At 42.7% G+C, this 72089-nt stretch overlaps 1 protein-coding gene across 1 annotated transcript; it reads right to left on the reverse strand.

The window, feature by feature from the left end:
• Positions 1-13486: 13486 nt before the first annotated feature.
• On the reverse strand, positions 13487-31080 carry LOC126262793 (ejaculatory bulb-specific protein 3-like). The gene is made up of 2 exons (XM_049959615.1): positions 30863-31080; positions 13487-13768 (listed from the first exon to the last, which is right to left on the reverse strand). The coding sequence occupies exons 1-2, from the start codon at positions 31047-31049 to the stop codon at positions 13572-13574; spliced, it is 384 nt and encodes a 127-aa protein (XP_049815572.1). The 5' UTR covers positions 31050-31080; the 3' UTR covers positions 13487-13571.
• Positions 31081-72089: the final 41009 nt, after the last annotated feature.

Below are 72089 nucleotides of genomic sequence, written 5' to 3' on the forward strand. Positions count from 1 at the left end.
TCGACCTGCAGGGTGGATGGACGGAGGGTTCAAAAAATAGTTCTGAGCACTATGGGACTTAACATCTATGGTCATCAGTCCCCTAGAACTTAGAACTACTTAAACCTAACTAACCTAAAGATATCACACAACACCCAGTCATCACGAGGCATGGACGGAGGGAGGGAGCTACCCCGCCAGTAGCCTCAAGGCAAATGCTGGCCGCTGTCCGCCTTGAGACGATGGTCCTTCACCTACACAAAAGCAGGTATAGTTAACTAAACAACAGGAGATAAAAGAACGGCTGTCCCAAATGCATCTTGTTCGTCTAAAGTATAGTGACACACCTGCTCCTAATGGTTAGGGGGCGCACCTGCTGCAACGAGCTGACACAGACAAGACAGGCCCCGTACACCTCCAAGAGGCCTCTCGTTCTGCGATGGAAAACACTTTTGTGTAACGTCAACAACTCTTTCTTGCAATCTGTTAAAAGTATTTCTCTGAATGACTGGAGCCCTTTGAAACAACAATTAAATTATGGAGAACGGTCCAGCTGTGACCGAGGGAGAGCCACGGTCTCAGAGGGAAGTCGACTGCTGTTCTGCACTGAACTATTTAACATCAAATCGACTCCTATAATAAAGTAACTATTTAAAAAATGAAAAAAAAATCGCGACGATAATAAATGTACTCTTTCCTTGAAAATAGACGAACTCCATTTTCATTTAGTTTTATGAACCAAATCGGTATAGTTTTTTACGTTCAACTGCACTCGCATCGCCGGCCGCGGTGGTCTCGCGGTTCTAGGCGCGCAGTCTGGAACCGCGCGACTGCTACGGTCGCAGGTTCGAATCCTGCCTCGGGCATGGATGTGTGTGATGTCCTTAGGTTAGTTAGGTTTAACTAGTTCTAAGTTCTAGGGGACTGATGACCTAAGATGTTAAGTCCCATAGTGCTCAGAGCCATTTGAACCATTTTTTTGCACTCGCATCTCATTATTTTTGTGATGACCAGCGAAGTGTACCAACACCGATCATAATGATCAGCAGAGACATACACACCCTGCATAAAATCAGAAAAAAACAGCTTCCACTATTTTGATACGGAAACTACCTAGAACCACAGAATGTCCTCGTTACTTCGAAATTAAATTGGTCATGAGAGTCACTATGCATGTCGAATAATTTTTGTATCTGTTTTCTTTTCTGTAGCCGGATTACACTCACCAAGTGTGTCAAATGGGAATCCGTGGAGGGAATACGATGTTATTTTCGAGGAACATTATTGAGAAATGACATTTCAAACTGATCACAGAGTGATTCTACAGCCCACAACATACATTTCGCGTAAGGACCGTGCTATTAAAAACACGATCATCGTATGTTACCGTCAGCCTGTATAAAATGCGGTCTTGGGTCTATAGGTACACACACGAGCCACTGATAGTGTTACTGTTTCTGGTAGAAATACTGTCCACGATTTTGAATCATATTCGTGGCACTGTCATATCTCGAAATGAGTCACCTTTTTCGAACCTATCTGCTAAGGATCCCATTGGCAGAAACTCCAGCGCTGTTTCTTAGACAGTCCCTCTGCATCTTGTAACTGCACCTATGTCTCCTCCACCCATGACGCTTATTCTATGTGATCACTCCAATTTAAGTATAGCCTGTACGGAAATCAGAAAGTGTTTCTTGTTGGGAAAATTAGGCAGACTACACTTCATACATTGTGTTTTCTACCATGACTTAGAGACCCGCGTCAGCTGCTGCTAAACCGACATTAACAAGCTTCGATCCTCTGGCTCTCACATAAAACTGAACATCTCATGGCCACCAGAGATAAAACAGATTCGTGATGTTTCTCACTGACAAAAATGTGGAAGACATAGCAGCGGTTCCAACAACTATTCGAAATTTATGACATATACAGTTAATCTCATCTTCCGCAGCGATGGGGTAGTAGTTGTCTCGTGTTACACGAAGACCGCCTCAGACTACTTTTGTAAAACACAAGTGTCTGACACTACATTTTATGGACACCGAACACACCGTGCACTGTATTTCTAGTCAAGTGCAACAAAAAGTTACATCAATGCAAGTTATTTATTTGGTTCAAATTGCTCTTAGCACTATTGGACTTAACATCTGGGGTCACCAGTCCCCTAGAACCTAGAACTACTTGAAGCTAACTAACCTAAGGACATCACACACATCCATGCCCGAGGCAGGATTCGAACCTGCGACCGTAGCAGTCGCGCGGTTTCTGACTGAAACGCCTAGAACCGCTCGGCCACACCGGCCGGCAAGTTATTTATTTATAATTACAAATGCAGCAACTAGATTACTTATCCTCCGCCCCCACGAACTCCACAGTGTCTGCTGTCGAGATGGTATGGTATTCCCTCCTTCTTCTTCTAGCCACTCGTCTAAAATCATCCACACACTTAGGTGAATGGGATCAACTATCTCCTCTGGAACAAAATGAAAGATTCACAATCACGGTCTTTCAAGTTACATATGTATGTGCAGAAATAAACACGTTGAACTGATCATAACTAGAGCGAAAGAGGTCTCTACAGCTAATTCTGAGACTCTTAATGGCGTTCCCAGATCACAGACTAAATCTTGATGGCTGTTGACGTGAGGCAGGGTGATGGATGGTGAGGATGGTGCATTGGGATGTCGAGTGCATCCGTATTGGACGAGATATCCTGGGGTAAACCCCACTGTTGCCGCCGAGGACTGAGATCCTGAGATAGAATGGGAATTACTTAACCGCTGATGCTATAGGGGAACATGGGCGAAATACAACATGTACAAGAATTAAGAGGGACTAAAGAGAGTGGAAGACCAATAAGGAAACACTTGGATTAAAATGGGTACAAGACAATAAGGTAATCTACGGCCTGTGCTGTTCAATCTGTATGTCGAGGAAGCAATGACGCAACAGAAGAAACTTTAAAAAAAAAATGCTTCAAATGGCTCTGAGCACTATGGGACTTAACATCTGTGGTCATCAGTCCCCTAGAACTTAGAACTACTTAAACCTAACTAACCTTAGGACATCACACACATCCATGCCCGAGGCAGGATTCGAACCTGCGACCGTAGCAGTCCCGCGGTTCCGGACTGAGCGCCTAGAACCGCTAGACCACCGCGGCCGCCAGAGAAACTTTCAAGACTGGGATTAATATTCAAGGTAAAAGGATATAATTGTTAAGACTCGCTGATGATATTGCTCGCTAACGGGATCTATGGAATGAAATGAGTAGTATAATGAGTGCATAATATGGATTTGGAGTCAACTATTTAAAGAAAGATATTCAGACTTGATACACGTTTCAATATCTGAAAATACTTCGAATATTCTCGGTGAGGGCACAGAGATGGCCATGAATGGCTATGATTCAGCACGTATTTTACTTTGCAGTAGCAATGTTTATAGAAGCTTTGTACACTATTATACCTACAATACATGCTTTAGCAAAGTCGCAACTGGGAAAGCTGTTATTGATCAAACAAAAACTTCGAGGTATTTGTAAGTAGTAGCTTGGTTCTTGCCGAACTTCAGGCTGTTCCGTTTGCGACCTATCAGCAGAATACCTTTAGCACCGCTTGAGAGATCAACGCATTCTTGACAGACTTCCAATATCAGGTACCTGCTCGTATCAGTAACTGTATTAACAAATTTTCGTGTTGCGGATGGATTAGCAAAGCTAGTTAGAGGAACACAGCTGAGCTATATCACACCAAGAACTATTTTATCATGTCGTGAAAGACTTATTAATGAACACTGAATTCGTGTTCCCTTCGTGAACTAGTACCTTAATTACAATCGGTTAGCTCTCATTTATTAGAAATTATAGTGTGGTGCTGTCTGTGCCAACTGAATTACTTAGCACTTGGAAATTTCAACTTTATTTTATCCTGTTCACGGTGAGCAAGCGTTTGCTAAATTTACTGGCCACTAATTTTCGGTCAGATCAAATGTGCTAGAGAGATTCCTTAGTTCTTCAGTACCAAATGTGCAAGTTAATGTTATGAGATAAGAATTTTGAACCGAAGCTTACTTGAGTGTTGAAGCTTTTTGCTACACAACGGAGCAAATTATATGTCAAGCAAATATTAGTAACTCCAATCTGACATTTTCGTCATCTTAAGGTCTGTTCCATCTCTATTTGTCATCGATCTGGAGAGAAACTAATCATCATCCAGCAGCTCACTTGAAATTTCAGTAGGTGAACACATAATGAGGTAGTAAATTCTTGACTATTATCTAGCTATGAACAAAAGCGTTCCACTAGCTCTTTACTAACGTTAGCAAGAACCGGTGTGACGATGCGAACGAAACCAGCCATCGCTACTCCACAAACAGGAATCCTTCTGCTACAAACTGTATTAAGTGATTAAACTGTATATACCTACAAGACCATTGTAACGGAAAAGAGGACTTGTAATACACCATAATTAAAAGGAACGTTTAAGTGTCATCAAGCTTTCCCTCTGCGTAGTTCAAAAATTGTTCTGTTCTGTTTATGATAAGCAATTCTCTGACAGGATCGTTATCGTGCAACAATGAAAATTAACAGATTATTTTTCCTACGAACTTTGTTTACGTTCCAAACATTTGATATGAGAAATTTGTATCTTTCTGTCTTAATTTTTAATGCTCTGTTTTGTTATGGGACGATTGCAAACACACTTTGTGAAACGCTTCCATCAGCGTTTCGAGGTATGTGAACATGCGGTATCTATCCGTGATCCGATTTCGATTCTGCCCTTTATTTCATTCATTTTAATACATGATCTGACGCGATTGTGAGCGACAGCGACGATATCTCTGTGCCATTTGGCTTTATCGATCAATTCAGTTTATCTACCGCAAAGTACAGCGTTGGATAGAGAAATATAAGCTGTTTTTGAGCCAGTAAAAATGATTTAACGCTTAGAGTCTGTGTTTTTGAAGAGCCTTTGATAAGCCTCAGAAGTGAGTATTTACACGCAGTTCATGGAGTGTTTTGAAAATTTAGGTATCTCCACAAAGTTTCACGCAATTTAGCACAGGACAACAATATTGACACATATATTTGCAATGACACATCTGTAATGTGGATCGTAGTCAATAATGGAATATAGTTTTCCACGTTCGTTAGCCGTTCGCGTATTAGTGGGTGTGTAACCAAGCACAGTCTCAGTGAGAATTCACTTTATTTCAGGAACCTGAGAGACAGTCGGTTAATTATCAAATGCTACTGCACAAAAATTAAAAAAAGGCAATTGAGAGAAATTCATTTTTGATATTTAATCCAACGTGTTGATCGGGTTACGTGTGTGTGTGTGTGTGTGTGTGTGTGTATGTGTGTGTGTGAGTGTGTGTGAGTGTGTATGTGTATGTGTCAGGAAATGAAAAGACGACGACAGACCTATTTTGTAATTAATTTTCATTAAAGGTCCTTCTGTGATCCTATCAGGTACATCATTTTACAAGGTGAACCGGTACTTCAGCGACAAAATTTCTTAAGTCTTCTGCTCCCGAAACTTCTTCATCCTTTCCGACTTGGCTGCCCTTTTTACATCAGTTATGGTGTATTTCTTACGTGTAAATGTCTTTAGTTTAAATCTCGTGTCACTGCTTTTCAGGATTTTCTTCTCTTCTCTGTCTTCAATTTGTTGCATTGTCAAGCCTAACTTGTATAAATCATCTTGAACTTCTTTGTTTGAACCAGTTGTTTCTCCTCTTACTTTTCCAAAATTAAATGAATAGTTGTTTCAGTAGTCTGGTAATGTGGCAGACAAAAGCATACCTTCTTCTCCCCATTGGCAATTATTGACTCAGTTTCTTGGTATACAACTTAGTTAGGTAACAGTCGCCATTGTCCCTCTACTTGGTATTTTTTGTTTATAATTGTTCTAAGGATTCTTCTGTCTGCCTTCTGTAGTTTGTCTGTGGTTGATTTGGTGTTCATCTTAAACAGTGTTTCACTAGCATAGGTTGTTTCAGATTTAATAGCAGAGTGGTAGTGTCTGAGTTTTGCATTTATCGAGAGACATTTCTTCTTGTATGTGGGCCAGGTGATGCGTTGCGCTTGTTTCAGTTTAGTTGTGCTGCTTTCTACTGACATTTTCTCGTTTGAATTCCAACTTATAACCTCCCCAAGAGATTTGAATTTATTTACAATTTTAATTTGTTTGTTATCATTCACGGTAATGGCTGGTGTTTCAACCTTGAAGGATGGCATCATATTTTCAAACGAAATCCGTAGTCCGACTTTTGCTGCTATTTTATCGAGTTCTTCAATTTGGTGTTTAGCCTCTTCCACGCTATTTCCTAGTGGCCCTAGACCATAAGTTAAGGCCAGTCAATTGAGTTTGATATTTCTGCCAATCTTCATGTTTGGTTGGCATTTCTTATTCGACTCTCGCATGACTTTCTCCAGTGCGCAATTAAATAGTGCTGATGAGAGACCAGCCCCCTGTCGAAGTCCCGTCCAGATTTCAAATGATTCAGATAGTTCCCCTCTGAATTTAACTTTTTATTTAGTATTCTTAAGGGCGAGTCCAATAAGATTAACGAGTTTCAGGTGTAATCCAAATTCCGCGGGGATTTTAAGTAATGACTCACGATTGATACTGTCATATTCTTTCTTGAAGTCAGCAAAAGTGGTGCCCAACTATTTGTTTCTCAGTCTTTGATGTTTCGTGATCCACTTAAGGCTGATAATTTGATCTGGACAGCTTCTTCCAGGACGGAACCCTCCTTGATATTGTCCAAGTTCTTGGTCGAGTTGTTCCTGAATTCTTGGAAAGATAATTCTGGACAAGATCTTATATGTGACATCAAGCAGCGAAATCCCCCGATAGTTGTTTGGATCCGATCTATCACCCTTTTTGTGTATTGGATGGATTATAGCTATATTCCACTCTTCTGGAAATTTTTCAGAATTCCAGATCTCTACTATGTACTTATGGAGGTTCTGAAGTGTTTATTTATTTGCGTTCTTCCACAGCTCGGCGACCAGCTGATTCTCCCCTACTGCTTTGTAGTTCTTGAGCCACCAAGTTGCTTCCACCACTTCACTGAGATCTGTGAAGTGCTCAGCTAGAATGTTGGCATTGACTTGATTATTGTGTGCTAGTTTCATATTTTAATGTGTGGATGGCGTATACTTTGATATTTTCTGAATGTACTATAATAGTCCCTTTTTTATATTGTTTGAATGATTCATCTGTGAAATTTAGGGTTACTTTTTGATTATCTCTTTGGATTCTTCTGATTTCATTGGCCGTTTGTCTTCTGGTAATGGTTAGCTCTTCTCGAGATTTTTTCTGTATTACTTTATCACATTCTTCATTCCACCAGGCCTGTTTCCTTCTTCTTCTGACAGGAGCGATTTCTTCGGCAATGTTTTTCAGTTTATCAATAATCGTTCCCAGTTCGTCGCTTGGAAGTGTTTTGGATCTCTCTGAATACATTTTTTATTAAATATCTGTTGTCGTATTTTCTCCTCCTACAGGATTTTAATGGTTTGTTTTTCTTTCTTGGGGATAACTTAATTTTTATATTTGAAATGTAAAGATCTGAATCTAAGTCCACCCCACGCAGGACTTTGACGTTATAGATTTCCTTGTGGTACTTTTTATCCATTGCGACATGGTCTATTTGACACTCCCCCATTTTAACATTAGGGCATTTCCAAGTCATTAACTTGTGCGGTCTTAAATCTTGTTATTTCGAGAATAAGTCGAAGATCTATGCAAAGTTCCATTAGTCTTTGACCATTCTTGATTTTCAATTTATGAAGTGGCCGTTTACCAACAATAGTGTGATATTATCTTTCATTCCCAATTTTTCCACTGAAATCTCCAAGCAAGATTTTAATATGGGTGTCATGGATATATCAGTTGGTCCAGTTCTTCCCACAATACTTCCGTCCCTTCCGTGTCTTTCAAGTTTTTGTCGTTTGTTGGGGCATGGACATCAATCATTATATATTTTTTGTTCTGTACTTTGATTGTTAAGGTTGCCGTTCTTGGGGAGTTCGACGAGAAGCCCTCCACTGAGTCTAATGTGCTGTTTTGAACCAGAAATCCCATTCCAAGTTGCGTGACACTTTTTATTTCTCTTTTTTCCGGAGGTCCTTTGTAGATACGTTATCCCTCAGGTTCAAATGGGTCCTAATCTACGTTTTGAAGTTCCTGAAGGGCTGTTAGTAGAATTTTGTGTTCATTCATTACGTCTGTTAAATGTTTCAGTTTACCAGTTTTCGTCATTGAATTTATATTTAATATTGCAAAGAAAGAAAATTTTCCGGGTTTGCTGAATTTAAGTCTCTGTCTGCCTTTTGTCTATTGGGCTGCCAGGTACTCCGACTCACCACAACCTTCTAAGTGACACCCCACCGTATCCGAGTGGTGTCTTTTCTTGGACCCACGAAGCTGTGTATCCAATACGGTGGATTCTTTCGTTAGAAGACTCTCCAAGTTGGGTTAATTATCTTATCAATGGTCCGTGTTCTGACCGTGGTCAGGATTTACAATTCCAGATGTGATGTGGAAAAGTAATAAATGAAATATGGTGGGATGATGAGTGAGATTGTGGAGTGTCTTTGGTCCGCGAGAGCTATTTTATTTCGCTCAAGTCCGCCAGCATGGCTGGTTAGAACACCCCTATCCGCCTCTTGGGCCGCGCCACGTCGGAGTATTACCTCTCCTCCTGCTACGACAACGTAGTAGGTAATAGTATAATGTTATTATAAATTACTGAAGGGATTTCACAAATTTAATTGACACTTCCTCACAAAACTCGACACTCATATAGAAAATATTGAAAAGTTCTGTAAGGCTGTTCTTGCAGCCGCACTTTAGATTTCTGCCACAGACAGCGCAGCTGTGAGCGGTTAAGTAAGAGAGCAACAGTCGCGGAGAAAGCATAAGTTTTGCATGAAATGCGTTCACTACAGCTGCCGTAAAAGTGCAACGACACTTCAGAGGGAAATTCAGCAAAGATCGACCAACTGCCAACTCCATTCGGCATTGGTATGCACAGTTTATAGTTTCAGAATAACTCTGCAAGGGGAAATCGACAGGTCAGTCTGTAGTTAGTAAAGAAATGTTTTAGCGCGTGAGGGCGAGTTTAACACGTAGCCTACAGAAGTCTAGGAACAGAGAGCAGAAGGTATTAGAACCGACTATTTGGAAGATCTTAAGGAAACGACTTAAATTGAAGCATTACGGCTGGCAGTTACTACAAGTTCTTACTCCCGATAGACGCTTTGAAGTTTCGGCACATTTGCAACAGCTTATTGATGAGGACAGATGTAACCTGAAACTCATGTTCAATGATGAAACAACATTTTATGTAAACGGCACAGGGAACAGGCACAATATGCGAATATGGGTGACACAGAATCCCCAAGCTATCTGGCACCACATTGGAGATTCACCAAAAGTTAATGTGTTTTGTGCCTTTACGGCCCCTTTTCTTATCCGAAAGTACCGTTACAGGACACGTGTATCTGGACATGCTGGAAAATTGGCTCACACCACAGCTGGACACTGAGACATCATTTACCAATAGGATTGTGCTCCATCCACTTCATCACGATGTTCGTGAATTCTTAAACAAGGAATCGAGGAATCAATCGATGGATGGTGGTGGCGATGATAATGAGAAATTCATGTCATGGCCTCTACGCTCTCCCGACTTAACCACATGCATTTTTTATAGTTATGTGAAAGAGTCAGTGTCTATGCTTCCTGCACCAACAAAGCTACCAGAACTGTGAACTTGCATCAATAGTGCTTTTGAACGGATCGATTGCGACATGCTGTGCCAAACGTGGGAGGAACTTTACTATCGACTTGATATCTGCAGAATCAGTAGGGTTCCTCACAACATGAAAGTATGTCTTGTCTGGTAACAACCTGGTTACATTCAACACATTACTTGTTCTTGACGACAGTAGTACCGACTTTACTCGTTGCCCTAAAGTGTGCCGTGAGTATTGTTCGTTTCTGTCCATGAGAGTCTTACGTCAGCAGTGCTATACAGTAGTATGGATAGGTTTACTGATATACAGTTAGCCGATATGTACCTCGTATATAGGTTAACTAAATTCAATGGAAGAGCGCACAACCATGCAATCCTCAGCTGATCCTGTAGCGATGAAAAGCAACATCATAGTACTCTTGTAGACGAGATTTGTGGTTTTACTGTGGTTTTGCGTGTGATGACAGTATATGACTGCAATTTATAATAAAATTCAGTATTTATGAAGGCTAATAGGGCTTAGACTTTTCCAACGCATATTGTGTGTCGTCTGAGAATGTGGAAGATACCCGATAGCCTATAATACGTATTTCCTGACAGTACTAGAAAGTGACAGACTCGTCGAGTAGGAAAGTGCGTGCATGCTCTCAGTCCTGGCACACAGGTTTATCTCAAGTTTTAACAGCCATACAGACAGTATGACATATGGTTGATCTTCCACCCTGTTATTTTATGCATTTAGTTTATCTGTTTGGGGTTAATAAAAATAAATACATTGATTTACACCAGGAGGAAGAACCAGTCCAGTACTCAGTTCAGCGACGTAAATATTGAACAACCTGCTGTCTAACAGGAGTGCGGGACTTAATTTCTTCACAGACGTACTTCAGATACTGCGTCCGAAAGTCCAACTTCACAATAACGGCGTGTTAAACCTACCTGTCCTCACCTATGATGCAGTTGCGGTTATGCAGTGCTCCCTTCTGTGATCCTAATTGGCCCTTGCGAGATTACAAACAGATTCGGGAAGAGGTTGGTATCACGTTACAGAAAGAATAAAGTAATCTTATAAAATCAACAATAACATCAATAGCCTTTGTCCTGCAGTCAAGTTAGTGCACAGAATTCACAACATTTATGCAAAGTTCCCAATAACACTCATCAGAGTTCAGGGGGCTTATGTGACTGAAACTAATTCCGATTGACAAAACACTTCCGTCCTACACGTAACATTACTATCACTTCGCTGCTCTGCCACTTGGGACTTAGACACGAACAACCAGGATAGTTTTGTAATCTACTGGCAATAAGACACACGATTTCTTCAGGATCACATGGCCATTACCAACATCCTATAGCAACATGACCAAGTACACAATTGAATAATTTGCCCCGTTCCACTTACCGACAGTTGATTGAGTGATGACGTACGGCGCGTCATGAGCTTTGTTCGTTTAAATTGTCTCGTAAGTCTGTAGATACTATCATCGACAAAAATATAATTTGAGGCTCCGAGAGCACAGCCTATGTGCCTATGCGGACTCAGGCTTACTTAACACGAAATGAACCAAGATTACTACGTAACCGAAGCTACTGACTTAGGCCCGTTCTCAGTCAAGCCTCGATGCGTTCTCCTCCGGCCTGTCAGTCATACTTAGAACATTTGAGGAAACTATAAAGTGAGAAAATCGACTTTATCAATTTTTTTCTATCAAAATTATTGTTTTCTGCATCCGTTCTTCCAGTGGAAACTCTTTAAGAATACTCTCCGAAATAATTTTCGCTTCATTCTTATTCTATAAAATGCATTTTTTGATGAACTATTTTTCTTTCCACAATCGTCCATTTCGTGGACTCGTCCAACGGCTGGTTACCAAGGGGCGTCTGCTCTCGGAAACTGTATCTTACTTTTCGTCTGTGCCTTTTCTCCGGCCCTCCAAAACTGTCTGTAATCCCTTTCTGAAACCCACCACGAGGACTTGGCGTCCTTACGTGCTCTGCGTCCCCGTTGACCGAAAAATGGTAGCTTCCTGCTTCTACATCTACATGAATACTCTGGAAATCACATTTAAGTTCCTGGCAGAGGGTTCATCGAACCACCTTAACAATTCTCTATTATTCCAATCTCGTATAGAAGAATGAACACCTATATCTTTCCGTACGAGCTCTGATTTCCCTTCTTTTATCTTTGTGATCGTTCCTCCCTATGCAAGTCGGTGTCAACAAAATGTATCTCATTCGTAGGAGAGAGTTGGTGATTGGAATTTCGTGAGAAGATCCAGTCGCAACGAAAAACGCCTTACTTTTAGTGATGTCCATCCCAAACCCTACATCATTTCTGTGACACTCTCTTCCATATTTCGCTGTACTACAAAACGTTCTGCCTTTCTTTGAACTTTTTTGATGTACTCAGTCAGTCCTATCTGGTAAGGATCCCACACCGCGCAACAGCATTCTAAAAGAGGACGGACAAGCGTAGTGTAGGCTGTCTCCTTAGTAGGTCTGTTACATCTTCTAAGTGTCCCGCCACTGAAACGCAGTCTTTGGTTAGCCTTCCCCACTTCCCCACAACATTTTATATGTGATTTTTTTTTAGTCTTATGGGACTTAACTGCTAAGGTCATCAGTCTCTAACTTTATACACTACTTAACCTAAATTATCCTAAGGATAAACACACACTCGAACCTCCGCCGGGACCATTCTGTGTGTTCCTTCCAATTTAAATTGTTCGTAATTGTAATTCCTAGGTATTTAGTTGAATCAATGGTTTTAGATTAGTCTGATTTATCGTGTAACCGAAGTTTAACGCGTTCTTTTTAGCACTCATGTGGATGACCTCACACTTTTCGTTATTTAAGGTCAACTGCCACTTTTCGCACCATGCCGATATTTCTTCTAAATCGTTTTGCAGTTTGTTTAGATCTTCTGATGACTTTATTAGTCGATAAACGACAGCGTCATCTGCGAACAACCGAAGACGGCTGCTCAGATTGTCTCCCAAATCGTTTATATAGATAAGGAACAGCTTTTGTCCCCAAATCCAGAGCTTCATTAAACTTCAAATATACCGTGATCTACCACTCGGTCCACAATTAGGTTTTCATTAAACTTACCGTAACAAAAATCCACCTATATCTACATGTGATCCCCCCTGTGTATTTCTCTCCTTCATTTTTTAATTTATTAGCAAGGAGTGCAATGAGTGTGCACTGTTGAATGACCTACTACTGCCACGTCTGAAGTCGGCACGTTTAAGTAGGTCAGTCATACTCCCCAACCCTGCCCCTCCCATACATGAAGTTTATACAGACTAACCACCCCAATTACAGATCCCCTGTATGGGAGGCACACGAAAGGTCTTTAACTGCTAAACCCGTTTCTGAACCAAACCAGCAAAATTGACGGCTTCATCCTCATTACTTCGTGTTGTGTCTGAAACGGAGTGGGCGGATGCAGAACGATGTTGTCATTACGCAAATACCCCGTGATTCTCCAGCGAGATTTCCATCTGCATAAGTTCCACTTGATCGAATTAAATATGAACTGAATGAGAGTCTACCAATATGTAAAACCATCTATTCAATATCAGTGGAGATGCGTGGCAAATCATGCTTTCCCCCTTATTTTAAAAACATATTCATGCTGTCAGTACTAATCCTACTATAATTACTACTGCTACTACTATGGTAAATTACGAAACTGCTAAATAGTTCATCGTTATGTTTACTATAAAAGTGTTCTTTAAAAATTTTATTGTTTTATTTATTAGATACTGTACATCTACAGCTAACATATTAATCATCATTTGGTGAGTGAATGTTCACAAGTTAACTCCTTTGGCTCTCCAGCTGTCTCCGTACTTGGCCACAGCTTCTCCACTAGGGTCATACTTGGTGAGCAGCTTCTTCATATCGTCTGGCTTATTCTTAGACACGTACGACAGGAATTTCGCAACATCATCCTTCTGTGGTTCAGAGCATTCGGCGCAGTTGGTCTTCACCATCTCCGAGATCAGGCCTGTGGATGAAATTCAGAGATTAATTCACCGAAACTTTCATATTCGTTTACACCTAGAAGTGTGGCTAGAAGTTCATTTAAATAAGCTTTAAGAGAAAACCAATTTCCTATACTTTCTATCTGTGCAGTGCTTCGTCTACGTTTGGTGGTTGGGTCTTTTGAGAGATGTATGTAAGGAGAAGTAAGATGAGCTCACATTTCTTTCTAGAACCGGACGCTCTGTATCCATATGGCAGCTTTAGTCGTATTTTGCATGACCGACTCCATTACACCACCATTATAACTGATAAGTGGCAAATATTTACCGATCAAAAATGTGAAATTCGTGAACTTCTAACACTTTCAGGAAATTTAGACTTGTCCGTGCAGAATAAGTACAAAATATTATATTATAGAAAACATTCTATGTTATATAAAATATATTATATTATATAAAATTATATTATATAAAATATAATACTTTATATTAATAGTCTTCTTATTTGATAATAGTAAGTACCTTAACTGAAAGAATCAGATTATTTTTAAGTAACATGCTAAAATCAGTCTATACTTCAATTCTCACTTGTTCTTTCAAGTGCTACTGAATTAGAGACGTTTCGTACGTCGGTAATATCAATCGCTGCTGTTCGCACGATGAATGAATTGTATCACCTTGTCAAGGATGCTCCGTGCTACATCAGTTAGGGGGAAATTATTGCGGCCAGAGTCAAGTTGTTGGTATCAAACATCGTGCACCGCCTACCGCTAATTGTAACAAGGAATAGACGTGAAAACGTCAGTTCAAAGCTGGATAACAACACCCAAGATGTAACCACGCCATTCACTAAAGTATCATCTCTATGGGACGTGGAATTCCTCGTAGCTCGTGTACCTTTGCTATTCGCACGACACAGAGGGTACAGATCTGCATAGTCCAAGGAACACCGCCGTTGGATTCTCGAAGCATGGAATAAAGTCACCTGCACGCTTGCACTCGGAGATGTCTGACCACAAAAACGTCGAAACCGTCCTGAGTCGATGCTTCCTGTTTGGTCAACAGTTCACTGCTTACGGTCTTTACGGCTACGACCTGTGGGACCTGTCTGAACGCCGCTGAAAAATTTCTTCGGTAGGGATTCTTATTACCACAACACGACTTTTAGCCTCTTGAACAATACTGACATCTCTTGCCTCGCCCATGGTCGGTGACGACGGGTTTACGACGCATGCTGTCCTGTCCCAGCAGAACCGTCTATCTTTCCAAATCATCTGGTATCTACAAGCGAAACACCACCACCATAATCCGGGGCAGAAGTGCTCGCTACTACAGACGCTATCCGCCCAAGCCGCCGAATCATAAAAGCAAGAATTAAACAGCTGAGTAATACTTCAAAGTCAGTGGATATGACAATGAAGCAATAAGAAGAGATACAAAATTCAGGTATAGAAATGAAATAAAATATCGGCTCTCTGTGGTGCATTTATCTTACGCCAAGGTCGCCAGTGATACAGTATGCAGGCAACATCACCGAGGAGCCAGCAAACCAGTTTTCCGGGGACGCTACAGGTTCCAGGATTTGGTAAGGTCCATTAAACAAACAGTAAAAGCCCTCAACGCTTTAGCTGTATAAGATATATTAAGTTGGTACGTAAGTTCCTAGCTTTCTTGTTTTCAATGTTGGTATTCCGGTTACTATGGGTTTGTTTATCGGTTGTCACCTGCTATTTGTAGTTCACTGTTGCTATATGAGTTTAGATATTGTCGTTTTTGTCATTTGGAGAGAGTGAAACTGTGGATGCTAGAAGCTGAAGTACCACTTGGAGAAATCCGAACATTTCGGACGTATTCTTCTGTTTGACCAAGAAAATGGTTTTCTCGTTTTAAGGAGGATCGTTTTGATATTAGTGACTCTCAAATTTCAGGAAGACCTTCGGCGTTTGATGAAGATCGTTTAAACGCATTAATTCACATTGATCCACGTCAGAGTACCCGAGAACTGGCAAATGTGATGAACTTTGCTGAACCATTCTGCGACATTTCCATCCGATGAGAAAGGTTCAAAAATAAGGTGCATGGGTACCGCGTGCGCTACGCCAAAATGACAAAAGTCAGTGGGTGGCCATACGTGCATCTCTGCTTCCTCGTCATCAAGTGGCTTGTGAATAACACCGACCATTGCTATGTTGTATCGTTACTGGTGACTAGAAATCATTGAGCCGTGTTGCAGCCCGAATTGTTGTCTTTGGTAGGTTGGCATCGTGTAATAGGGATAGTGGCGTCTCGTTTTCTTCTTGTGTTTCTGACGCCACTACATTTGCTAGCATTGTCTGTCCACGACTGGCAGCAGCAGCGATTATCGATATCTACACTCCTGGAAATGGAAAAAAGAACACATTGACACCGGTGTGTCAGACCCACCATACTTGCTCCGGACACTGCGAGAGGGCTGTACAAGCAATGATCACACGCACGGCACAGCGGACACACCAGGAACCGCGGTGTTGGCCGTCGAATGGCGCTAGCTGCGCAGCATTTGTGCACCGCCGCCGTCAGTGTCAGCCAGTTTGCCGTGGCATACGGAGCTCCATCGCAGTCTTTAACACTGGTAGCATGCCGCGACAGCGTGGACGTGAACCGTATGTGCAGTTGACGGACTTTGAGCGAGGGCGTATAGTGGGCATGCGGGAGGCCGGGTGGACGTACCGCCGAATTGCTCAACACGTGGGGCATGAGGTCTCCACAGTACATCGATGTTGTCGCCAGTGGTCGGCGGAAGGTGCCCGTGGCCGTCGACCTGGGACCGGACCGCAGCGACGCACGGATGCACGCCAAGACCGTAGGATCCTACGCAGTGCCGTAGGGGACCGCACCGCCACTTCCCAGCAAATTAGGGACACTGTTGCTCCTGGGGTATCGGCGAGGACCATTCGCAACCGTCTCCATGAAGCTGGGCTACGGTCCCGCACACCGTTAGGCCGTCTTCCGCTCACGCCCCAACATCGTGCAGCCCGCCTCCAGTGGTGTCGCGACAGGCGTGAATGGAGGGACGAATGGAGACGTGTTGTCTTCAGCGATGAGAGTCGCTTCTGCCTTGGTGCCAGTGATGGTCGTATGCGTGTTTGGCGCCGTGCAGGTGAGCGCCACAATCAGGACTGCATACGACCGAGGCACACAGGGCCAACACCCGGCATCATGGTGTGGGGAGCGATCTCCTACACTGGCCGTACACCACTGGTGATCGTCGAGGGGACACTGAATAGTGCACGGTACATCCAAACCGTCATCGAACCCATCGTTCTACCATTCCTAGACCGGCAAGGGAACTTGCTGTTCCAACAGGACAATGCACGTCCGCATGTATCCCGTGCCACCCAACGTGCTCTAGAAGGTGTAAGTCAACTACCCTGGCCAGCAAGATCTCCGGATCTGTCCCCCATTGAGCATGTTTGGGACTGGATGAAGCGTCGTCTCACGCGGTCTGCACGTCCAGCACGAACGCTGGTCCAACTGAGGCGCCAGGTGGAAATGGCATGGCAAGCCGTTCCACAGGACTACATCCAGAATCTCTACGATCGTCTCCATGGGAGAATAGCAGCCTGCATTGCTGCGAAAGGTGGATATACACTGTACTAGTGCCGACACTGTGCATGCTCTGTTGCCTGTGTCTATGTGCCTGTGGTTCTGTCACTGTGATCATGTGATGTATCTAACCCCAGGAATGTGTCAATAAAGTTTCCCCTTCCTGGGACAATGAATTCACGGTGTTCTTATTTCAATTTCCAGGAGTGTAGTATGGTGGTACTATCTTTGGAGGGACATCAAGGGTTTTCCAGGTCAGAGTGTGTCAGAGAGTTCGGTTGGGATGGAGTATCAGGGAGGTCCAGTAGCGTGAGGACATGCCGGGACCGCTGGCAGCATGCAGGCACAGCCAGATCGAGGGGCTGTAGTTGCGAGAGCCACAACCTCACTGTCCACCGGACCCAGCAGGTTTGAGTTGAGTGAACATTAACCCAGTAGTGAAACCTACACTATTTTGAGATCACGCCATTGCTTGTGTGTTCCTGCTCGCAGAGTTGCTGCGACGAAGAGCAATGAGTGGAGTGTTTGGAGTTGTCGAAATTAATTAGCTCTCCTCCACCTTTTATTATTAATCATTGAATTCCTTGTGTTATTATTGGTGAAATTCAACCAACGGTATTTTTATGACGCCCTGCAGGTTAGCGTATTTCGCGGCAGTGTACCTTTCCCCGCCTTGCCGCTGCCGTCCAGTAAGGTGTGTAGTTCGACAGCCTCCTTGATTGTGGTTCGGATATTTTGTTTCTTTTAGACTACTCTGGTCGTAGTGGTTCCTTCTGCTTCTGGATGTTCTAAACACCGGATTCTGAAGACGTAGTGCAGTCCGACAGTTCCACATTGCCTGCTTTATTCCATCGTGGTATTGGTTATCAGACGTTAGGTAATTCTGCAAGTGTGTTGGTCTACGTTTAAACTGTAACTAGTTTTAGTTGCCATCGGGTTAACTGAATACAACTCTTGGCTACCTGTCTCATCGTTTACGAAGTTGAGCGACTTTCCCATGTCGATCCTTGGAGCACTGTCTGAGGTCCACTTCTCTCTTAATTTGATCAGATTGTGATGATTGTTTTCTTTTTAATTTAATTCTGAATTATTAATGTTAGAGCTTTCAGCCGACAAAGAGTTTGAATTTCTTGTCAATAAGGCATTCAGCCATTAGTGTAACTTGTCTTAAGAAATTTTAATTAGACAAATATCTTAACGCTAAAATGTTGATGATTGTTCTTTAAATATCTTTCGAAGAATTTTAATTGCTTCTTAAGAATTTACTATCCAGGCCTTCAGCCGCCAAATTGTTTTTTTGAGTTTTTACTACTGGGATCTTCGGCCGACAAATAATTTGAATTTCCTGTCAATAAGGCCTTCAGCCGTGAAAGCAATTGGTCTTAAGAATTCATAATTAGATATTGTCCCTTAATAGTGAAATTTTGATGATTGTCTTTTTATTAAACGTTTTAGTATCTCTTGGAGAAGTTTAACTGGTTCTTAAGAATTTGCTATCCAGGCCTTAAGCAGTCAAATTGTTTTTTATTACTATTGGGAACGTCATCCGACAAATAACTTGAATTTCTGGTCAATAAGGCCTTCAGCCTAGAGTTCTACTTGCTTAAGAATTTTTTTAATTAGACATTGTGTCTTAACAGTCAAATCTGATAATTGTTCCTTATTGTCAACTTTATTTGCAATTGTTTCCAAATAAAGTGTACGTGATTTTAAAAAAATTGAGCAGCCAACGGTATCTGATTACGGCCCCCTCCACACGGAATCCTGCCTTTCCTTAAGTCCAGGTTTCAATTATGTCCTTATGCTAACATAAGGAAATGAAAGGAATGGTTGAAGTCAAACAAAGCTGCAGCTCCCCGTAGAAAGACCTGCGCACATACACAATGTTATGTATCTGGTGAAACAGCGACGGTGTGGTGTAGTACGAACTGCTGGCATTTACTTTCAATAACTGAGACGCAGTTCAAGAACAACTACCGGGGAGACAGCGTGACATGATGCTACTCCACGAAAATGCCCCACAACATTCTGCTAGTTGTAGCTCCGCAACGACCTTATTGACCTTTCCGGATGCAAATGCGCTCCGTACATGGCTCGACGGATTCTTTGACTCAAAACCACACGATTTCTATAGTCGCGGAATCGAAAAGTTAGACTAGCTTTAGAAGACTGGAAAGAGCGAAGGCGAATTATAATTGATAACTAAAATCTCTGTTATATATACCTGTTGTGTTTATTAAAATTACTGAAAAACGCTACGAAATTGTCCACCAACCTAATACGTTTAGTGTGCGGTATAGGTTAGATTGGAAAAACGGGGAGGCTTCTTAGCACTCGCTTAGCACAGCATAAACGCAATGTTCGGTAGGGGCAGCATAATAGATCAGCACTAGCGGAAGACCATCTCTGTTGTGGGGAGACAATTACGTTTCAAGAAGCACCAGTACTTGCAAGACAGCCCGTGGGTGCTCACACGTAAAATAAGAGAGAAAACTGAAATAGTGTAGCTGAAGACAGCTACAGGCTGCCGACATTCCGGCTGCCAGCAGTCCCGGAAAGGCGGTCGTGTCTAATCGCAGGGCAGCGGCCAAGGCTGCGATTGGCTAAACGAACAGAGCATGCATAACCGCCGTCGTTACGATCAGGAAAATACGCTAACCAGAAACTTCTCTTAGATTCGTACCAGGATATCAGCTACCAGCAAGCAGTGTAAACCACAAATAGTCTGCCCCATATCGCTTCCCTAACATCGAACAGTACTATTTTTGAATCAATGAAATAATAAGAAAATTGACCTCGGTGCTATTCTGAGAGCACAAGAAATGCAATGTATTGAAACATTCACTCCCAACTAATTACTTTATGTCCTGAAGCATATCAATGAAACGCAGCAGAAACGTCTTTTCCTTCAGTATTTTAGGCTTATAAGTACGGGGTGTTCACAAATTATTTACGTAGAAAAATGGTTCAAATGACTCTAAGCACTATGGGACTTGACATCTGAAATCATCAGTGCCCTAGACTTAGAAACTACTTAAACCTAAGGACATTACACACATCAATGACCGTGGCAGGATTCGAACCTGCGACCGTAGCAGCAGCGCGGTTCCGGACTGAAGCGCCTAGAACAGCTCGGCCACAGCGGCCGGCATTTACACAAAAGTAAACTTTTATTGTAATTTGGGCAAATAACTTACAGAAATATTTCATAGAGCACTAAATGCAGTATACCTTCAAGTTTTATTTCCGCCTAACACTGTTAGTTCTCGATGTTCCCGATAGGTAGCGTATGTGAATAAGTTATTCCAACAGACATCATGGATTCGTATAAAAGTGCAGAATGTGGGCAATGCTGTTTATCGTTTCGTGAATACAAACTCGTTACTACAGTTCACATACAGTTCAGTACCAAATACCGTAAACCACCATCTCAAAGATAAACTTTTATTGATGTCTACAAACCTTTCGCCGAAACTGGCTATGAATCACAAGGTCGTCCAGCAGTCGCTGACGCAGTAATTGAACATGTTCACATTCTTGCACTCGCAGTTCGGGTAAATCAACGAGACATGAACTCAATACGCTTAGTGTTACGGTGTGGAAACACCTGTTATTCAAACCTTACAAACGGGAACTGCCGCAAGCTTTAAGATAAAGTGACAAAGAAAAACGAGCTGAGTTTTGTAAAGAAATGTTTAACAATATAGAGACTCAAGATAATTTTCTTAATAGAATTGTGTTCAGTGACGACGACTTTCCATACCTGCGGAAAAGTGAATCGGCTTAATGTTCGCATATAGGTGAGCAGAAAGCATGTAACCTAATCACTCATTTACGGGACTCGGCCAAGGCAAATGTTTTTTTACGGTCCTTTCTTTCTCGCCGAGTCAGCTGTAACTGGCATATCTTACCCTGACATGCCTTAACATTACAAAATGACTTAACTGCGACAGGATAAGGGTACAGAATTTATTTTCCAGCAAGATGGTGCGCCACCATATTATCATCGTGAAATTGTCGAGTATCTCCGCGGCAATGTTCCGACTTCGATTGGATGCGATGGAGCAATATTGTGGCCACCACGATCACATAATTTAACCTCAGTGGACTTCTGTGTGTAAGTAGGCTGTTTAGGTTTTTTTATTGGTAACGCCACTTCTGTATGAAAATCACTGGATGTGCTGTGTGCAGTCTGTGGCTGCTTTGCATTGTTGTAATACTCGCCATTGTAGTGTTAGGCAGCTGGCTGTGAACAGCGCGTAGCGTTGCGCAGTTGGAGGTGAGCCGCCAGCAGTGGTGGATGTGGGGAGAGAGATGGCGGAGTTTTGAAATTTGTCAGTTTAAGCACAGTCTCGTGTATAATTGTTAAAAAGGGGACGTTTCATATGTCGACCCTTAGCTTAGGATACCTCACTGGAATCTTCTGATTTTTTCTTGTAGTTTGTGTAATTAGTGTAGATTTTGTTTATTGCTAGCGCGTAATTGTAGAGAGAATCTCCTTTGTAGTTGCAGTCTTTCATTGTTGTACAGTAAAGCAGTTGTGGCATACATGTAGATTTGCAGCAAGTATTTCGCAGCTGCGCTTGCAATTAACTAGATATTATTTTCAGTGCTATGTTAATGTGTTCCCCTATTTTTGCTCTTCAAATTGTGTTTTTCTGTGTTGTCGTGTGAAATATTGTGAAAATAATGGCGTGTGAAAAACGTAATACTAGGCTCCAAAGTAAACTGAGAAATGACAGTGAAAACGAAAGCAGTGTGTTAGCGCCACCGAGTAATGAATTAACTAATGTTCAAAGTAGTAATTTGGTAATTGTGCATAGGGAAATGGAGCGGGCGGCAAACAATGGTGTAGACAGCGAAACAATTAGAGAACAGGGAAGCATTATCGATCGATCGGTCGGCAACAGCTCGCCTCAGGAATCGGGAATGACAGGACACAATTTTTCAAATATTGTAGACTCAGGTTTTGGGTCCTCACCGTTTTCTCAAATGAGTCAAGACACATTTTCTGCTTGTCAAAATGTGAATGTTGACGGTGAAAATGCACTGCAAAAAAGCATAGAGAAACAGATTCCAGACACTAATACATTATTATTGCAATTAATGCAACAAATGGGACAAAATCTTCGAAAGTTAGACACAGTGGAACAATATCAGAGACAAACACAGCAACAGCTTCAAAAGTTAGACTCATTGGAGCAAACTCTTGAACAAACACGTGAGGATTTAACTACTGAGTTACATCACATTGAATCGAAATATCAAAAAGTCTGTAACGACGTAAAAACCCAAATTTGTGAGCATTTCCAACCTATTTTTTCGCGTCATGAAAATGCACTACAGAATCACGAAGCAGCCATAAAAGAACTGCAAACTATTGTTCATGAAAATCATGAGACCTTGCAAGCTAAATTTGACTCAGTCGCATCTACCGATTCGGTTACGCAACTTGCAAAAACTCAGGAAAACTTAAAGGACACAGTAGATACTCTAAAACTTGGTTCAGAAAAACACACTGAGGAAATAAGTACACTATCGGATAAAGTAGCCGAACTTTCAGATCAGTTCACTACCTTATCTACAAAGGTAGATGATGATCTGAATGACACAACACCTGTAGCCTTCACTGACACTGAAGAGTATGAAGAAATTAGAAAATTCAAACAAAATCAAAATCAAATCCATACACAGTACAAAAGAGAAATCCGCGAAGTGTGATCATGTGATCATGTGATGTATCTGACCCCAGGAATGTGTCAATAAAGTTTCCCCTTCCTGGGACAATGAATTCACGGTGTTCTTATTTCAATTTCCAGGAGTGTATTTTTTCAGAACCATTGTGATACTATGAGAGCTTTGAATGATATATTTGGTATGAGAGCATGATTTTAAAGTACGTTTGAGGTAGATGACACTATTGAAATGAGCAGAGAATTTTTTTTAGGTTTTGAAATTATTGGAGGAAGCTACGACGATTTTGAGAATTGACTGAGATGTTATGATATTATTACGACGACGATGTGTACTATGCTGTTGGGAAATGTTTATGATCAATAAGATGATGCTACCGTATATGAGGAATAAGAAGTATGTTGGAAACCAAGAATCGTACTTTAAGAGTTATGAAATGTGTGTAAATGCGTGACTGTATCACAATGCTGACGAATATTTTTTTTGACACTTATATTTATAGGATTTTGTTTCTACAGATTTGCAACGCTAATTCTTGACCTGTGAAATATTTTTATATAAGACTGCCACTGTAGCGGAAACTGCTGTCGTAAATATTTCCGTAAGAAAGTTAAGTGACCACCTGCACGTAATACGTCGTGGGCACCCAGATGGGCGACAGCCGCCCGAGAAAAAAAGCTTTTAGCGTGTGCCTTCCAGTGGCACAGGTAGAAAAAGAAAGAGAGGCCATTATCCTCGCTATTGACGTTCCTTTGTAGAAAGCATCGCAAAAACGACACGGTCGAACTTGAAAACACATGATTATACTGTGGAGCTCTTAATTTATGATGTTTACTAAAACGATGAGAAACATTTCACGGCTGTTGTCTTGCGAATTGAAAGAAATGCCTAATGAAACGATGAGAAACATTTCACGGCTATTGTCTTGCTATTTGAGAGAAATGCCATATGGCTTGCTTTATGTATTTATTTACTCATTTTGTTTAATATCTAGTTCCTAGCTGCACTGCAGCATTGGTTAAAATAAAATTTAATAGATGTACTAATATAAATATTTTATGCCTACAGATCCAGTAAATAATTTTATGAGCTATTCAAAAAAAACGAAGGAGCATAAAAAGATATTTCCCTTCACAGGAATTGCATACGGAATTTTCTTTTCAACTACTGGGTAATTTTTTTTGGTAGAATAACTTCTTGTGGTGCACCACTTTAATTACATAGACATTAAGATGTGAATAGACATTTCCCTTATCTGCATTGTTATCTTTAGTGTACTATTTTTTCTGCTTGAGATATGTCATGTTTAGGTATTTCATTTTCTGCTGCTGTTTGCCAGGCATAGTGTTGCTGAATTTGAATTTGTGTTACTCTGCTAAGCCAGATTTATTTTTCTTGTTTGCTGCTCATTGCCTTATATTAGTTGTAATATTGCATTTGCTTTGCTAATTTATGCTGCTTGCTTTGCCTTTTCTATTTTTTATCATTGTTGTTTGTGTTAATTGTTTTATGCTGCTGCATTGCCTCGTCCCTTAGTTTAATATCTGAGCTCAGTAGATTTAAGTTAGCTTAAGAGGGGGTAGTCTATATAAGAACCTAACTATGGAGAATAGGGAAAGAATGCTTTGGAGGTTATATGAAACAGATTTGGCAAAAATGAGTATTGTGCACTGAGAAATAATTACTTTGAAAGAAATATGAATAGAATACAGAAAACAGGTATAGATAGGACTTTTTGGGAATAATGATGAACGAAGGGAGATCTCCAAGAACAAAACAGGTTTTGTTCGCAAAATACTGCAGTACCAAAAGTTACACTGAAAACGAACCCTGTCCTTTCCATTGTGTTATCCCCCTATGTGTTTGTGTACCCTTGTGTATTTGTTTTCTTCCTGTCTCTGTGTACTGTTTCATAGACCTTTTTTCTCTTCTAATACTAAGTTACATTCACTATAATGAGGAATACTGTTACACTCAAATACAATTGGAATTAATAATATGTTATTTACTTTGTAAATATGTTTAGACATTATTTATTCTATTTTGTTATAATGCTCTTGTGTGAAGTTGATGTTTCAATAATTATTCTGATCTTTTATGTGTTTACTTATGTCATAATTCCTGTAACACTGATGTATATGCTTATTTCTATTCTTTTGTAAAGCCCCTATTACTACAAATTTTATCTGTATTGTTATGTTCTTTAATGATGTATTTTGTACCTTTGTAATCGTATTCTTATAAAATTGTAATTGACACCAGTTCATCATATTATTAACTTGTAAGTTACATTTCACTGCACACGTTTCTGTTGGTCATAGTATATGGACAATATGTGAGAAGTAGGGACTGTTAGTGTTTGCACGTGTGTTAATAATTCAGCAAGGGACTGGATAACAGCATTGCTGGTTCTAAGGACAATTAAAAAAAAAAAAACTTTGTGAGTGCACAAGTGGTGGTTTATGGACTTGCTATATTGTCCGCAAGACTCTTCGATGGTGATTGTGCACCTGCACATTTGCAACAGATGGCTGCTGGCTGTCTCTACAAGGACTACAGTGGGTCTGCGTCTTTGCTGACTCACCAGTACCATTATCTCTACAAGGACTACAGTGGGTCTACATCTTTGATGACCCACCAATACCATTATTTCTACAAGGACTGCAGTGGGTCTGCACCTCTGGTGGCCCACCAGTACCGTAATCTCTACCAGGACTACAGTGGGTCTGCTCTGTGATGACCTACCTACCAATACTCTTCAAAACTTCGACTGACTCTGCGGTGGGTTTACTCTGTTGTGGCCCATTACTTGTCTGCATTTCAAGAGTCAGCACTGTCTTTCCGTTGGAAGGACACGACTTCTTCAAGACTGCATGGAAATCCACTACTTCTGTGTGCAATTTCCAATTTCTTTTACTAATGAGACTTTGTGAAAAAAAACTGTAAGTACTATTATGATGAATGATCAGAACTATCTTTATGGACTGTGAGAAAATTTTAGCTTTTGACCAACATTGTAACAATAAGTGTGTGCATTTGATATCTTTGTTATTGTAATTATGAAAAATTTCTTCAAATCTGTATTGGCCACTGTCCAACACAATTTGTAAAATTTTTTGTGGGGAGCATGGGGGCTATGTAAGTAGGCTCTTTAGGTTTTTTTATTGGTAACGCCACCTCTGTATGAAAATCACTGGCTGTGCTGTGTGCAGTCTGTGGCTGCTTTGCATTGTTGTAATACTCGCCATTGTAGTGTTAGGCAGCTGGCTGTGAAGAGCGCGTAGCGTTGCGCAGTTGGAGGTGAGCCGCCAGCAGTGGTGGATGTGGGGAGAGAGATGGCGGAGTTTTGAAATTTGTCATGAACTGCTATATATATATATATATATATATATATATATATATATATATATATATAATGATATCAAGGTAAATACATTGTTTGTTCTCTATTAATATCTTTCATTTGCTAACTATCCCTATCAGTAGTTAGTGCCTTCCATAGTTTGAATCTTTTATTTAGCTGGCAGTAGTGGCGCTTGCTGTATTGCAGTAGTGGGAGAAACCAAGATTTTTGCGGGGTAAGTGATTTGTGAAACGTATAGTTTAATGTTAGTCAGGGCCATTCTTTTGTAGGGATTTTTGAAAGTCAGATTGCGTTGCGCAAAAAAAAATATTGTGTGTCAGGTTAAGCACAGTCCTGTATTATTGTTCAAAAAGGGGACGTTTCATGTGTATGAGGTTACATTAAAGTGTTTGTTCCTCCGTTTCCGGGAAACATCGACGAGCTGCGTTGCCACCATACATGAAGATTTGCTTCATAGGATTTGGCAGAAAAATGATTACAAACGGCTAAAATTTACATGCGCGCGAAATTTGACGCGGACTTCAATGCGAGATGCCTTTAATAGGTTCCACAACGAAACATTGTCTCGAAATTTGGTACAAAATCTGAATAAATTCTGGTCGTATGTAAAGTACACAAGCGGCAAGACGCAGTCAATACCTCCGCTGCGCAGTGCCTATGGTACTGTTACCGACGACTGTGCCGCTAAAGCGGAGTTATTGAACGCAGTTTACCGAAATTCCTTCACCAGGGAAGATGAATGGAATATTCCAGAATTTGAAACACGAGCAGCTGCTAGCATGAGTTTCTTAGAAGTAGATACCTTAGGGGTTGCGAAGCAACTCAAATCGCTTGATACAGGCAAGTCTTCAGGTCCAGATTGTATACCGATTAGGTTCCTTTCAGGTTACGCTGATACAATAGCTCCCTACTTAGCAATCATATACAACCGCTCACTCACCGATAGATCTGTACCTACAGATTGGAAAATTGCGCAGGTCGCACCAGTGTTTAAGAAGGGTAGTAGGAGTAATCCATCGAACTACAGACCTATATCATTGACGTCGGTTTGCAGTAGGGTTTTGGAGCATATACTGTATTCAAACATTATGAAACACCTCGAAGGGAACGATCTACTGATACGTAATCAGCATGGTTTCAGAAAACATCGTTGTAGTGCAACGCAGCTAGCTCTTCATTCGCACGAAGTAATGGCCGCTATCGACAGGGGATCTCAAGTTGATTCCGTATTTCTAGATTTCCGGAAAGCTTTTGACACCGTTACTCACAAGCGACTTCTAATCAACCTGCGGGCCTATGGGGTATCGTCTCAGTTGTGCGACTGGATTCGTGATTTCCTGTCAGGAGGGTCGCAGTTCGTAGTAATAGACGGCAAATCATCGAGTAAAACTGATGTGATATCAGGTGTTCCCCAGGGAAGCGTCCTGGGACCTCTGCTGTTCCTGATCTATATAAATGACCTGGGTGACAATCTGAGCAGTTCTCTTAGGTTGTTCGCAGATGATGCTGTAATTTACCGTCTGGTCACCCGAAGATCAGTATCAGTTGCAAAGCGATTTAGAAAAGATTGCTGTATGGTGTGGCAGGTGGCAGTTGACGCTAAATAACAAAAAGTGTGAGGTGATCCACATGAGTTCCAAAAGAAATCCGTTGGAATTCGATTACTCGATAAATAGTACAATTCTCAAGGCTGTCAATTCAACTAATTACTTGGGTGTTAAAATTACGGACAACTTCAGTTGGAAAGACCACATAGATAATATTGTGGGGAAGGCGAGCCAAAGGTTGCGTTTCATTGGCAGGACACTTAGAAGATGCAACAAGTCCACTAAAGAGACAGCTTAGACTACACTCGTTCGTCCTCTGTTAGAATATTGCTGCGCTGTGTGGGATCCTTACCAGGTGGGATTGACGGAGGACATCGAAAGGGTGCAAAAAAGGGCAGCTCGTTTTGTATTATCACGTAATAGGGGAGAGAGTGTGGCAGATATGATACGCGAGTTGGGATGGAAGTCATTAAAGCAAAGACGTTTTTCGTCGCGGCGAGATCTATTTACGAAAATTCAGTCGCCAACTTTCTCTTCCGAATGCTAAAATATTTTGTTGAGCCCAACCTACTTAGGTAGGAATGATCATCAAAATAAAATAAGAGAAATCACAGCTCGAACAGAAAGGTTTAGGTGTTCGTTTTTCCCGCGCTCTGTTCGGGAGTGGAATGGTAGAGAGATAGTATGATTGTGATTCGATGAACCCTCTGCCAAGCACTTAAATGTGAATTGCAGAGTAATCATGTAGATGTAGACTTTTCTCGTTTTACGAAAGGTAACCACATTGAACATTCGTAAATATAATTTAGAGATATACTGCATTCACTTCTATATCGAACATTTCTGTGAGTTAATTACCTTCTCCACAATTAAGGATTACTTCTTTATAACTAATTTACAAGCACCCTGTTTTTATAAGATGACGCGGCAGTACACACAGAAAGATTTTAAAGACAAACACTTGTGTAGAGCACTAAGCTATACCTTCAACGTGACCATGCGCCTCGCTATGGTTTTGTTTCGAGGGTTAAAAGGAAACGCCATGGCAATTTGAGGCTAGTTCTACAATTCTATTAGGATGGGACCCGTTGAGGAATCAGGGGGCAGCGTACCTCCGTGATTTCAGTGTCGTATAGAATCGATGCCGTGACGCGTCTTCATAAAGATTAAGACAGAAAAGCGGTGCTGCGCACTGCTCTATATTTTTAATTCCGTTGATAATGTTTCTATTTCGCTGGGAGACAAATTCTCAGGTTTTTCTTAGTGTCAGAAAAGTGAATGATCCTAATCGCTGCCCGCATCTCGTGGTCGTGCGGTAGCGTTCTCGCTTCCCACGCCCGGGTTCTCGGGTTCGATTCCCGGCGGGGTCAGGGATCTTCTCTGCCTCGTGATGGCTGGGTGTTGTGTGCTGTCCTTAGGTTAGTTAGGTTTAAGTAGTTCTAAGTTCTAGGTGACTTATGACCACAGCAGTTGAGTCCCATAGTGCTCAGAGCCATTTGAACCTAATCGCAACTTTTAAATTGCTCACATAATACAACTGATTCAGACGGAAAGTGTTTACGGAGGCCTAGCTACCTAGAGTATCAGCAAGAATTCAAATCCGTAGCTCAACAAAGTACACAAGTAGGTGAGTGTAAAACTAAATTTATGAAAGTCTTTCCAGTTAGATATCTTCTGCCGTGTAGTCTAATTTAAGCTATTTTGTATCAAACTATGTACGAATTATAGGAATGTGTTGGGGAGCTTTAGAAACGACTGGTGTGTACTTTGCAATAACGAGCACCTTTGCTGAATATAACAAGCACTGGAATACTCTCTTTCAAATTCTGAAGGTGTCAGGGGTAAAATACAGGGAGCGAAAGGCTATTTACAATTTGTACAGAAACCAGATGGCAGTTATAAGAGTCGAGGGACACGAAAGGGACGCAGTGGTTGGGAAGGGAGTGAGATAGGGTTGTAGCCTCTCCCCGATGCTATTCAATCTGTATATTGAGCAAGCAGTAAAGGAAACAAAAAAGAAAAATTCGGATAGGTATTAAAATCCATGGAGAAGAAATAAAAACTTTAAGCTTCGTCGATGACTTTGTAATTCTGTCAGAGACAGCAAAGGATTTGGAAGAGCAGTTGAACGGAATGGACAGTGTCTTGAAGGGAGGATATAAGATGAACATCAACAAAAGCAAAACGAGGGTAATGGAATGTAGTCGAATTAAGTCGGGCGATGCTGAGGGAATTAGATTAGGAAATGAGACACTTAAAGTAGTAAAGGAGTTTTGTTATTTGGGGAGCAGATGATGGTCGAAGTAGAGAGGATATAAAATGTAGACTGGCAATGACAAGGAAAGCGTTTCTGAAGGAGAGAAATTTGTTAATATCGAGTATAGATTTAAGTGTCAGGAAGTCGTTTCTCAAAGTATTTGTATGGACTGTAGCCATGTAAGGAAGTGAAACATGGACGATAAATAGTTTGGACAAGAAGACAATAGAAGCTTTTGAAATGTGGTGCTACAAACGAATGGTGCAGATCAGATGTGTAGATCACGTAACTCATGAGGAAGTATTGAACAGGATTGGGGAGAAAAGGAGTTTGTGGCACAACTTGACTAGAAGAAGGGATCGGTTGGTAGGACATGCTCTGAGGCATCAAGGGATCACCAATTTAGTATTGAAGGGCAGCGTGGAGGGTAAAAATCGTAGAGGGAGACCAAGAGATGAATACACTAAACAGATTCAGAAGGATGTAGGCTGCAGTACGTATTGGGAGATGAAGAAGCTTGCACAGGATAGAGTAGCATGGAGAGCTGCATCAAACCAGTCTCAGGACTGAAGACCACAACAACAACAACAATAAGCACTATCCCGGTTTTGAAATGACTGCAGCAGCGCCCGCAATGCATGTGGCAAGTGTTAGCGAGAGGTGCACGTACTTTTGATGATTTTCGCTAGTGGTTCGCAGGAGTCGTCGCCGTCCTGAACGAAGCACTGCACGGCGGCGTCCACCTTGGCCGGGTCTGCGAGCAGCGCATCCATGTCCACGTGGATCTGCGATAGCGGGTTCTGGGCGGCGGCCAGCGCCACGGCTGTCAACAGTACCAGCAAGTGCGGACGAGCCATGGCGAGTACCTCTGCAGGTGGACGAGTGTCAGCGAGTGCCAGGCGTCTCACTTGGAGGGCTTCTTATACCCGGCTGCTCTCGGACTCTTGACCTTCCCAGAGTCACCCTCAGTAACCTCCTGACCGGCGCTTCCCAGAACAGTTACTATGCAACGCTGCCTGTCCTTGTAGAGGGCACACGTAATTGATCGTTACGACGCCTATACAGACCGCATGCAAGCGCATTTCCGCACGATACTATCTTCTGCGGCTTGCTGAACGACCTATTAAAACAGTTACAATTAATGGATGGAGATTGTATCAGAGATGTCATTATTAATCAGAATGCTCGCGACTATTAAGTTTTCTACTCTTAGCAGCCACACGTGGTCTAGTATTACCATAGTGATTATGCGGGACTAGAGCTCGATCCCGGAAGCTGGCCCTTTGCTGACAGTGCTCTTCATAGCTTAGCTATCCAGGAATGATTATGGAAAATCCCACCAGTCGCACAGCCCTCACACTGCCTCTTTCACGCAGGATTCATACTTCTTTTATTTATCGTAAGACGAAAACAAATAGAAACATAAGATAATAGCTGAGTCAGATGAGTACAGGGTAATATCAACAGCGACAGAAGTGGTAAACCGCTAGTAGGATTCATTATTAGTAGGGAGGTAGGGCACAGAGTGAGTTACTGTGAACGTTTCATTGATAGGGTGGTTCTCATCAGAATCTACAGCAGGTCAACGCCAGCAACGACAGCTCAGTTATTCAACCCGACGTCGCAACCCAAAGATGAAGAGATGGAGAAAGTACATGAGGATACTGAATGTGTACTTCAGTACGTAAAACGAGATGAAAATCGAATAGTCACGGAGTATTGGAATGCGGTTGTCGGGGAAGGAGTAGAAGAAAGGGAACTTGAAAATATAGACTTGACACTAGTAATGAGATGAGAAAGATTAATTGAATTCTGCAATAAATTTCAGCTAATAATAGCGCACACAGTTGACAAATGATAAGAAGAGGACGCATACTTGGAAAAAGGCTGGAACATACGGGAAGATTTCAGCTACATTACATCATTGTAAGGCAGAGAACGAGATAGCACATATTGCACTGTCCTCGTACCCATGTATAGACTCATATCACAATTCAGTAGTGACGCAGAGTAGGCTGAAGTTTAAGAGACCAGTCACAAAGATTTAGTCAGAGAAGATGTGGGATACGGAAGAGCTAAACAATGAAGACAGATTTCCTTAGGCTATAGATACTGCGATAAGGAAAAGTTCAGTAGGCAGTTCAGTTGAAGAGAAACGGGCAACTCTAAAAAGGGCAATCACAGAAGATGGAAAGAAAACTGTCTGTACAAGGAAGGTAACTGCGAAGAAACCGTAGGTAATAGAAGAAATACTTCAGCTGATCGATGAAAGAAAGAAAAAAATGTAGAATAAAATTCAGAAATACAGAAATACAAATCACTTAGGAATAAAAGAAACAGGAAATACAGGGAAGCTAAGGTGAAATGGCTACATGAAAAACGTGAAGAAATCGAAAACGAAGTGATGGTCGGAACGACTGACTCAGCGTGTAGAAGAGTCAAAATAAACTTCGCATAAATTAAAAGCAAGAACGGTGACATTACGAGTACAGTGGCAAGACCATTATTAATTGCAGAAGGGAGAGCAGATAGGTAGAAAGAATTCATTGAAGACCTCTGTGATGGGAGGTCTTGTCTGATGACGTGATAGGAGAAGAAACGAGAGTCGATATAGAAGAGATAGGGTATCCAGTATTAGAATTAGAATTTAAAAGATCTTTGGAAGACTTAAACTCAAATACGGCAGAATTTCCAAAATAATTGGAGAAAGTAGCAACAAAATTACTATTCACGCTTGTGTGTTGAATGAACGAGCCTGGTGATAGATATGCTATTTAACTTTCGGAAAAACTTCATCCACACAATTCCGAAGACTACAAGAACTGACAAGTGCGAGAATTATCGCACAATCAGCTTGGCAGCTCATCCATCAAAGTTGCTGAAGGAATAATACACGGAAGAATGAAAAAGAGAATTGTGGATGTATTGGATGATGATCAGTTACTAGAACTGACAAGTGCGAGAATTATCGCACAGTCAGCTTGGCAGCTCACGTATCAAAGTTGCTGAAAGAATAATACACGGAAGAATGGAAAAGAGAATTGTGGATGTATTAGATGATGATAAATTTTGCTTTAGGAAAGGTAAAGGCACGAAAGAGGTAACTGTCACGTCGCGGCTGATACTGGAAGCAAGACTAAAGAAAACTCAAGACACGTTCAAAGGGTTTGTCGACCTAGAAAAAGCGTCAGACACTATAAAATGGTGTAAGATGCTCTAAATTCTGAGATAAATTGGGGTAAGCTATTGTGAAAGGTGGGTAACATTTACAGTATTTACAAGCACCAAAAGGGATCGATTAGAGTGGTAGATCACGAACGAGGCGCTCAGCTTATAAAAGATCAAGACAAGTATGTAGTGTTTCACCCTTACCGTTCGATCTATACATCTAGGGAGCAATGACTGAAATAAAAAAAAGAGTTCAAGAGTGGAAATAAAACAGAGGGTGATAGGATATCAATGATAGGTTTCGATGATGACATTGCTATCCTCATTGAAAGTGAAGAAGAATAACAGGATCTGCTGAATGGACTGAACATTGTAATGAGTAAAAAATATGGATTGAGAATAGATCAAAGAAAGACGAAAGTAATGAGAAGTAACAGAAATGAGAGCATCGAGAAAATGAACATCAGGATTGGCGAACATGAAGTAGATGAAGTTAAGGAACTCTACTAGTTAGGCAGCAAAATAACCTACGAGAGATAGAAGTAAGGCAAATATAAAAAGCAAAATGCCATTGATAGAAAGAGAATTCCTGACCAACATAAATCTACTAGTATTGTATGGTGATATGGTCTCCTGACCTTCATTTCTTACATATTCCATCCTCACAGTCGTATTCTGCACATCAAGAAGCTTCATTCGAACCCCCCAAACTCAATAAAGTAGAGTCAATTTTGTATGAATTCATGTAAGCGATATGCAAATCTAACCAGTAAATTGCAAGTGCGCACCGAGGTTGAATAAGTCGAGGCTGGCGTACACAACATGACGGCCACAGGAATTTGCGTTCTGACGAGGAAACCAGCCCACTGCAAAGACTGTCCCTTCAGAGGGCTTGGTCAACAACATACCTACTTTGGCCGAAGTGACCACCCAGAGAGAAGACAGCTTTTGCCGGAGCAAAGGGATAACGACCCCCATGTTTGACTTAAAATCAAATTCTGCTACATTGTGTGGGAGCGCCGAGAAGACGCATGATTTCACAGACTGAATGTGTAGTTATGGAGTTCTCACAGTAGGACAGTATATGTCTAATGGAGACGCCACAGATTTCCGCATTGGTTGTCTTAAACGAGACGTCATTCTCCCGTTTAAAAGAGCAACGCTGATTGGCGGAATATTTCTGAGGGAAGGCAGTGAATGATATACCATTGCATTTTTCCAGAAAAAGGGGCCATTCTGTTGTCGCTCTTGGAGCAGGAACATGTAACGAGAGCGAGTGCGCTCGTATGTGTACGCAAAGAGTGAGGAACAAAGTCTCTCCTCAGTACTTCACTGGGAGAGCACCTCTGTCGTTAGCGAATCGGAGTGACACTCTATATTGAGTCGCTCACGATTAAGCATTGTTCACTGTGTTGGGTGCCACATTTATTGTGCGGTGTGAACATGGACAGAGTATTAGTTAAACGCCTGTAAGCGAGTATTGAGTGGCATCACGGTGGACTGGTTATCTGACCAGTGTACCACGCCAATAGTTAGGCTAGGGGCGGATAGGAGTCCTTGTCTTCATCAAGGCGTAGGGAGAGTTTGATTTGCGAAGGTCAATCCAGATAGTAGAGATAGTTATGTTATTTGTCAGCATCGAGTGACACAGGCAGCAGTCGTCGCAGCTCGCAGTATTGTGCGCTACAGCATATGCGAGCCCCATCTGTCCTCCCTAACAGTAATATCCACAACATTTCTTATGCGGCAGCCTTGACCATACCTAGAAAAGTTATTCAAGTTGTGTAGGCGCGGCTCTCAGCTATTCTGCCGAGTAAATAACATTTTTAAAGAAAAGGGAGAAAAGAACCTTTCAATACTTTGTAAAATAATAGCATTCCTAGCCATAAGTAGCAATCTACTGTTCCAAAAAGAACCGAGATTTTTATTATTATTTTTTACAAGAAAAAGTTTCACTTGATTTCTCAGAATTTTTTTGTAATAAATAATATTTTTCGTTCGCTTAATGTTTTTCTTACACTAACTAGCAATACTCCCGTACCCAAGTATCCCACTAGTTACATAAGAATACATAGAATATTTTCGTGTGTTTTCCTTACAGTGGACGACTCCAGAAGTTATTTGTTGCTGAATGTTTTTCAAGCAGTTCCTGTTGGCACATTAGGACCGTCTGTCTGACTTCTGTAGTAGTGTGAGATGGAAATTGTTTCTTGCAGGAACCAAAGGGTACTTGTTGGAGGAATCCATTGCGCAACTTGTCAAAATAAAAGCCACTCACTTACAGTATCAAATATAGATCTTCATTTGAGGAATAAATTTCTGAGAATGTACGTTTGAAGCACAACATGGTGTCGTTGTGAAACATGGACCGTGGGAAAACCAGAAAAGAAGAGAAAAGAGCATTTGAGATATGGCACCAAAGAAGAATGCCAAACGCCTAGTTTCAGTGGTAACAGCGGTTTCTGTGTTATCACCAAAGTTAAGCACTGTCAGGCATAGATGTGATGGGTCACCATCTGGGTCAGCTGAGTGTTTGCCAAGTGGGATCCGCTCTGCGCTTGTGAGGCCAATTGAGGAGTTACTTGATTGAGAAGTAGCGACACTCGTCACGAAATCTGACAACGGCTGAGACAGCAGTGTGCTGACCACATGCCCCTCTGTATCCGTATCTGGCGACGCCTAAGAGCTGAGGATGACACGGAAGCCGTTTGGTAACGATGGGCCTTCCTGTTCGGACGGTGTTGGTCTTGTATTTTGCAACAGAAGAACGTTGAAAATTCGGTGGACTAATAAGGTAAGGATTGTGGAGGTTTTTTGCAGAATCGGCGAGGAAAGGAATGTATGGAAAACAGAGACAAGAAGGAGGGACAGGATGGTAGGACGTCAGTTAAGATGTCAGGGAACAATTTCCATGGTACTAAAGGTAGCTGCAGTCGGCAAAAATTATAGTGGAAGACAGATACTGAACTTTTTTGAGTCATCAGTCATCTGACTGGTTTGGTGCAGTCCGCCACGAATTCCTCTCCTGTGCCAACCTCTTCATCCCAGAGTAGTGCTTGCAACCTACGTCTTCTCTACAGTCTTCCTCCCAGTCTTTTGTCCTCTACAGCTCCCTCTAGTACTATGGAAATCAATGTCCTAGCAGATGGTCTATCATCCGTCTCTTCTCCTTGTCAGTGGTTTCCACATATTCCTTTCCCTTCCGATTCTGCGCAGAACTTCCTCATTCTATACCTTATTAGTCCAAAAGTCCAAATGCGTGTGAAATCTTATGGGGCTTAACTGCTAAGGTCATCAGTCTCTAAGGTCATCAGTCTCTAAGCTTACACACTACTTAACCTAAATTATCCTAAGGACAAACACAAACACACCCATGCCCGAGGGAGGTCTCGAACCTTCGCCGGGATCCTTATCAGTCCACCTAGTTTTCAACATTCATAGGTAGCACCACATCTCAAATGCTTCGATTCTGTTCTGCCCCGGTTTTCCCACAGTCCGTTTCACAACCGTACAATATTGTACTCAAGAAATTCTCAGAAATTTCTTCCTAAAATTAAGGCTTATATTTGATACTAGTCAACTTCTCTTGGCCAAGAACGCCCCTTTTTGACAGTGTTAGTCTACTTTTGATATCCTCCTTAATCCGTCCATCATTAGTTATTTTGCTGCCTAGGTAGTAGAACTCCTTAATTTCGTATGCTTCGTAACCGTCAATTTTGATGTTAAGTTTCTGGCTGTTCTCATTCCTGCTACTTCTCATTAGTTTCGTCTTTCTTCGATTCACTCTCAGTCCATATTGGCACTCATTAGACAGTCCATTCCATTCAGCAGATCATGTAATTCTTCTTCACTTTCACTGAGGGCTGCGTTGTCATCAGTGAATTGTATAATTGATACCCTGTCATCTTAAATTTTAATTCCACTCTTGAACTTTTCTTTTATTTCAGTCATTGCTTCCTAGATGTATAAATTCAACGGTAAGGACTAAAGACTACATCCCTGTATTACACTTTTTTTTATCTGACCACTTCGTTCTCCGTCTTCCACCCTCATTGTCCCCTCCTGGTTCCTGTGCAGATTCCATATTACCAGTCTTTCCCTATGTCTCAACCCAATTTACCCCAGAATTTTCAGCATCTTGCACCATTTGACATTGTCGAACGCTTTTTCTAGGTCGACAAACCCTATGAACGTGTCTCGATTTTTCTTTAGTCTTGCTTCCATTATTAACCGCAACTCAGATCTTCGTCTCTGTTGCCATTACTTTTCCGATAACAAAACTGATCGTCATCAAAACATCCTCAACTTTCTGCTCCATTCTTCTCTATGTTACACTTGTCAGCAAGTCGGATGCATTAGCTGTTAACGTTATTGTGCAGTCTTCGATATTGTGTGTGTGATAATTTTTCGAATGTCAGACGGTGTGGCGCCAAATCATACATTCTAAACATCAATGTGAGTAGTTGTTTTGATGCCACTCCCCCCAGTGATTTTAGAAATTCTGATGCAATGTTAATTATTCTTTTTGTCTCTTTTGATTTTAAGTCTTCCATAGCTCTTTTAAATGCTGATTATAATACTGGATCCTCTATCTCTTCTAAATCGACTCCTGTTTCTTCTTCTACCACACCAGACAAATCTTTCCCGTAGTAGGAGCCTTCAATGTACTCTTTTCACCTATCCCCTCTGTACTCTGCATTTAACAGGAGAATTCCCGTTGCACTCATAATGTTACAACCCTTGCTTTTAATATCGCCGAAGGTTTTTTTGCTTTCCTATATGCTGAGTCAATCCTTATGTTAATCATTTCTTTATTGATATTTTTATAATTTTCATACAGCCATTTCGTCTTAGTATCCCTGCACTTCCTATTTTTTCTTTTCTGTGACTAGTATTTCTGTATTCCTGAATTATCCTAAACGTTTTTGTACTTCCTTCTTTCGTTGATCAGCTGAAGTAATTCTTTTGTTACTTATGGTTTCTTCGCTGTTACCTTCTTTGTATCGATGTTTCCAATCCAAATTTTGTGACTGCCCTTAACAGAGACGTCCATTCCTCTTGAACTGTACTGTCTACTGAGCTATTCTTTATTGCTGTATCTACAGCATCAGAGAGGTTCAAGCGTATCTCGTCATTCCTTAATACTTCCGTATTCCACATCTTTGCGTATAGACTCTTCCAGGCTAATCACTTAAACTTCAGCCTACTCTTCATTGCGATCTGAGTCTATATCTGCTCCTGGGTACGCCTTACAATCCAGTATCTGATCTCGTAATCTTTAGGTGACAATGATGTAATCTAATTGAAGTCTTCCCGTATCACCCGGCCTTTTCCAAGTGTATTTCCTCCTCTTGTGATTCTTGAACAGAGTATTCGCTATTACTATCTGAAATTTGATACAGGACTCAATTAGTCTTTCTCTTCTCTTATTCCTTGTCTCAAGCTGATGTCCTGTCGTAACCGTTTTTCTACTGATTCTCCTACAACTGCATTCCAGTCCCCCGTAACTATTAGATTGCCATCTCCCTTTACGTACTGTATACTCTTTCGATATCCTCATGTGCTATCTCTATCTCTTTCTGTGCAGCTTGCGAAGTCGGAATGTATACCTGAATTATTGTTGTCGGTGTTGGTTTCCAATAGATTCTGATAAGAGCAACCCTATCACTAAAGCATTCACAGTAACTCACTCTTGCCCTACCTTCCTATTCATAATGAATCCTACCCCCGTTGTACCATTTTCTGTGCTGTTGATATTACCTTTTACTCATCTGACCAGAAATCCTTGTCTTCTTTCTATTTCGCTTCACTCAGCCCTACTATATTTATATTGAGCCTTTGCATTTTCCTTTTCAGATTTTCTAGCTTTCCTACAATATTCAATCTCTGACATTTCACGCCCCGACTCTTAGAACGTCATACTCTCTTTGGTTATTCAGTCTCTTTCTCATGGTCATCGTCCCCTTGGTAGCCCCCTCGCCCCTCGCGGAGATCCGAACGGGGGGCTGTTCCATAATCTTTTGCCAATGGAGAGATCATCATGACCAGTTTTTCAGTTCCAGGTCACATGTCCTGCGGAATCACGTTATGTGTCTTTAATGCTGTGGTTTCCATTGCCTTCTGCATCCCCATACCATTGATCTTTGTGATTTTTCAGCGCTTAGGAGAAATTTCCTGCTTCAAGGACAAGAGAGTGTTCTGGACCTCTGTCCACTCCTCCGTCCACCTTGACAATACCATTGACAGAATGAGGGTGAGTTCTTATGCCGGAAGTCTTCAGTTGCCAATGCTGATTATTAATCAAAATTTAAACACAGCTGTGTTTAGAGCACGGGACTGAGGACGTTTTGTCTATTAATCAAAGGCGCTACCACTAGACCACCGGTGGAATATAGCCAGCACATAATTGAGGGTATAGGTTGCAAGTACTACTCCGAAATGAAGAAGATATCCCAGGAGAGAAATTCGTTGATAGCTGCATCAAACCAGCCATATGACCGATGAATTAGGGGAAAGAAGGGGGTTAGTACGCGGTATTGACCGGATATCTGTTTATTGCAACCTTCTGTTGGTCAATCTCCTTCCTCCCCCTCTCTAACTCCTCCATCTACTCTATTTTCCTCACAGACTCTCTCTGCCCCCATCCCCTATCCCTAACTCTCTCTCTCTCTCTCTCTCTCCACCTCCTCCTGCCCCTCCGTCTACCTCCTCCTCCCCCTCTAATTCTACCTCCTCCTCCATTCTCTTCGTCAATCTCTCCCTTATCCCTCTCTCTGTCGATCTACTCCTCTCCCCTCTCTGTGTCTATCCCCTCCTCTTTCGTCTCTCTGTCCATGTTCTCCCCCCCATATTATCTGTTCGCCTCCACATCCCGCTTCGCTCTGTACATATCGTTCTCCAAATCTCTCTGCTTATCTCTTTCTCCCCTCTGTCCATCTTCTCCTTCGACTTTCCAATCTGTTCATATCCACCCATCCCTTTTCTGCCCACGTCATGACGCTCAACCCAATAGGATTCTTGTGGCTCTTACAACTATAGCATTTGTTTCCAGATTATAAGTAAGCTTTCCAGAGGCTGAGGACGAGCCTTTTACCCATAGCTTCGCCCGCGTACGTACATGTCAAATACACTCATGTTCAGAAAAAAAAAAACAGAATAGTTTGAACGACTAGAGATATGATTTTCATATTCAGAGGATATATGCATTAGTAAGTTCTGCATAAAGGATTAGCATCTGAATCATATCGGCCCTCGCGTTCAATGTCAATGTCGATGTCGTGGCCCAACACCACCAACAGGTAAAATGTGGCTGCGGCTCTCGTTGTCGCTATGAGCCGACGGTAATGGATCAGTGTGCTTTGAGTAGACGTGCAGAACATCTCGCAGACGTATGCACGAATCATACCGTCAAATCAGTGGGTTTGAAACAGGGTGCATATTGGCATGAGAGAATTTGGTACATCCATCCGAAAAATAGCTGCTTCTGTGGGACGAATTGTTTCGGCAGTGCAATGCGTGTGTACAGAATGGTTCAGGGAAGGCCGTAGGACACGAACAGATAGGCCAAATCACTCCCCTCTCCTCAGCCCCGCCCCACCCCCAAAAGAACCGACAGTCCTGCGTCCTCCTCTACTCTGGCGCAACAGTGGAACAGTGTAATACATCGTACACTATCAGGGGTGACGATCCGTTTATTACAGCGTGGGTTACGTGCGCCTCGTCCACCTCTGTGCCTACCTTTGACGAATGTGCAAAAAACATGCTAGACGGCAATGCTGTATGGAACAACGTGTCTGGGGATAGGAATGGCATCATTTAGTGTTTTCTGATGAATCCAGGTATTATTTGTTTGAAAATGATGGCGACATTGGTTCACCGCAGACAGGTGGAACGGCATCACAGTGACTGTATACGTACAAGACATACAGCGCCAACTCAAGGCCCTACTGTGTGGGGTACTTGTGTGCAACCCCAAATCACAGTTGGTGTGTGTCCAGGGCACTGTGACCAGTGTGCCCTACGTGAATGACATCCTGCGACCTGCAGTCATACAATTTCTGCACAGCAATGTCAGCACCATTTTTCAGCAAGACAACGCACGACTACATGTTGCTGCACGAACACGTATCTTCTTGGTGTCGCAGGATGTCGACCTTGTGGCCTGGCCCGCCAGGCCACGAGAACTTGACGCCAGTCAAAAATGTGTGGGATATGGTGAAACGACGGGTGCGTCGATGTGACCCAATGTCAACCACCACAGATGAACCTTGGAACCAGGTGAATGCAGCTTGGATGGCTATACCACTGCACGCCATTCGCATCTTACTCCATTCGCGCCGTACGCCCGTCGCTGGCATCACGCATAGAACAAGTTTTCAGGCATGGCGGACCCTTTGCCTACTAGGCAGCAGAACACGTGCTGAACCGAGGCGACTGAAATACTAATCATACGTGCAGAACACGCTAATGTACACGTCCAGTAAATGCGAACGTCCTATTTGTAGTCCTTCAAGGTGTTGTCTTTTCTGAACGTAATTGTCTATTTCACATATATTTAACACATTTCACATGTATTTGTACAAATATTTCACCTGCATGTAAGGGAATTTCGCCTTGCAGTTTCGTCTTCACGTAGCTCAATGCTATGACGCCGTATGTCATGAACTATGTGCTGTACAGCGACATAATTTTGTAGGTACATCGAGTGTTATACGTCCCCATTGCCTGCGTAATTTTTTGTGAAGACAGTTAGTAGTAGAGAAGTAATAAATGGAAACGGTATGAATGATGACAAACTGACAACCTCAGCTGCCGACAGGTGTTGTTGATATACCTCGATGTGGACAGCTGAAAATGTGTGTCCCGACCGGGAAAAGCTGCACGGTCATCAACAGTAACTGTTCTTTCGAGAACAAGTTACTGTCTTCGTATACATAGTTATAGGCTAACCAGCCATTGACCTTCGTCTGTGCGAATGCGCACAGGTTGCCCAAACTCCTACGGGAATCGCCAAAGCGTGCGCGAGTAATGAGTGGGTGGGCAAATGTCTGTAAGGTACAATACATATGTAGAATTGTGGACAGTTGGGAGTGTGAGTCTCACGGGAGGCGTTGTTCGCGTTGTTCATCTGTGTCCTCGGTGGTTCAGATCAGTTGGCCTTTGGCTGTGCTACGGTGCGGACGCGCTGTTTATGTTCCTGCCGCAGAGCGGACGCTCGTGTTGTTTACGTCGTACTCGGTCGTTTCGCGCGTGCCGTACTCAGCATATAGATCACTATGGCGCACCAATACAGAAAATCGACGCTCAAATTTACATTCCGCAACGAATTTGCACGGCCCAAAGCACACGAAGTCGAACGATTTCTACGAGAAGACGTTAAAATCCCGGCGACCGACATTCTCGGCATTCACCTGTCCATTGTGAGTAGTATCGTATATGTCAAGATCATCAATGACGCAGCATGTGAACGGATCCTTCGGGAAACGAAACAGGGCCTCCGTTTCTGCCATGCTGATGGCAATGTGGGGACTGTGCACGTCGATTATTCTGGCATGGGACTTCGTACGATCAGACTTTTCGAACTTTCTTCCGAACTACCGGCGGAGGACGTCGTGACAGCGCTGCGCCCTTACGGCACGGTGCATGATCATATTGCGGAAAAATGGACGCAATTCCAGACATATCCTGTGCTGAACGGAGTCCGCCAGGTCCGAATAGAACTTAAAAGACATGTACCTTCTTATCTGAATATCGGTGGCTGCCGTGCCATCGTTATCTACGATGGGCAACCGAAGACCTGCTCTGGTTGTGGTAAGGAGGGACACCTCAGATCCGAATGTATCCAACGTCGCATCACTCAACTGCCGCCGGCTGACGTGGACCCGCCGTCGCAGCCGACGCTGCTTCCCGTGACTTATGCAGCAGCCCTCACAACAGCTACCACTTCACCACGACAGCCGACATCCACTGTTGGGTCGCGGCTCCATCCTACAATACAGGGCTATGACGACACACCCGCTCCACCAGCTACGGCTTCAATTCCGATGCCGCCGCCCCCGTCGACGGCTAACAACATACATGACGATAGCATGGCCGTAGACTCGCTTATTGTGCCTACGGCTGCCTTTGTGCCGGAACGTCGTGACTCTTTGCCATCGTCTGACACAGAAGGACACACCAGGAAGCAACGCTCTCCGAAGCGACGGAAGCGGAGGCGTAGAGCAACTTCCGAACGGGATGCGACACAGACTCCAGAGGACGACGACTCCGCCTTCAATGACGACGCTACCACAGAGGCAGGCGCCATTTGCTGCAGTGTGACACCACCAGACGGAACTGAGGACGAACCACACATATCTACAGTGGCAAAATCGGAGGCCGATATGCAGGACAGATACCGCCCACCACCTTCTGGAGTGCAAGCACCTATGCCGTGTCCTGAGGAGGCTAGGGAAGCCGATCTTGCTTTGAATTCCCCGACGTGGGCGGATGACCACGACGACGACGACACCATGCAAGTTACGCCAACGGGGCCCACGCCATTGGCGCCGGCTCTCTAGACAGGACTGCAGGTGAGATTTGGGGGGATGTGGCGGTGTCAATACAGTCAGAAGCGTCATAGGTAATTCCAGTCTTAATGGATAACTTGACACCTGCGGTTCGGCAACAAGCTTATCGTATCGCCACGCTTAACCTCAACACGATACGAACGGCAGTGAAAATCCAGTTCTTCGGATGTTGACATTGCCCTGTTGCAAGAAGTGTATATAGCGGCCCTCCCCGCTTTCTACGGTTATGTGACATATATGTCACCGGTGGACCGAAATGGCAGCGGTACGGCCATACTAGTGCGCGACGGAATTGCCATCGAAGACGTGACTTACCTTCCGTCAGGAAGGGGGCTGGCGATCACAGCACTGGGCACGCGCATCATTAACATTTACACTCCATCAGGAACTGACCAACGCCGTGAACGATCACTGTTCTACTCGGAGGATATCGCCCCACTTTTTATCAGTCGCTTCGATCAATATATCTTGGACGGCGACTTTAACTGTGTGCTCCACCCCAAAGACCAAGTCCCTCATTTCTCGACTTGTCAAGAACTTCGGCTCCTGGTTCGAGATCTGCTTCTCACCGACACGTGGGAGACAGTGCACGGTGACTGTCCCGGGCCGACATACCTTACTAGTCACTCAGCCAGTCGCCTAGACCGCATTTATGTCTCACGCGCTCTAGCGCCGGGAGTATTGGACGCCGAACGTTGGCCGCTTGCCTTCTCTGATCATAGCGCTTTCATACGCACAATCACTCTACAGCAGCAGCGGATAAGGCGCAGCCGAGGACCCTGGAAGCTGAATGTGGCACATCTTCAAGCACCGGAATGCCGTCAGATTATCGCCAACACATATCTGGATTGCGAACGTCGTCTTCCACGATAGACTCTAGCATTGTGGTTGGAATGTGCAAAACCAGCGTTTCGGCGTGTGCTAACACAATTCGGAAAAGATGTCGCAGCTTGGCATCGTCACAAAATGGTTCAAATGGCTCTGAGCACTATGGGACTTAACAGCTATGATCATCAGTCCCCTAGAACTTAGAACTACTTAAACCTAACTAACCTAAGGACAGCACACAACACCCAGCCATCACGAGGCAGAGAAAATCCCTGACCCCGCCGGGAATCGAACCCGGGAACCCGGGCGTGGGAAGCGAGAACGCTACCGCACGACCACGAGATGCGGGCAGGCATCGTCACACATCGGACTTTTATTACACGATGCTCCGCGAACTCGCCAGCCAACTACCATCTCCAAACCGACAAATGGAAAGCCGCCGAATTAAAGGTAAAATATTGTCTCTTACGAGGAAACGTTTGGAGGGGGTCGTTGTACGATCGCGACGTCAAGACCGAGCGGAAGGAGAAAACCCGTCTATGCATCACATCGTGCTCGACAGCCGCCGACGCCGAGAGCAGCTGATCACGGACCTCGTATTGCCAGGTGGTAGGGTCGTCATGACTCAGGCGGTGGTTACAGAAGCCTTTGCGGGTCACTATCGCCGGTTTTACGACGAGGTGAATACAGAGGAAGCGGACGATCACGACATACTGCAGCACGTGTCGCACACCCTCGACAATGCAGCAGCGGCGACGCTGTTAGCTGTACTTACACGGGACGACATCGAGGACGCGCTTAACAGGGGAGCCCTCAACAAATCTCTCGGGCCAGACGGACTGCCGCTCGAGTTTTATCGGACTTTCCGCGATCTAATGATGCCCCGATGGATCATCATGTACTAAGAACTGATGACCCCCGGTTCCCACGTGCCACCAGCATTCGTGGAATGGCTCCTTATACCGATACACAAGCCTTCCAGAGGTCGGACGGTCGAGGACTACAGACCAATTACAATGCTGAACTCGGACTATAAAATCTTCCCCGACTACTCGCCAGCCGCATAAAGAAGGTTCTGCTCCTACTCCTCTCAATGGAGCAAACGACACAGGGCGGAGTGACCAACATGCAAACGGCAACCAGCGAATGCAGGGATTTAATAGCCATCGCCACATACTGTCGCCTTCGAGCTGCTCTGATCTCCATTGGTTTCAACCACGCCTTCGACAGAGTTCGCCACAAGTTCCTTCTGACAGTTATGGCCCGCATGGGCTTCCCGCCTGACTTTCTCGACATCTTTCAGCGCCTTTTCAGTGGAGCTGCATCCCGTGTACTGGTGAATGGACGGATTGCTGGTCCCTTTCCGATCCGACGGTCAGTTCGCCAAGGATGCCCACTCTCCATGATCCTTTACGCGATCGCACTCGAACCACTTGTCGGAGGGTTGAAACACAGGCTCTCGGGCATGTCATTGAGGGATCACACCTTTCACTGCAGGATATATGCTGATGACCTTCTGTCCCTTCTGGTGACGAGGTACGCTCGGTGATACAATGGATCAATCGCTATGGATTGGCAGCGGGCAGCCTAATGAATGTGGCCAAGTCGGCAGCGATGCCCATTGGGAGAGGTCTACAGGAGGACGCTATAGCCCCACTCCCACTAGTCAACAAGATCCGGTTCTCGGGAATAACATTTACACAGGATGTGCGCCGCACGGCTGCTATGAACTATGCACGATTACTACAGGCAATACGCACAGAAGTTCGCCGGAACCTACTTCGATGGATGGACCTCCTACAGCGTGTGGAATACCTCAGCCTTCACGTGGCGACTAAGATGATCCACATGGCCCAGGTCCTACCGATATCGACAGCGATGGCCCACAGACTGCAAGCAGCGTTTGGATATTACCTTACCGCCGGACACCTATTGAAAGTCCGCTACGAAACACTCACCCTCCCTCCGCGTGATGGCGGACTGGGACTTATAAATGTACGAGCGAGGGCTACAGCGTTATACTTGTGCACAATGATGAAATTGTGGACCTACAAAGATGCTTCCCTTACGGGACGTCTGTTACAGGAATTGCTGCCGGCGTCTCTTCTGCCACCTGTCACGGCTGCGCACGTTACACCCTCACTCTCGCACTTCTCGGCTTTTATTCTTGAGTATAGTTACGTGCACCCAGACCTTCCCAACACTCGCACTCCCAAGGCGGGAGACGTTTATAGGCTGCTGCTGAGGTCCGTCCCTCGCAATGTGATTGAGAGGAAGAGCCCTACGACCCTATGGCCTGCAGTGTGGAGAGCGGTCCAGAAGCCGTTCCTCCCCACGCGGGTACGAGCCGCGTGGTACCAGGTGGTGAACGGGAAGGTTGTAACACGACAAAGGCTGCACGCTATTGGGATGACGGATTCCCCCCTTTGCTCATGTAGCCACCTCGTGGATACTGACGAACACCGTTTAACATGTGGACCGGCGTTAGAGATATGGCTGCTAGTGCAGAAGATCCTCGCCTGCTACCTACGTATCGCGCCTCGCACAATTGAGCCACGGCTCCTCCTTTGTCCAGAGGATACTTATTTCCCACCTGCGAATACTCAAGCTCTCACATGGTTTAAAGGCATGACCATATACTACCTCTTTCGAGATGACGAGAAGATGGTACTTGATTACTGGCAATTTCTCCAGGACAGTCATAGCACACTTGAGTGTTCACTCCGATACCGACGACTATTTGCGAACTATTTGCGCAGTGTCTTCGATAACCCCCCTCACAGTTGGGGGGTACCGGGCAGAGGATGACCGCCGTCTAGAGCTCCAAACGCTGCGAAAGGTTGTACCAATTTGGAACATGTAATCTGTACGCAGATGGGCAACGCACATGGAATGGCGTGCGGGATTTGGTTACATTTTTCGTTCTTTATTCTCTATCAACACACTATTGGTTTCAAATTCTATTTCATAGTTTAGGAGGAACTCTTTTTCTGTTGTTGCTACGGATGTACATTCTAATTTTGTTTGTCGTAACTGAAAGACGCCTTTTCCCATATTAAAAACAAAAAACAAGTTGGCAGAGAAATAATTTACAATAAAAAAATAAAAAAACACAAAAAAACAAAAAATGTGGCGTAGCGGTCAGTGCATCTGCCTATAAGCAGGAAGCCCAGGTTCGAGTCACGGTCTGGCACAAATTTTCATATTTGCCCATTAATTTAAATTAAATGCCACTGGCGGCTAATGTCATTAATTCCTTTGTGTCTTGATTTAAAAAAAAGAAAAAAGATGGATAGAAAAAAAATGGTTCAAATGGCTCTGAGCACTATGGGACTCAACTGCTGAGGTCATTAGTCCCCTAGAACTTAGAACTAGTTAAACCTAACTAACCTAAGGACATCACAAACAGCCATGCCCGAGGCAGGATTCGAACCTGCGACCGTAGCGGTCTTGCGGTTCCAGACTGCAGCGCCTTTAACCGCACGGCCACTTCGGCCGGCAGATGGATAGAGCGTCTGCCATGTAAGCAGGAGATCCCGGGTTCGAGTCCCGGTCGGGGCACACATTTTCAGCTGTCCACATCGAGGTATAGCAACAACTCCTGCCAGCAGCTGAGGTTGTCAGTTTGTCATCATTTATTGCAGGGAAAAGCTGCACGGTCATCAACAGTAACTGTTCTTTCGAGAACAAGTTACTGTCTTCGTATATATGGAAACGGTATGGATGATGCCACAGTTCGTCACGCTTCTCGGTATTAAGCGACATATCTACTAAATGATGTGTCGTACAATGTTACATTTCTGTAGGTACGTTCAGCAACATATGATGATACAGTTTGCTAAAATTGTTGTAAATATAGTTGGTAGCAACGAAGTAATAAATTTAAGCATCTTGCACGCTGCGACAGTTTTCACTCTCTCAGTATTTCACGTCGTATATCCTGAATTAAGGGTCTAACAATTATATATATTTGTAGATGCATTCAGCGGCAGACGTCGATACTGACCACAAAAAGTGTTGCGTATAGAGTAAGAAGCAACGAAGGAGTAAAGCTAAATCTCTTGCATGATACAGTAGTTTTCCACATATCTTAGTGTTTTTGAGGTCATATTTCCTCAAGTAAGTGTCGTACGGTGATGTAACTTTTCTGCTACATTCAGCGGCAGTTTTTCAACGTGAAGAGCGAATATGCGGTAATCGATAAACATTTTTCCATTCATCATTTTGTCAGGTTTGTCGGCAAGAAAAGTTTCTTAAACGTTTGAAATTACTTGCAAAGTTCGTTACAATTCTCTAAGTGGTCCCATTCTCAGATACTGAATGACAAAATTATGTGTCTTCACGCATCTTGCGCTACACTGCTTTTTCACCGTTGCCACCTACTTTGATTGATGGGTGTCTTACCCTCACAGCGATTCTTTCCAGACAGTAAGTGATAAGTGTACCAAGTTTGGTTGAACTTGATCAGTCATTTAGGAAGCGATGTGGAACATACATACACAGTTATATACATATATAAACATATACAATATACGTACATAAATTATTATACACTACTGCCCATTAAAATTGCTACACCACGAATATGACGTGCTACAGACGCGAAATTTAACCGACAGGAAGAAGTTGCTGTGATACGCAAATGATTAGCTTCTCAGAGCATTCACACAAGGCTGGCGCCGGTGGCGACACATACAACGTGCTGACATGAGGAAAGTTTCCAACCGATTTCTCATACACAAACAGCAGTTGACCGACGTTGCCTGGTGAAACGTTGTTGTGATGCCTCGTGTAAGGAGGAGAAATGCGTACCATCACATTTCCGACTTTGATAAAGGTCGGATTGTAGCCTATCCCGAATGCGGTTTCTCGTATCGCGATATTACTGCTCGCGTTGGTCGAGAGCTAATGACTGTTAGCAGAATATGGAATCGGTGGGTTCAGGAGGGTAGAACGGAACGCCGTGCTGGATCCCAACATCCTCGATCACTAGCAGTCGAGATGACAGGCATCTTATACGCATGGCCGTAACGGATCGTACAGCCACGTCTCGATCCCTGAGTCAACAGATGGGGACGTTTGCAAGACTACAACCATCTGCACGAACAGTTCGACGACGTTTGCAGCAGCATGGACTATCAGCTCGGAGACCATGGCTGCGGTTACCCATAACGCTGCATCACAGACAGGAGCCCCTGCGATGGTGTGCTCAACGACGAACCTGGGTGCACGAATGACAAAACGTCATTTTTTCAGATGAATCCAGGTTCTATTTACAGCATCATGATGGTCGGATCCGTGTTTGGCGACATCGCGATGAACGCACATTGGAAGCGTGTTCTCGTCATAGCCATACTGGTGTATCACCCGTCGTGATGGTATGGGGTGCCATTGGTTACACGTCTCGGTCACCTTTTGTTCGCATTGACGGCCCTTTGAACAGTGGACGTTACATTTCAGATATGTTACGACCCGTGGCTCTACCCTTAATTCGATCCCAGCGAAACCCTACATTTCAGCAGGATAATGCACGACCGCATGTTGCAGGTCCTGTACGGGCCTTTCTGGATACAGAAAATGTTCGACTGGTGCCCTGGCCAGCACATTTTCCAGAACTCTCACCAACTGAAAACGTCTGGTCAATGGTGGCCGAGCAGCTGGCTCGTCACAATACGCCAATCACTACTCTTGATAAACTGTGGTATCATGTTGAAGCTGCATGGGCAGCTGTACCTGTACACACCATCCAAGCTCTGTTTGACTCATTGCCCAGACGTATCAATGGCTTTATTACGGCCAGAGGTGATTGTTCTGGGTACTGATTTCTCATGATCTATGCACCCAAATTGCGTGAAAATGTAATCACATGTTAGTTCTAGTATAATATATTTGTCTAATGAATACCCGTTTATCATCTGCATTTCTTCTTGGTGTAGCAAATTTAATGGCCAGTAGTGTAATTCATATGGACTCATGATCAGTTGTTCACCATCATAAGCTCGTGCAATCTTAAATGACCAGATATAGCTTATTGAACCTTGATGGATGCTTGGTGAATGTCCATTATCGCTACTTTGCGCGCTCGAAGAAGACAGTTAGCAGCGACGTGGACTCACTATTTGCAGCACCAACTCATCCCCTCTTGCGTGGCATATAGTCAAATCTGCCTTTTCCTACTCGAATCCGGTTCATACTACTCTATTCACGTCTGAGGAGATCGAATCTTTTTATCCGCATGGAAGGATTCTCAGCTAAATGTTTATTGACTACTGCTACCACTGAATTTTCCATAAATGGTTGAATGGAAAGAGTATCCAGCAAGGTTTTCTGCTGTACGTCATGACGGTTTCCTTGATTTCCAGCGTTGATGTTCTGCTTGTGGAACATCTCAATGAATGGGTAGCTGAGAATTCTTCTGTTTGTTCCAAACACTCAGGAGAGCTTTTGAGATTCTTAGAGCTGGAAGATGATTAATGCTGAGAAAAGGAAGGCCTAGGGTAATTTTACTTGAATACATCCAATAATTATTCGCTTTTCCAGATTGAGGCGCTCATCTACCTTCTTAGAGGGAGCACTATTGATCCTGGTCGGTCAGCTGTATAAAGCAACAGAGTGTGATAGGGCGAAGTTTGTGGGTACTGACAGCATATCAGTTACTAGTTACTAGACCTCACATTAAGAGACATTGACACTACAGCTGATAATTTATGACAGTAACTACACTATATGGTAATTGTGTAGGTGACATAATTTTTGTCTCAGTCACATTTGAAAATAGAACACAAAGTTTCACAAATGGAAATACGTAGGTTGGAGCTTAAATACTGGCAACACTGCTGTGGAGACACTAACAATGGAACCTACTATTGTCGCTGATGGCACACGTTGTTGACATATCTACCTTACCTCCGTGCGCAGAATCGACGGAAACACAGTCACGTGTGAGCGAGCGTTCTAACGTAATGGTGTCACTATGTTTTCGAAACAGGAACAACGAAGTTGGATCAAAATTGAATGTGCCAGAGGTCGTACAGCACGACAGTGTCATCAGGATCTTCAAGAGGCGTGAGGGGAATCGGCATTGCCGTACAGAACAGTGGCACGTAAGGTAAAAGCCTTCAACGAAGGACGACAAACTGTGGGAGATATGCATCGGGCAGGTCGCCCTAGCGTCTCTGAAGAAGTGCATGCTGTTGCCGCATTAGTGGACAGTGATCGACGCCATACGATTCGTGAGCTCGCCCACGAAACCTGATTGGCGCATACGACTGTGCTTCGCATCCTGAAGGAATGCCTGGGCATGCGAAAAATAGCATCACGATGGATTCCGCATGACTCACTTGGAGCGCTATGAGCGCGAAGGAGAGGCTTTCTTACGCCTTATGGTAAGACTGGATGAGACATGGGCCACATAGTACGAGCTAAAACTGAAACGCCTATCCAACTAATGGCGTCATTATGGGTCGCCGCGAAAGTCGGAAGTGCGTCAGAGCCCCAGTATGGTGAAAGTTACGGTGATTCTCGTGTACGACTGTGATGGTGTCATCCTAACGCATTACGTTCCTCCACGGTATACAACCAGCGCACAGTGTTACTGTTCGTTTTTGGAGCATCAACTGCGACCAGCTTTGCGAAAGAAGCGGCGACACTTTCTGCGTAACCCACCCATCATTTTACGCGACAATGCGCTAGCGCATAGAGCACCAAGCTGTGGCTGCTCTGTTCGGTCGATGGGACTGGAAAGTACTGTACCATCCACCATACTCCCCGAACGTAAGGCCTTGTGACTTTGATTTGCTTCCGAAGATGATGGAACCACTTCGTGGCATCCACTTCAGAGCTGTTCCAGAGATTCGACAGGCAGTAGACTGCTCCATTCTCACCATCAACAGAACAGGCTCTGCTAACGGTATACTACGCCTTCCACATCGCTGGCAACGGGTTCTACACGACGGAGGTGACTACTTTGAAGGACGTAAGAGATGCAAATATGTAACTCTTCTGTATTGGTCATGAATAAATAGTTGCTACTATTAAATTTCAACCGTCATCTTAACCGATCATTTTGAAATTATGAGTATATGATGTTAATTTCAGGTTTGTCGCCTCGGTAGCTGTGGAGTCAGCATGCTGGACTCCTGAGCAAAGGGGCCTATGTTCGATTGCCGGCCGTTTGGAAATTTTCTCAGCGGGACGACTGGGTATTGTCCTTACGCTTGTATCCTCATAACTGACATTACACTTTTGAGATGGCGCAATGGGCAAGGCCCGAAAGCCAACAAATTGAAAAAATTACTCAGGTTGTTATTAAGGTACAGTACAGAGATATTCTCGAAAATATGGAAATTAATGGTTTATAAGTAATAGAGGTGGAGCACTGGATCAGAATTCTCACCTTTGTTATCTGCTTATTTGATTATAAATAAATCACTACTATTGTATTCACTTCTCATACGACTCTATACGCCAGTGTTGCCAGATTTGATGCACCAGCTCTTGACCGATCACTGAAGTTAGATCATCTCTCTATTACATTCGTCTAGCCTCAATAGGTCCATTGTAGTTGTAAAAGCAAATAATCCAAGGAATCCACATTTTATCCAGAAGGTTGCAGTAAAATCAGTAATATGTAGTCTTCCATTTGCTCGAAGAAATATTTAATTTTTTTACCGTAATTCATGCAATTGGTTCCCCTACAAACACCGCCAGGCGAAAAAGTGAAGCAGCTAGAAAATACGTACACGCAACTGGCTGGTATGTGAGTGGTAGGAAGAACTTGCACCAGAGTGCATTAACGTTGTACGTGTTTAGTGTTGTTACCAGGCCTGATAGGGTATACGCGGAGTGTCAGCAGCGTCAGAAGCTGATTGGTCATTTCGAATAACACAGAGATGCGGCTTAGACAGCGTTATTAGCACCTGAAAGGGTTTGAAAGGGGGCGTCACTTTGGGTCTGCGTTTGGCCGGCTGGACGAATCGTGGAACTGCATAGGAACGTGAGGGCAGACTCCGTTGGGCAGCTTTTGCTCATCACAAGGGAGGATCCCCGTACTGTGCACCACCCACTCTGTAGTGCCTGCACATCAGCACCTATAAGGACTCCCTACATCATTCTATGCCACCACGCACCGTTGGTCGGAGATTAGCTACAGCCGGACTAAGCACTTAACCTCCCACGTGTAGGCTGCAGTTAACACTTTCTCAAGGGAGCGCAGTGACGGGACGCCCACTTCATGCAGGCTACTCACATGTCGGACCACCGGCAGACGTTCTGCGGACAGCCACGTAACTCACCTAAGGACTGAGTAACAGAGAGAGAGAGAGCAACGGGGTTATGGACTCGCCTGTCGAAGTTTACTTTTGACCAACTTCCCCACCGAGCGAGGTGTCGCAGTGGTTAGACACTGGACTCGCATTCGGGAGGACGATGGTTCAATCCCGCGTCCGGCCATCCTGATTTAGGTTTTCCGTGATTTCCCTAAATCGCTCCAGGCAAATGCCGGGATGGTTCCTTTCAAAGGGCACGGCCGACTTCCTTCCCCGTCCTTCCTCAATCCGATGAGACTGATGACCTCGCTGTCTGGTCTCCTTCCCCAAACAAACCAACCAACCAACCAACCAACTTCCCCACCACCTGCCTCTGAGTAGCAACACAAGAGCGCCCCGCAAATTCATGGGTCTGGAGTCGTGTCTTGGCCGAGAAGATTATGAATGGCGTATCATTTTGTTCAGTGACGGGTCATGGTTATGCAGTACCCTGGGTGACCATCGTCGACGAATATGGCGGCGACGCGGGGAAGGTCCACTGCTTAGGACAGGCACTACGGTATTACTTACTCCTCGTGCCATTGTCTTGAGGAACCACGACTTCAAGTCATTGCTGGTACTGACTGAGGCACATCTGACAGCATAACAGTTCGTCACGGACCTAGAGCGTCCTCATCTGTTACCTTTCATGCGACAATTTCATGGCACCATTTTCCATTAGGATAATGTTCGTTCACACAAGGGACTTGTCGCTGTGAAATGTCTGCGTGATGCTGAGGTATCCGCGTTGTCAGCAAGATACTCAGGTCCATCTGCGATAGAACATGTATGGGACCGGCTTGGATGACACCTCTGTCGCAGTGTCACTACCGAGGATAACAAGGACCATTTTTTTAAAATTGTGGGTCAGCTTTCCTCAGGAGACAACACAACCGCCTTATGACCCCATTACTAACAGAATCAGTGCAGAGGGGCTATACGTCGTACTGATAAGGGAGCTCAATCTAGCTGGTTCTTCACAAATTTGATTCGAATTTGCACTCCCTGCAAGACCTCAATCTAGCTGGTTCTTCACAAATTTGATTCGAATTTGCACTCCCTGCAAGACCATCACATACCCTATCAAGTTGTTAATTTTCGTTTATTGTACCCCTCAGTCCCCGGGATCTTCACTCTTAATGTAAGGCATTTTATATATCGCTCGTCTTTCCATATAACATGTGGCTATGTTTCTGAGAATTTCGTACAACTTTCATGATTTTACGTAGTCTATAAATTCTGTGAAAGTGTCTTCATTTTAGAAAGTCATAAGTATTTTCAGGTACCATTTTACAACTGCGTCTGTAGCACCTTTATATTGTCTAAAGCCAAATTAATTGTCATCTTAGCGATTCTCTTTCATTTTCTTCCTGTTGTAAATGTTTCTCGTCAGCAACTTGGATTAATGAGCTGCAGTATGGTTGACAGACAGTATTGGGATGTATTTTCCTCATCTGTCTTCGGATGTCTGGATGATATTCTGCCAATTGTCTTCTTAATTACTTATTAAGGGACGGTACCATCGGCATTACGTACTGGGCGTCCAGTAAGTTTTTCACTAAGGAAGTGCTTGTACAGAAATACATGGCACAACATAACAGTCCGTTTTAATCTTTAAATAATACATTCTTATTTTCAATTAATGAGTATAATGCTTCTCCCATTATAGTCTTCTGACAAGTATGATAGAATAATAATTTCATGTGGCTTCACTACCTGGTGCAAGTCAGCCTGTTTCTTCGATTTGTTTATCTCTGAAGTACCTCAGTTATCTTCCTGAAAAAATGGGACCTACAGTTCAGTCGCCAATCACGGTATTAGTACATTATAATTGTCACGCCCAGTAATATCTAATGTAGGATCAACTCTCTCCCCTTTCTATACTGGTACATCAAGGCTCAAGCGACGAGTTTACGGTTAGGAATGGACATTGACGGTGACTCGTGAGTAGAATCTCTGAGTTTACAGACACACCAAGTGTGAAGACGATGTCATGTTTAAAGCATGTATACTTAGCTCATTTCTGAACTCTATTTTCACATACCGTTCCTGGCGAATCTTCACGTCCTTTTGGTGAAGGCTAGGTTAAGGGCGGACGGTAAAATTTCCATGGTTCGATGGCAATTCCATTCCTCTACCTGTCGGTTTAAAGACACGTTCATCACCACTCTACCACCTAGCGCTTCATGTCTAAAGGGGATAAAATTGAAATCCTCTATTTGAAAAATTATATGTAAGATATCAAAATTTATTGGCCAGTCAAATACGCTAACTGTAAATTGCCAGAGCAACTAGTCACCTCACCAAACTGTCTCTTGGTTATTCCAGAAAGGGGGAGGGGGGCAAGCTACCTTAAAACCCTTTGGCCGGAACAAGGGTCCCAATTTTGGCCATTGGGTGGAGGTATACTGAACAGTCCTGACATCCTGGCGCCAATAGCTCCGAATACAGTATCCCTTCAGTGCCGCGGGCACTACTAGGTAACGTTTTGCTAACTGTAAATTATTCTCGCCGTTGGCCTGAGCAAGGAAAAGTCGGGGGTGGTTCTTAGGATTCCTCTGCTTGTGCTGCTACTTGGAGGCAGTTGGTGGAGAACTTGGGCAACAGAAACATGCGAAAAACGAGTCTGTAAAGCCGCCCGTCTTTGGCAATCACTTTTGCATTACTTAGTTGGATTACGTGGCTGTCCGCTTTGTGGCTCATGAGCCGCTGCTGGGTCGTCATGGGACTGGATTCTTTGAGGTGAGCGGTCCCATCATTACTTTCCTCTTGTGGCATACTACATCATTTCCTCTCGGCTTAGGACCTTCCTGAAGAGACTTGTGATGACTAGCTGCAGTAGAACATTGTGCCGTAACTAGGTTACCTCTACAAACGCGTGCGTGACTGTGTGTGTGTGTGTGTGTGTGTGTGTGTGTGTGTGTGTGTGTGTGTGTGTGTGTGTGTAGGCTCCATTGTTTTGTTTCATTCAAGTTCATGGCACTAGAGATCAGAAATGAGATCCCTACAGACGCTTTAAACATGCCGGCGGGTCCTACGACATCATCTTCGAACTTCGCGTGTCTCTTAACTCAGAGATTTAGCTCTCGAGTCACCGCTACTGTCCAGTTCTAAGCGTCAATTCTTCGCTTGAGCCGTGACTGGTAGAAGTGAACTCTACCAGTGTAGAAAGGGGAGAGCGAGTAAAGCTTCCTAGTATGACCGAGAGTTCGCGTCGTTGCCACTACATTAGCTACCAACGGGACTGTCAACTATTATGTACCAACACTGTGTGACTGATGACGCATTAGGTAGCAATGTATGAAATGTGATTGGACCGTGTCGTGTCACGTAAAGCTATTATGTTCAAATCTTCGGAGTATTACAAGCAGATCACTATTTTCTTTTTTCAACTCTCTGTGGATTTTTCCTCTTTTTAATGCCGCTTTCTCACTGGTGTAGTGCTGATGTCTAGCAGTACTTCACATTTTCCAGTTTCTGTCTCTATGAGTTCCTCTTGAAAATTTCTGGTGGGCTTATATGAGCCTTTTCTAAATCCTTCTGGTGGATCCTCGGTATGGTTATGTGTATATTTACGCATCTGTGTGTGCACTTATAAACTTTTCGAAGACTGCCATATATTTGTTTTAACATTTAATCTCTGTTACGAGTACGTCTAACAGTTACACACGACTGACACATTGAAGGCAGTACAAGGATACGGAGTACAAGGATGAAGTGTGTTCTCTGACTGGTGATTAATTATTAAAATAAATTTACAGCAGTCTCTGAATATATTACAGAAATGAATGACAAGATACAGACCCAAAGCCTATAAACGCAATTTGCCATAGCCAAAAGAATACACAAATAGCATCCTTTCTTATTGGAGTGACGTAACAGTGACATTGTCCTGTACGATGTTTTCTTTTACCAATTATTTTTATTCCGCTTAGGCTGTACCAAATATTGTTTTCTTTAGATGTCACGATTGTAATTTTGACATTTTATCATCGTGTGGCCTGGAAGAAAGTCCCCAAAAAAATTACACCAGGTTTACGTCCAACTCATCAAGAAAAAAATTACACGAAGTTTAAGCATAATTTTTTTCTTGACTGATTTCTTCCAGAAAACCTGATTATGACAAAATGTCAAAATTGCAGTCGTAATAGATAAACAATAAATGTTTTTGGTACAGATTAAGTGGAATGACAACTTTAAGCAATGTTACCAATGCTGTGGATCCATTCCATCAAAAGTTCAGCTTTCGTTTGGCACCGCGCATATATTTTCACATAGTGGATGTAGAACTAACAAGAATACAATCATTTAGTTTGTATATTTTTCGACTGAAGGGCGGACTACAACATCGAATATTTTCCAGAGCTCACTGAGCTGTAGTGGAGCACATTGGCAATTGTGTACATTTTATCGCTTAATTTCCCTCTTTCATCCCTCACAGCAGTTCCTACACTGCAGCAGCGACATCTGTTGCAATATCTACATCATTTAAACCCGAAATTCATCAAATGTGTGTTAATTAACGTGTAACTAAATTCCTGTTCTGCGACAAATGAGCGTCTTTTTATTTCCAATTACATGCTGCATACAAAATTTCAATGTTCATTGCAAATATAAATTCTTAATTATCAGTATTATATATACAATATTGGTAATAAAGATTGTTTACTTTAAGAAAACTTTACACATTCATTTTTGGGACAAAAATTAAAAGTTAAATTCTCTTTCTTCGATTTGTATCACAGATGTGGTCTCACAACTGCCAAAGTAATAAGTGCCGTAGAAACATGGAAAACAATAATTTTCATTGAACTGAGCTCATTGTACAAATGCTGTATTTTTAACGTTGCTACCGTACCACTGCAATCTGAATCCAACATAACTGATATGGAGCCAAGTTAAACATTTTGTCGAGAGAAATAACAAGACATTTCAATTACCAGACGAACTCTACCTAACGCACGAAGCTTTGCCACAGGTCACTGCCGAATGCTGCCGAGACACAAAACAGCACGTCATAAACGAAGACGAGAAAATGTGGTGCCATGATGGCTTCGTTACTGTTGTTTATCCACTGAGTGTCCCTGGGGTGAACAGAAATTCTGATATTGAAGAAGTTACGAATTCTCCTCAGTCTTAATAAACATTATCCGTAGTAAGTTGTAATGTGAAGTTTATTTAATCGTGGAATTAGCCATTTTCGACTAAGCGTTATTGTCAAGCACATTTGTAACATGTGATTTCAAACCGCTCGTACATACAAATAAAAACTAGCCATATTCCGTCATTTTACGAAAGGATTCAAACTACAGTGACACCTTTTAAGATCGTATTCTGAACTTTGCTCTATGTACAACAACATGGTAAGTCCAGAATACGAAGGTGTCACTGCAGCGTGGATTCTTTCGTACAATGACGGAGTATGCTACCTTTTGCTTGTAACTGAAAGTGATTTGAAAGTGACATGAAATACAGATGTTACATATGAGCTTGACAGTGACGCTTGTCAAAATTAGCTAATCGCACGAGTAAATAAACATCGCATTACTGTCTTCTACGCACCATGTTTACGTTTATTAAGCATCTTGAGGCAGTGTATCCCCATAAGTACAAAATTTCATCATTCCTGTTTTTAATTCCAGCACTTTGTTAGCTAAGAACGAGAACATCTTGTCTTCTGTCTGACACGATATAAATATAATGCATGGGTTTTGACGTGTATTGTTTATTCTGTTTAAAATTTATATGATTCTTGAAGCTACAGTAAATTATTTTTCTACTCGTCTCTTTCTACGTTTTCACTGCTACTATTCACGTCACCGCAGGTTAGCTGAACCAGTTACCTGGCCAGTGCTGTCGAAATAGTAGTCGATGTGGACCTAACACACAGCGTAAGATGTATCCTTATTTTCATGCTTGGCTCTACTCGAGATAGGTCGTCTTCTGTTCTGTTTGAAATCAAATCCAGTGAGATTTCGGCCGCCGTGGAAGAATACGTAATGTAATGTTTACATCAGGTTTATTTTTATAATGAACGCAGTATAGTAGCGAAATTAAGCACTGTTTCGGTCGCAGTTTGTTCCATTAATAAACTGTTTATTGGACCATCACAGAGAAGATCACGTTTTTTGTTCAAGGCATCTTAGTATTAAGTTTACAACTACCGGTATAGATCTCCTCTTGTAGTCCATTCTTCTATTGAAAATATGAAATGTATAGCTTCCTTGTCGGAAAGTAAACACGGATAATAAATACGACTATGACCACTAATCAAACGGAAATATGTGGGCTGTCGGCGTCCAGCATAGTTGTTAGCAGTTTATCAACAAAACGAGCTACAACAGGGTATTAGGAAAGGCAAACGAAAAATGGTTGCTTCTATCCACCTACTGAAGCAAAGTTATACAAAAATAATAAAAAAAGGATAGAGATTCTACATCCCTATTCGTAATTAACGAGGATAATATATAGTATAAATGTTTTATGTTCCATAAGTAGTAAGGTGAAAATAAAATTATTATTAAAGTTGGGTGATAAAAGAAACAGCAGTATCGAACTCTGCTATGAATGTTACTGTGGAAACTGGACTTTCACCTAAGTACTATGGCCAAGCACCGAATAGTTAATTTACGTGAAGGTACATTTAACTTCACTCACGCTGAATTAGTACAAAACGTGGAACTGTAACATAAATAATGAAATGCACGTTTGCATTTTCGCTGCTACTAGTGACTAAATTGCAGGTTATAATTCTGAAGCCTAGATTTCAGTATTCTGCTGCCAGAACTGTTCATTCAGAACGCCAGCTAGGAGTAAGAAATGTCTTCTCCTCACGCACTTGACTTCTGCACAAATCTATTTTGTACAACTACTCTTGTAACTAGCAATGGTGATCAGTGTCATTACTTTCTCATAGATTTCTTTGGGAGAGTTTATACACTCATTAGTCTGCACTTCGTGGTCTAGTTGTGCTGCTGAATACCCTCACTGATACAGAATTGAGCAAAGCTTCTCTCAGACTTTGAGAGACTTTATGCGATGTCTGCTCTGTACCGGTCGCCCCACAGAAGTGAGCAGACGAGGAAAAACAAATTGGTGCACGTCGGTAACTGTAGATAGTTGATTCCTGGCGTCTATACCTGACCGGATCAGTGATTTCTTCGCTCAAGGACTGGGAGTTCGGGATGTCCCGGTCACTTCATTTTTTCTTCATCACAAGCACAATTTGCCAAAGAGGCATGAAATAAATAGATATCAGGTGACCAATCATCCCCGACGTGGTGCCCGGGCCAATAATATCATATGATCATTCGTTTTTCATCAGTTCGTTACGAAGAACTTTTACAACTAGCTCATCGTTCAAAAATCTTATCAATGGTCAATCAGCAACATTGATTTCTCTTCTATCTTATTAAAAGTGACAGGAAACTTTTGTCATCACTAATGTTGGCTTTACAGTACCAAGATTTGTCTTGAGATCAGTTAATTAAGATGTGTTGATGAAATACCACACACAAACAGCACTACACAGCCTTTCTATTGACGTATGAACTAGATATTGTTCATAATCTGCAAAAGAAACTTTTAAAATAAGGCTGATCCGCGAGAGCTCGGCCTTCTATCGCTTACGCCCGTCGTTGACTAGCTTGCTCTGAATAACTTTGGAGGTACGCCAGTGTGCCATCGGTGGGACACAAGCAGGAAGGTTTTGGGAGTGACTGAGTGGTGTGCGTAGCGTGTCGGATGGGATCGCGAGGGGTTTGCAATTCTGGATGGTGCATGAGATAACGAATCGGCACCTGTGAAGGCGCCGAGACTGGTTTTGATTTTCGATTATCGCCTTTCCTGCGAAGCTGTTTCCGTGAGTGGGCACGATATTTTGGTAAACACACCAGCGACTTGGAGGTCATTTTATCGGTTCGATGCTAGTGAAGGCGCTCCGGTATCTTTCAGGCTAAAGAAGTGGAAGAACGGTGGCAATCCTGTGATGTTAATCCATATATGTCCTAATCACTTGCTCTTCCACTACCTCATCCCCCCTTTTTGACTGTCTACGGGCGCGGCCTAGTTGTCTCGTCTTTTGGACAATATATTTTCAGAGATCTGAAGTTCAGATACATGTATAACTATCTTGATGATGTGCTGGTTTACAGTGCTACGTTCGCGGTGCGTTTGGACCATACGATCTCGAAGAAATTTCGTTACGTCTTAGGGAGACCTGACTTATTGTCAAGCCTTCTAAGAACAGCTTGAATAGCTTGGCTCGCCCTTGTATATCATTTTGCGGTCACCTAGTTTCGGCTCAAGGGGTCAGCACTGATCAGAGTGCACACATTCCTTGCGTATTCCCCCCACCTCTAATCCGAAACCCCCCCCCACTCCCCGCCCCCCAAGAGCAAGAAAAGAATGTCCAGATATTTTAGACTGGCGAATTTCTTTCGGAAGTTTGTTCCTCATTTCACCCAATTGGCGACATCTTTGAATTGCTAGCTCAAGATAGGCGAGCGCTTATTTTGAAGTAGAATCATCAAGCATCCTTTGAGCAATTAAGACCACCATTAGTAAACCTCCTGTGTCAGTTATCCGTGATTTTGGTCCACACCGACACACCCAGTTCTGGGGTAGTGGCCGTACTCCAACAACATTAGCTCTTACTCCCGCTGAATTAAAATATTTAGTAAACGAGAGGAAAGCTATAGCAGTTGTCTTCACCTTGGACAACTATAATTTCTACATAGGGCATAGAGAATTTGTGCTCTTGACTCATAACCAGGCGATGAATTGGGTATTGGAGGGCCCCAGAAAAATTGTGGGGTCGCTTGTTGGGCAGTCTGCATCTCCACGTTTCTTTATGAATCTCTGTTGGTTCATCATGGACAGGGAACACCAGCTGGTTCATTAATTGACAATATTAATGAAATTCTCCAAGAGCCGTTGTAAGTAGACTGTTTAGGTTTTTTTATTGGTAACGCCACCTCTGTATGAAAATCACTAGCTGTACTGTGTGCAGTCTGTGGCTGCTTTGCATTGTTGTAATACTCGCCATTGTAGTGTTAGGCAGCTGGCTGTGAACAGCGCGTAGCGTTGCGCAGTTGGAGGTGAGCCGCCAGCAGTGGTGGATGTGGGGAGAGAGATGGCGGAGTTTTGAAATTTGTCATGAACTGCTATATTTATATATGATGATATCAAGGTAAATACATTGTTTGTTCTCTATTAATATCTTTCATTTGCTAACTATCCCTATCAGTAGTTAGTGCCTTCAGTACTTTGAATCTTTTATTTAGCTGGCAGTAGTGGCGCTCGCTGTATTGCAGTAGCTTGAGTAGCGAAGATTTTTGTGAGGTAAGTGATTTGTGAAAGGTATAGTTTAATGTTAGTCAGGGCCATTCTTTTTTAGGGATTTTTTGAAAGTCAGATTGCGTTGCGCTAAAGAATAATGTGTGTCAGGATAAGCATAGTTCTGTATAATTGTTAATAAGGGGAAGTTTCATATGTCGACCCTTAGCCGAGGATACCTCACTGGAATCTTCTGATTTTTTTTCTTGTAGTTTGTGTAATTAGTATAGCTTTTGTTTATTGCTAGCGCGTAATTGAAAAGAAAATCTCCTTTGTAGTTGCAGTCTTTCATTGTTGTACAGTAAAACTGTTGTGGCATGCATGTAGATTTGCACCAAGTATTTCGCAGCTGCAATTAACTAGATATTATTTTCAGTGTTATGTTAATGTGTTCTCTTATTTTTGCTCTTCAAATTGTGCTTTTCTGTGTTGTCGTGTGAAATATTGTGACAATAATGGCGTGTGAAAAACGTAATACTAGGCTCCAAAGTAAACTGAGAAATGACAGTGAAGACGAAAGCAGTGTGTTTGCGCCGCAAAGTAGTGAATTAACTAACGTTCAAAGTAGTAATTTGGTAATTGTGCATAGGGAAATGGAGCGGGCGGCAAACAATGGCGTAGACAGTGAAACAATTAGTGAGCAGGGAAGCATTATCGATCGGTCGGTCGGCAACAGCTCGCCTCAGGAATCCGAAATGACAGGACACAATTTCACAAATACTGTAGATTCAGGTTTTGGGTCATCACCGTTTTCTCAAATAAGTCAAAACACATTTTCTGCTTGTCAAAATGTGAATGTTGCCGGTGCAATCGCACTGCCGAAAAGCGTAGAGAAACAGATTCCAGACACTAATACATTATTATTGCAATTAATGCAACAAATGGAACAAAATCAGAGACAAATGGGACAAAATCTTAAAAAGTTAGACACAGTGGAACAAAATCTTAAAAAGTTAGACACAGTGGAACAAAATCTTAAAAAGTTAGACACAATGGAACAAAATCTTCAAAAGTTAGACACAATGGAACAACACCAGAGACAAACACAGCAACAATTAGACGCAATGGAACAAAAGCTTCAAAAGTTAGACTCAGTGGAACATAAGCTTGAACAAACACGTGAAGATTTAACTACTGAGTTACATAACATCGAATCGAAATGTCAAAAAGTCTGTAATGACGTAAAAACACAAATTTGTGAGCATTTTCAACCTATTTTTTCGCGGCATGAAAATGCATTACAGAATCACGAAGCAGCCATAAAAGAACTGCAAACCATTGTTCATGAAAATCACGACACCTTGCAAGCTAAAATTGACTCAGTTGCATCTACCGATTCGGTTACGCAACTTGCAAAAACTCAGGAAAATTTAAAGGACACAGTAAATACTCTGAAACTTGGTTCAGAAAAATACACTGAGGAAATAAGTACACTATCGGAGAAAGTAGCCGAACTTTCGGATCAGTTCACAAACTTATCTACAAAGGTAGATGATGATCTCAATGACACAAGACCGGTAGTCTTTAATGACACAGAAGAGTGCGAACAAATTAGGAAATTCAAACAAAATCAGAATCAAATTAATACGCAACACCAAAGAGAAATCCGGGAAGTACAAGATCAGCTGACACAGGTAATACAAGAATTACGTATTTCAGAGGACACTCGCGCCCCAATACGGGAAGAGGAACATAGAAATACGGAAAAGCCACAAAATAATAACACAGGGCATTTCGGAAACTATGAAAGAAATTGGCAAGGTGCACCGAATTTTGAAATGGAACCGCCGAAACGACGTAACAATGACCGATATGCGACTCGCCGACATGATGACTTTGACTATAAGCTGTTCATTACTACACGTAAATTCAAAACATTTAAGAATTCTGGCAATGACATTCATCCACAAGCATGGCTCCATCAATTCTCTCATTGTTTTCCTCCCAACTGGTCATTGGAGCACAGGTTAGAATTTATGTGTGGCTACTTGGAGAATGAACCAGCTGTAAGATTGCGATCGGTCATTCACGACTGTCACAGTGAAGGAGAATTTTATCATGCCTTCCTCTCAGCATATTGGTCTCAAGCTACACAAGACCGAGTAAAACATAGCATCATGTTGATGAAACACTTTGAACAATCAGAATTTTCAAACCCATACAGCCCTTCAGAACTCATCCGCATTTGCTTAATGAAATTGCCTGAACATTTAAGAAATATTATTTTGGCAGGACGTTGCAAAGACGACATTGAATCTTTTCAGGGACTCCTACAAGAATTAGAAATTGACACAGACAGTCGCCGGATGCGAAAACAGGAATACAACAATTACAGGTCACATCCGTCGCAATTCCGCGATGAAAGAAATAATAACTGGACACGACAAGGCTATTCTTACAACGTAAATCGTGACCAAAACAGACACCACCCGTATGACAACCACTGGCAGAGTAATAGTTACAGAGAAAGATCGCGCTTCCATAATTATGAATATGACAGAGACAACCATAGAAACAGACAATATGGAAACCAAAACAATTATTATCAAGGGAGTCTAAATAACTTCAGACGCAACAGTTCAGCGCGCAGTTACGATTCAGGGAGATATTGTCCACCACGTGACCGACAAGAAAGAAACTGTGGAATCTACCGACATGACGACAGACGATATGATCGTAACGACAGACCTGAATTGCATCAGAACTGGCGGGATTCAAACAGAGCAGGGCCCTCTCGAGGAGGTGAATTTGTAGAAGTTAGGTCTCCTAATCCCAATAACGACGGGCGCCAACAAGGAAAGAGACAATGACTCGCACCGCAGGCAGACACGTGCGCCCGCTGGCTCAGGGAAAAATAAGATAGACGCTAACCTTGAGAAAAATTCCAGTATTCTTTACCGACTTATACCACATGATAATTGCGTTGAAGTTGAAACTCTGCGTACTAGGAAGAGCAAAGGGTTACACATTTCACATGTAAAACCATTTATTGAGAGATAATCTGCTTTTTAACTTAGTCTTTGCTATAAAACTTTTCACTTTACATTACTAGTATGCTTGTCAGACTTAGAATCTGTTAACATGCAACAATGTTTGAAGTTAAATATCCAGTCTAGAACCTAGGGAACATTTTTAAACAGAAATTACGAATGCATTGTTATAGTGAACAGACGTCACAGTGTTATTGTGTGTGTGCATTCTTGCTTGTTTGTTGCATGATTACGTAACGACTATAAGGCTCACATATTTAGAACATTGACCAGTACTGCTAATGAGATTTTAATGCAACATTTTGGTTTACTTGAAATTTGGTGTATCATGAGGTAAGTACATTGACTTCTGCAGAACGTAGCTTTCGGAGGACGATAACTACGAGACTTCCACAGACATTATCTTACAACATGACGCACAGTTTAACGCTACAGTACACGTATTAGAGTGATTAATTTTGTACTTAAAACATTTATTTTTAAAGATATTTGAAGTACAATGATACAAAGGTATTCCGTGATAGATTTGATGCCATTGCTGTAATCTGTAACACCTGAGGGTATAATTACATTAATCCTCAGGGGGGTACACGCTTACTTTGTGTATCATGTGTTTGGCAAGCACAAGGAGCCCTAGCTAATATGGTATTTGCTTACACAACTTTACACATCGGTACCATATTTCTCTAACACATAATTAAACAGCTATCTGATCATTTAACTGAGAGAGACAAACTTTTTTTTTACTACATCAGTGACAGATGCTTACGTAATTATACCGTTGGATAACTTCACACTTACGAAATTGCATTTTGTCAGTACTTTGTGAACTGTTCATATTTTTTCGGAGCCATTGTGGTACTATGAGAGCTTTGAATGATGTACACTCCTGGAAATTGAAATAAGAACACCGTGAATTCATTGTCCCAGGAAGGGGAAACTTTATTGACACATTCCTGGGGTCAGATACATCACATGATCACACTGACAGAACCACAGGCACATAGACACAGGCAACAGAGCATGCACAATGTCGGCACTAGTACAGTGTATATCCACCTTTCTCAGCAATGCAGGCTGCTATTCTCCCATGGAGACGATCGTAGAGATGCTGGATGTAGTCCTGTGGAACGGCTTGCCATGCCATTTCCACCTGGCGCCTCAGTTGGACCAGCGTTCGTGCTGGACGTGCAGACCGCGTGAGACGACGCTTCATCCAGTCCCAAACAAGCTCAATGGGGGACAGATCCGGAGATCTTGCTGGCCAGGGTAGTTGACTTACACCTTCTAGAGCACGTTGGGTGGCACGGGATACATGCGGACGTGCATTGTCCTGTTGGAACAGCAAGTTCCCTTGCCGGTCTAGGAATGGTAGAACGATGGGTTCGATGACGGTTTGGATGTACCGTGCACTATTCAGTGTCCCCTCGACGATCACCAGTGGTGTACGGCCAGTGTAGGAGATCGCTCCCCACACCATGATGCCGGGTGTTGGCCCTGTGTGCCTCGGTCGTATGCAGTCCTGATTGTGGCGCTCACCTGCACGGCGCCAAACACGCATACGACCATCATTGGCACCAAGGCAGAAGCGACTCTCATCGCTGAAGACGACATGTCTCCATTCGTCCCTCCATTCATGCCTGTCGCGACACCACTGGAGGCGGGCTGCACGATGTTGGGGCGTGAGCGGAAGACGGCCTAACGGTGTGCGGGACCGTAGCCCAGCTTCATGGAGACGGTTGCGAATGGTCCTCGCCGATACCCCAGGAGCAACAGTGTCCCTAATTTGCTGGGAAGTGGCGGTGTGGTCCCCTACAGCACTGCGTAGGATCCTACGGTCCTGGCGTGCATCCGTGCATCGCTGCGGTCCGGTCCCGGGTCGACGGGCACGTGCACCTTCCGCCGACCACTGGCGACAACATCGATGTACTGTGGAGACCTCACGCCCCATGTGTTGGGCAATTCGGCGGTACGTCCACCCGGCCTCCCGCATGCCCACTATATGCCCTCGCTCAAAGTCCGTCAACTGCACATATGGTTCAAGTACACGCTGTCGCGGCATGCTACCAGTGTTAAAGACTGCGATGGAGCTCCGTATGCCACGGCAAACTGGCTGACACTGACGGCGGCGGTGCACAAATGCTGCGCAGCTAGCGCCATTCGACTGCCAACACCGCGGTTCCTGGTGTGTCTGCTGTGCCGTGCGTGTGATCATTGCTTGTACAGCCCTCTCGCAGTGTCTGGAGCAAGTATGGTGGGTCTGACACACCAGTGTCAATGTGTTCTTTTTTCCATTTCCAGTAGTGTATTTGGTATGGGATCATGATTTTAAAGTACGTTTGAGGCAGATGACACTTTTGACATGAGCAGAGAATTTTTTTGGGTTTGAAATTATTGCAGAAAGCTACGACGTTTTTGAGATTTGACTGAGGTGTTATGATGTTATTTTTACGACGACGATGTGTATTATGCTGTTGAGGTATGTTTACGATCAATAAGATGATGCTACTGTATATGAGGAATTTGATTATGCTACGTATTTATTATGATGAATCGAACTTTAAGAGTTATGAAATGTGTGTATATGCATGAATGTATCACAATGGTGGCGAAAATTTTTTGGACACTGTTATATTTACAGGATTTTTTTTCTAGACATTTGTTACGCAAATTTTCGACCTGTGAAATGTTTATATGAGACTGTCACTGTAGCGGAAACTGCTGTCGTAAATATGTCGGTAAGAAAGGTAAGTGACCGTGACGTAATGCGTTGCGAGCGGCCAGGTGTGCCAGTTGCCCGGAGAAAAAGCCATTAGGTGGAGAAAAAAATAGGCCATTAACATCGCTTCTGACATTCCTTTGTAGAAAGCATCGCAAAAACGACACGGTCGAACTTGAAAACATATGATCACACTGTGGAGCTCTTAATTTATGATATTTACTGCAATGCCCAATGAAATGACCAGAAATATTTTTACATCTGCACACCTGATTATGACAAGCGTCTTTCTACGAGAATTGAGAGAATTTCTACTAACTTATGAAATGTCACATGACTATTGAATGATATTTTTATGCTTCGCTTTTCATAGTTGCTTATTTCATTTGGTATCTAGTTTCCAGCTGTGTTGCAGCATTGCTTTTATAAAATAAAATGCATTTGCTAATGTGAACACTTTCTGTCAACAGATCTATTAAATAATAATTTTGTGATCCACATTCTTCAAAAAAGGAGCACTTGGAAAGGAAAGAACAATAAGAAGGGACTAGTAACAGTAACTGCATACATAATATTCTTTTCAAGTACATGGTAATATTTTTTTTACAATAAGTTGTTGTGGTGCACCACTTTAATTACATAGACATTAAGATGTGAATATACATTTCCCTTATCTGCATTGTTATCTTTAGTGTACTATTTTTTCTGCTTGAGCTTTGTCATGCTTAGGTATACGTTATAGCATTCACTGCTGCTGTTTGCCAGGCATAGTGCTACTGAATTTTAATTTGTGTTACTCTGCTAAGCCAGATTTATTTTTCTTGTTTGCTGTGCATTGCCTCATATTAGTTGTTATGTTGAATTGCTTGGTAATTTAGATTTACTGTAGCTTGCTTTGCAAATTTCCATTTTTTTGTCATTGCTGTTTGTGTTAATTGTTTTGTGCTGCTGAATTGCCTCGTCCCTTAGTTTAATATCTGAGCTCAGTAGATTTAAGTTAGCTTAAGAGTGGGTAGACTATATAAGAACCTAACTATGGAGAATAGAGAAAGAATGCTATGAAAGTTATATGGAAACGATTTGGGCCTAAATGAGTATTGTACAATGAGCCATATTTATTTTGAAAGAAATATGGTTAGAATACAGAAAAGAGGTACAGATAGGACTTTTTGGGAATAATGAAGAACGAAGGGAGATCTCCAAGAAGTAAAGAAAGTTTTGTTTCCAAAATACTGCAGTAAAACAAACCCTGTCCTTTCCTTGTATTATTCCACTATATGTTTGTGTACCTTGTGTATTTATGTTCTTCCTGTATTTATATGTGTATCTGATAAGATTTATGTTGTAGAATTTTTCTGGTACTAAGCTACATTCACTAATGACGAGGAATACTGTTATCCTCAAATATAATTTGCATTTATAATATGTAATTTTCTTTGTAAAGATGTTTACACATTATTAATTCTGTTCTCTTTCAATTCTCATGTGTGAAATTAATGTTTCTAAAACTATTCTCATTATTTTATATATTCACTTATGTCATAATTCCTGTAACACTGATGTATATGTTATTTCGATTCTTTTGTAAAGTTTGGTACTACAAATGTTATCTGTATTGTTATGTTCTTTAATGATGTATTTTGTACCTTTGTAATTGTATTCTTATGTTATAAAATTGTAATATTATTAACTTGTAAGTTCCATTTCACTGCACACATTTCTGTTGGTCATAGTATATGGACAATATGTGAGAAGTAGGGACTGTTAGTGTTTGCACGTGTGTTAATAATTCAGCAAGGGACTGGATAACAGCATTGCTGGTTCTAAGGACAATTCCAAAAAAACTTTGTGAGTGCACAAGTGGTGGTTTATGGACTTGCTATATTGTCCGCAAGACTCTTCAATGGTGATTGTGCACCTGCATAGTCACAACAGATGGCTGCTGGCCATCTCTACAAGGACTACATCTGCATCTTTGGTGGCCCACCATTACCGTAATCTCTACCAGGACTACAGTGGGTCTGCTCTGTGATGACCTACCTACCAATAGTCTTCAACATTTCGACTGACTCTGCTGTGGGTTTGCTCTGTTGTAGCCCATTACCTGTCTGCATGTCGAGTCAGCACTGTCTTTCCGTTGGAAGGACAACACTACTTCTTCAAGACTGCATGGAAATCCACTACGTCTGTGTGCATTGTCTTTTACTGCTCAGACTTTGAGAAAAACATGGCAATTTTAGTGTGATAAACGATCAGGACTGTCTTTATGGACTGTGAGAAAATTTTAGCTTTTGACCAACATTGTATCAATAAGTGTGTGCATTTGATTTCTTTGTTATTGTAATTATGAAAAATTTTTTCAAATCTGTATTGGCCACTGCCCAAACCAATTTGTAAAATTTTTTGTGGGGAGCATGGGGGCTATGTAAGTAGACTGTTTAGGTTTTTTTATTGGTAACGCCACCTCTGTATGAAAATCACTAGCTGTACTGTGTGCAGTCTGTGGCTGCTTTGCATTGTTGTAATACTCGCCATTGTAGTGTTAGGCAGCTGGCTGTGAACGGCGCGTAGCGTTGTGCAGTTGGAGGTGAGCCGCCAGCAGTGGTGGATGTGGGGAGAGAGATGGCAGAGTTTTGAAATTTGTCATGAACTGCTATATTTATATATGATGATATCAAGGTAAATACATTGTTTGTTCTCTATTAATATCTTTCATTTGCTAACCATCCCTATCAGTAGTTAGTGCCTTCAGTACTTTGAATCTTTTATTTAGCTGGCAGTAGTGGCGCTCGCTGTATTGCAGTAGCTTGAGTAGCGAAGATTTTTGTGAGGTAAGTGATTTGTGAAAGGTATAGTTTAATGTTAGTCAGGGCCATTCTTTTTTAGGGATTTTTTGAAAGTCAGATTGCGTTGCGCTAAAAAATAATGTGTGTCAGGATAAGCATAGTTCTGTATAATTGTTAATAAGGGGAAGTTTCACCGT

The sequence above is a fragment of the Schistocerca nitens genome, chromosome 6 (genome assembly GCF_023898315.1).
Source record: "Schistocerca nitens isolate TAMUIC-IGC-003100 chromosome 6, iqSchNite1.1, whole genome shotgun sequence".
NCBI classification, from domain to species: domain Eukaryota; kingdom Metazoa; phylum Arthropoda; class Insecta; order Orthoptera; family Acrididae; genus Schistocerca; species Schistocerca nitens.

Bases quoted from the DNA above. Each gene is read 5' to 3' on its own strand.
- LOC126262793 (XM_049959615.1), bottom strand. From the start codon at position 31,049: ATGGCTCGTCCGCACTTGCTGGTACTGTTGACAGCCGTGGCGCTGGCC. The intron at 13,769-30,862 runs GTACGTGCACCT...TTTCATCCACAG, and splicing joins ACTAGCGAAAATCATCAAAA to GCCTGATCTCGGAGATGGTG.